Source organism: Centroberyx gerrardi, chromosome 20 (assembly GCF_048128805.1).
Source record: "Centroberyx gerrardi isolate f3 chromosome 20, fCenGer3.hap1.cur.20231027, whole genome shotgun sequence".
Classification (NCBI taxonomy): domain Eukaryota; kingdom Metazoa; phylum Chordata; class Actinopteri; order Beryciformes; family Berycidae; genus Centroberyx; species Centroberyx gerrardi.
Window position 1 is genome coordinate 1,719,552 of NC_136016.1, and position 60,948 is coordinate 1,780,499.

Consider the following 60,948-nt stretch of genomic DNA (forward strand, 5'->3'; position numbering starts at 1 on the left):
AGTTGTGACAGTAGTCATAACAGTAGTAGTGATAGTAGTAATGACAGTAGTACTGTATGTTATGTCAGGGTTACATTACTGGACATTGTTATAAGGTCTGGATAGCTTTAACATCATACGCTTTGATAGAGACGCTAGGACAACACAGAAGTCGATTGGGGGCGGGCTCTGCATGGCTGTCAACAGCAAGTGGGCTACTAACTTCACAGTGAGAGAGACTGAGTGCTGCAAACACTATGAGATCATGGCTGTATCATTTAGACCCCACTATTTACCACGTGAGTTCGCTCAGATCACTGTTATTCTAGTTTATGTCCCTGGGCCTGATAACACGCTTGCAGCAGAGCGTATTGCTGAATGCTACAGCAGAGCTGTCACCCGGTCAGGTGAACAGCCTGTGTTTTTGCTCGGGGACTTCAACAGGTGACGTCACCACACTACTTCCAAACCTAGAGCAGGAGGCTTCATCCCCTACCAGAGTGGACAGAACACTGGACCTATGTTTTGGGAATATACCGGGTGCTTATGTCTCTAAACCCCACCCACCTCTTGGTCGTTCTGACCATAATGTCATTCTCCTGCTCCCCAAGTACAGACAAAACCTGAGAACAGGCAATATCCAAACAAAAAACATTCAAGTCTGGAATAATGACACTGTTGAGACACTAAGGGGCTGTTTGGAGCTCACAGAGTGGGAAATGTTTTTCCAAAGCTGTGGGGGGTACCTTAACCAGCTAACAGACTCCATCTCCTCCTATCTGACCTACTGTGTGGACACACAGGTCAGGTTGTACCCAAATAACAAGCCATGGGTCACCAAGGACCTGAAGCACTGTTTGAACCCCAAAAAATGGCATTCTTACAAGGTGACAGACAAAGGGTCAGTGAATTGGAGAAGGAGCTCAGAAGGAAGACCAAGCTGGCCAAGCTCCACTACAAGAACAGAGTGGAGGAAAAATTCACCTCTGGCAACGCGAGGGAGGCATGGCAGGGGCTCAACACCATGATGGGCAGAGCCCAAAAGCCAGCTCAAATCCAATGCCCCGACCCTGCCACCTTTGCAGAGCAGCTGAACGTGTTCTACAGCAGGTTCAACAGGTCTGACCCCCAGGAAGACTGGACCCTCACCAGCCCCAGCCCCCCACATCCACCAATCATAGTGGAGGAAAAGAAGGTGGTGTCCATCCTGTCTCGGGTTAACCCACGCAAACCCTCTGGCCCAGACAGGCTCAAAGGCAGGGTGCTCAGGGAATGTGCTGCTCAGCTGGGGGGTGTCATCACTCAGCTATTCCAGTGGCTCCTAGACTCCAGCTGTGTCCCGCAGGTGTGGAAGGAGTCCACCATTATACCTGTGCCCAAGAACTCTCATGCCACGACCATGAATGACTTTAGACCAGAAGCAACAAGATGCAAAAAAACAATGGAAGGAATGTTTACAACTTACATATAAAATTACCACTAATGAAAATTTACGTCTAATACAGTATAAATTAATGACAAGAATATACTATAGTAGAGACAAAATTCATAAGTTTGACCCCAGCTCCTCTGATAGATGTTTAAAATGTGGCACGCAGAGTGACTCCCTCATACATGCCTTTTGGTATTGTGAGAAAATTAGAAAGACTTGGGAGAACATTGAAAAATGGATTTCAAGAACTTGTAATTGTAAAGTAGCATTTTCACCAATGATTTGTCTCTTTCAAAATGTTGGGAAAATAAGATACCCAACTGGATGGCAAATTCTCCTTTCGTCATTAGTTTATAAGAAGCTAACATTGCAAAACTGGAAAAATAAAGAAGCACCTACACTTCAAAAATGGAAAACATTAATGAAATATTACTTGAGTATTGAAAGGACAATGTTGGTGGACAGCAACAAAGAGAAACAATTTCACAAGATATGGAGCTCAATTTATGAAGCTTTGTAGATAGCGGAGCCGCAAAATCACAATCACCCAGCATCCATAAAATTTAAGGAACCCTGTTTTCGTTTTTATTTTGTTTTGTTTTGTTGTGTGTTGTGTGTGTGTGTGTGTGTGTGTGTGTGTTTGCATGGGTGTATGTGTGTGTGTGTGTACGTGTGTGTTTGCGTGTGTGTGTGTATGTGTGATAAGTGTGTATATGTATGTGTGGGTGGGGATGCTATATTACCTATGATGACAACCATAGGTGACTGTATGATATTTGTGGATGAGCAACTTAAACAGGGTCAAATCATGAAATTTGTCTTCCTTTTTTTATTTATTTATTTTTTTTTATTTTTTATTTTTTTTTATTTTGAAGAAATGATGATTATGTAACATGTTGAAGATTGAATGTATTGTATTCAGACCCTTACTCACCCAATAAAAAATAATAAAAAAAAAAAAAATAAAAAAAAAGACTTTAGACCAGAAGCACTCACATCTGTGCTGTGTAAGTGCATGGAGAGGGTGTTGTGTGGCCACCTCACCAACATGGTGGGAGACAGTCTGGACCCACTCCAGTTTGCCTATAAGGCAAAGCGTGGAGTGGAGGATGCCTGTCTGACCCTCCTGGACACCATGTGCAGAAATATTGACTCCCCACACTCCTACACAAGGATTTTATTTATGGACCTCTCTTCTGCTTTTAACACAGTACACACACACACACCCTGTGTAACCGCCTCCTGGGACTACAGGTCAACCCAACTAAGGACTTCCTGCAGGACAGGCCCCAGCACGTGGTGGTCAATGGTTTTAAATCCAGCAACTTGATTTTAAATACTGGAGCCGTCTACAAATCACTCATTGAATCTGTTCTCACCTTCAACATCACCTCCTGGTATAACTCCCTCTCTGTAAAAAACAAATCAAAACTTTCCAGGATCATCAAGCAAGCAAGTAAAATAACCACCCAGCCCCAACTATCAGAACTCTACACCCAGTCAGTCAGAAGAAAAGCCACTCTCATAACACAAGACCATTCTCATCCCCTCCACAAAGCATTTCAAATACTCCCATCAGGCCGCCATTACAAAGTCCCCCTGGCCAAAAAGAACATTTACAAGAACTCTTTCATCCCAACAGCCATCAGTATTTTAAACAAACAATGAAACACATAAACATAGTCATCATTTGCACATTTGTTAAAGCTCGACGTCAGAAAAACTTTCATACCAGCTCCTCTATTAAACGTTGTATCAACCTCCACCTCCATTTTGCTTCATTCACTACTACTCAGCAGCCCCTGCTGATGTATTACTTCATATTGTGCTTCAGTAAAGCAGACATATTACACATTTAACCTTTAAGTAGGCTATGTAACGTTCTTATATTTAAAAAAAAAAAGTAGTTTAATTAAAATGGCTATTATTATCATTAAGAACATGTCCCCCCCTCAAACTAGAAGGATAGGATGTGTGAATGACTAATAAACTTGACAATACAGTTTGACATGGAACTGTGTGGGCTAGCTGAAAGCTCTTGAATTGTTGCATCAGTAAATACAAATGAAAGTCATGAAACACACACACACACACACATATGCACACACACACACACACACACACACATACACGTAAACAAATAGACACCAATTAACTGAAAACACAAATTAACAAGAAACAAATGATTAAGTGAGTCATTCACAGTGAATGGTCAGTCTGCAGAAAAGAGAAGAGTAATCTGGTTTTACTTTCTGGTTTTTGCACTTTATATTGTATTTTCCAATTTTTCCAATTAAATGAATCTAGTTTGAACTTAGTCCTCTCGTCATTTTAGAATTGCATGGATCACATCTAACAATGTTCTCTTTTCTAAAAAGTAACTCAGTAACTTTTACTCCGAGTACATTCTGATTGAGATACTTTTTATTTTCACTTTAAGTAGATTTGTATACCAGTACTTTTCTTCTACTTAAGTACAAAGTAACAAAGTAAAGTGCAAAGTAACAGTACTTCTACTTGAGTAGGACATTCTGGTACTCTTTCCACCACTGTTGATAAGTCGTGTCCACACCAATTACAACCAAATATGTGATATAAACTAAAGCTTGGCCCTTGAACACATAGGGGAAAATGGGCTAGTTGCCACATGGGTAAGTTGTGTCAGTGGCTTTATTTCTGAAACAAAATATTTGAGAGCCAAAAGTCCAATTAGACAAATGTTTACTTTCTTAATAAGAGGTTATCTATGTTGATGAATGATCACAATGATCATTGTCTGGCAAAGTGCCCTTAGTGAAATAGACCTACAAGTATTGTCCATGTCTGTGAGCACCTATCCCCAACAGAAGAGTGGCTGAAGCACACTGATTGAATTGTCAATTGCTTGGTTTGAATGAAGACTTGCGCTAAATAAACTGGTGGAAATATAGGTATTTTGGGCTCACAGTGCAATCATTTGGATTCAGAACATTTGGATTATGCTGCACGAGCTGTTTGGAGTAATTTTATAGTCATTTTTTTTGCCCTTTTTGGAACTCCGAAGAACCAGCTCCTGGAGCTGCACTAGCTAACTCACTGTATGTTATGTGGACATACAAACTTCACTGGTGTTTCGACTGACATGAGGATGAGTAAATAATGACAAAATTTGCATTATTGGGTGAACTAATCCTTAAATGAAGATTTGACAAGCTACCATGAAGTTATGACCCATTTTGTGATGGGCCACAAATGCTAACAACTTCATTGGTTGAGATTTTTCATCATCATCATGTTTCATTTCTCTAAGACCAATTGTTGCCAAGTTCTGACCTTTTGAACTTTTTACTTTTGACCAGTGGTTACAGCACCACCATCTGGAATATTGCTGTCATAACTGATTCTGCACATCTCTGCAAGTAGCTGCACAATTTAAAGTTTGAATAGAGTTGATATCTTAAAGTGTGTTGGAGTCATGCAAGTCCAAAGTTTTTGGAAGAAGAATATGTAAATAAATACGACAGCAAAACATCAAACAGGCTACTGAATATTCCAAGCAATCAGAACTGCATGAAAAACAGACAACACAAAAAATAATTGCGTTATTGTCACTGACTTTATTTCTGCTTGTTTACTACAGTTTATAATCAGATTTTCTTTTTGACCAGCATTTATCTTTTACATTTCAGGCTTAAAAACAACATTGAAAGTGATATGACGGCCATATTTTCACTCATTCTGAATACAAAGATGAAATATTTGGTCAGTTTCAAAAACTGTTAATTATCAAACTTAGGTCAAATAGTATTTGTGGATAATTCGTTTTAGCATTTGTTTTAATATTCCTGGATTATCAATTTGGTACCTTACTGCATCAGGACAATTATGATACTGTCAGTTAAATTGTCAATGACAAAAAATAAACTAAACTGAGTATCACATACTTTCTTGTGGCACATGTTCCATGTTAGCTAAACATTGTGGATTTTCTTAGAGAGAGAAAGCAACACTCATAATTCTTTCAGGACTGGTGATGTGAGCTGGTGAGGAGGCGGTGCTGTAATACAGACCTGCAACAAATACACCTCAACAATTATTTGTATCTCATGTTTCTTATTTATCAGGATTTCATCAGTAACTCAAGTACTAGCACTTTGTAATCTAGATACATGTTATTTGGACGGTGATTGCATTCACTGAGTTTTTATACTGTAGGATTCTTTAATTCAATAATACCATTAATAACATCAGCATGGTCAGTTGACAAACATTGCAAAGACCAGAGGCCTGTCTCACGAAGCGAGATTTGCGAGCTAACTTTGGGTTTAACCCTGGCTTTTCTGTCTCACAAAGGTGGTTCACTTTTAACTGGGGTAGATCACCATGGTAACTTATGCTGCACGGCTAACCTGCTCCGGAGCAGGTTCAGTTCAGGCTATCGGATTAAAACGGATGAAAGGCCCGCCTCCTGACCAATCAGCTCTCTGGAAACAGGGAGTCACCATTCCTACAGGATCCCGATATGGACAAAAATACTGCATTTAAATGAAAATGACAAGTAATAAAGAAAACTGTTGGCTAAATATTGAATGAACAGACAGTTGAAGTGCTGTTCGCAGGGCAACGTGTTTACAGACCAGTAGAATCACTCTGCTTTCCATGATAAGTAATTATATCGGAGATATAGCAGGTAGGCTACTTAATTGAGCATATTATTAATGAATGAAAGTTGCATATTAATTGCGCTGAATTTTGGATTCCCGACAGTGTTTGGTTCAATGTAGACGTTGCATTCATGTTCCATTACCGCAGCCCCAAAGATCATGAGGCCGACTTTATGAATAGAAAATCTTCTCAGTGATGGTCACATTTGATTACGGTAATCATGCTTATGTCCCAAAATGAATGTAGTAATGATTTATTGATGTTCGGCAACTTTGGAGAAATTAGCATGAATTGGAAAGTATAGAACCCCCTCTCTCGTAACTCCTCCCTCCAAACGAGGCTCAGGCGTGTACATGAGAGACGGGGCCAATTTAATGAACTCCAAATCTTTTACACAAAACACAGCTCTGCTAGCTCAACATAGTTGTGATTAAAACATTCACCAGCAAAAATTATTTTTGTCAGCATAGACTAGTCATTGTGGTTATAAACACACAATGCCACAAACCTTGGTCAAGCAAGGTTCACTCTACACTAGGGAGAGAGCGCCTTCTGGGCAAAACTTGATCATTTTCACACCTTTTATGCAAAACACAGCTCTGCTAGCTCAGTCTAGTTGTCACATACAGATTAGTTACCACAGTTGCAAAGCCATAGCTACCTAACACCAGTTGACTGACTGACCTGAATGTGGCTCCTTCCTGATGAACAGGTCCTGTGCAGTGGGGAAAAAAACTGGTTTCCTTAGTATATTCCAGTCCCAGTATTCAGTTTGGATTATGGCTTTTTCGCCTCATCTCTTCTGTGGATATATTTGTTTTCTCTCTGCATTTTGCAGGGTGGTCAGAACTAGACAGAGCTATGTGCACATGTGATTGACAAGCAGGTAGGGACGCCTCCTTGCAGAGAGCTGTCCTGATTGGTTGTTAAGATTCAGGTGCCCTGAGATTTTGCAGTGGCTGATTACAGGGCCTGGGACAGTCACAGAAACCAGATTTTTTCTTAGAGCATTTGATTTATCGATAGCTGTTGGGATGTAAAGAAAATTTCCCCAAATATTACCTACCCCAGCTTTAAAATGCTAGATGTAGCACCTTTAAGAAGGCTAAACAAACAAACAATGGAAAGTATTTTAATCATATTTGACCTGCGTCTGATGAAGATTAGGGTTACAGAGTTGGAAGCCACTGACTTTGATGAGCATATCCCTTTTTGAGCATATCCTGGTATGTGTGTGTATGTATGTGTGCGTGCCTGTGTGTGTGTGTGTGTGTGTGTAATGGCTGTTAGAGGTCGCTTTCTCCATACAGGGTGGTGGAGAAGGCAGTGTAGTCTAGCGCTCCAGGTACTCCACCAGGTCCAGAGTACAGAGGCATCCGGGAGATGCAGTAGTCAGCCTGGTCTGGAGGAAGCTCCCTACGCAGCTCCTCCAACAGAATGTAAGGCTGGGCAAAGACACACAAATATTAACATTAAAGGAATGGACATTTTGGGTGGATTGGTCAATTTTGAGATATTGGAATATTTTGCTTCTATAACTACTGTAGTTTGACAAATCTTCTCCACACAGGAAGTGACTAATTGAAGCGAAATACAGAAGTGTCCCTTAAACAGTGAGCGAGCGCTCCGTCCAGAGAAAGCTGGACTCAACAAAGTCCACCAAATTCAAATAGTTAACTCTCACTGCCTCAAAATGTCTAGTGTACCTAATTCAAACATTTTAATGCCAGTTGTGTCAAATACACCAAGCACAAACTTTGCTAAAAAAAAAGTATCTTTTTCATATCAGACATATTCCTTGTGTGCTTAGTTTTTTCAACTTAGCTTGTAGATATTGCCACCAAATTTGACCTGTTGCTTCTTAACAAAAAAAAAAAAAATAGCTGGTAATTTATAGAGGCTCACAGAACCTGACTGATTTAACTGTTCAAAACTTTGTAGCTGCATGAAACCGCTACATAGATGCAGTCAGAACCTCTTGCACTTATGTATTTGTGTTATCGCACTCTCATCAGGATCCTGGCAGCACTTATGTGAATGTACTGGAGCTTCTGGATGCTCCTGCCAGGCGTCCCAGTGAAGAGTGCATTGCAGTAGTCCAGACTTGAGGAGATAAAGGCATGGACAAGCTTCTCTGCATCTATCCATCCATCTTTCCATCCTTTCATCCATCAATCCATCCATCCCTCACCTTATCGGCTGCTAGTATCCTGAAGGAGGCAACGACGTGCACCGCGGTGTCGGACTCGGTTGTTTCTCTGGTCATGAAGTCGACGAAGGCCTGGAAGGTGACTTTGCCTGTGCTGTTGGGATCCACCAGACTCATGATCCGGGCAAACTCCACCTCCCCCTGCACAAAGAGAGGAGTTATCAAACATCCATGGACTTCAAAATATCATGCAAAATATGTGAATATGTGCTTTTGTGTTTTACTATTATGAAGATTGAAATTTTTTCTTAAGTAGGGCTGCTGAATGAGTTCAAGTTCAAGCTGTTTGGATTACAGACTCATCAGTAACAGCTTGATGGTTTATATGCATTGTATCTTAAAGTGACTGACTGACTGGTTCACTGACTGGTTTACTCGCTGACTGACTTACTGGTTTATTGACTCACTGACTGGTTGACTGACTGACGGGCTCACTAACTGGGTGGCAGGTATCTCTCCTTGCTGGAGGTCAGTGGTTCTCAATGTGGGTCCTTGAGGGGGTTCCAGGGGGTCTCCAGCAAATTGATGAATTGTTAAACTTCACCAATATTTAATTTACAAGAAGTTAACACAACTAGAGAATGTAGAATAATGACTATTTTGATCTTAGTTTCACTGTTATCTCTCTACCTACAATGCAGATAGATAGACAAAATCATATCTAACAAAAATATTCTTATATTTGGGTTCAAGAGACAAAATCTCATCAAATGGGGTCTGTGGCTCTAATGTGGACTAAATTAGGGTCCTTTATATGAAAAAGGTTGAGAATCACTGTCATCCTAAACCTCCTAAGACCTTTCATTCTAACAAGGTGAGGGTATATGATTCTTTGTGTGTATGTGCATATATATGTATGTGTGTGTGCAAAATTAACTTTTTGGACCATCTGCCAATGACAGGTAAACTGAGAAAATGTACCAGCCAAAACTATTTTTATCGGCCATAAAACTAAAAATAATTACCTTAAGTTCTTAGTATGCAAATTAATGTTTAGACTCACTTAACATCAGATTTACAAATTTTCTTCACAGACACACTGCTGCCTATAGTGTTCCTATACTCATTCAGTCATTTCTATAGTAAGCGCTGCCTATAGTTTTTCTATAATATTTCAGTCATTTCCCATAGTAAGTGCTGCCTATAGTGTTTCTATAATCATTTAGTCATTTCCTATAGTAACTGCTGCCTATAGTGTTTCTATAATCATTTAGCCATTTCCTATAGTAACTGCTGCCTATAGTGTTTCTATAATCATTGAGTCATTTCCTATAGTAACTGCCCCCTATAGTATTTCTCCCCCGGACCATGCTGCCGCTGTAAGAAACAGCCCCACAACATTGAATCTACATAGCACTCATCCCCTGCATGTCTTCCTGGTAGACCACATGGTCTGACCACATTAGGTGACAGACCCCAAATAGACCCACACTAGACCACAGACACCACAAACACCAAACAGACCCATATTAGGCCACCAGGGGTGGGTAGTAACGCATTACAAGTAACGCACATGAGTAAAAAAGTAGGTTTTTTTTGTACTTTTAGTTCCTTTTTTTAAACTGTACTTCTACTCTTTACTCGAGTATATTTTTGAGCCAGTAATCTACTTTGTACTTCACTACATTTGCCATTTATACATTCGTTACAACTAGTCTGCTCTAAATGCGGGGATTGAGTGTAGGGGGGAGAGCACGTGAGGAGCACCTGTACTGCAGATGCCAAGTTGCCAGCTGCCTGGAAGAAAAATAAGCACCACCTGTCTTTTGACCACGATGCGATGATGACGGAGCAAAACCCAGAACAAGAGGCAGCTTCCAACAAATGGGTATCCCCAAATGAAAAATGTGACTGGAGAGAAGTTTTAATTCTCTAGTTGATTGACTGAGGTCTTGGTACAGGGAGTAATACTACAGAACAGAAAATCTGAGTTTTAATTAATTGTATTGTATTCGGTATCTACTGCATTTTGGGGCTGTAATAGGTTTGGTTACTTTGATAATGTCTGTAAATACTAGAGTTAAACAGACTTATACTCTGTTTTATAAAGGGCTAAGAAAGTTTTATCAACAAGTGCTGTTTTTTCATTATTTTGCACTGGCCCGCACACCCTAAAAAATATTAAAATGGAAAGTAACTTGTACTTTGAGTCATTTATTAACCAGGTACTTTTTTACTTTTACTTGAGTAGGTTTCTCAAATGGTAATTTTCACTTTTACTTGAGTCATTTTTTATGGGAGTAATTGTACTTTTACTTGAGTATAGATTTTCAGTACTCTACCCACCACTATAGACCACAGACACCAAAAAGACACACATTCGACCCCAAAGACCAAATAGACCCACATTAGACCCCAAAGACTAAATAGACACACTACACTACACACTACACTGTACGTGTAATAGTGGTGAGAGTGTTCTCTAATTGGGATAATTAGTGAATCAAATCATGCCATCATATTGAATAATTAGCATAGGATAATTAGTGAATTATACTATCGTGGAATAAACTACTCCCCTGTTTTACTGGGGAACCCCTGGAAACCCCTCAAGGACCCCTGGAACTCCCAGAGCCCAGTTTGAGAACCACTGTTGTGTACAATCACTGAAAACATCTGCCACTGTGTGTGTGTGTGTGTGTGTGTGTGTGTGTGTGTACATGTTTACCACATCATAACCCATAGATATCAGGCAGGCCCTGAAGTCATCTGTCTCCATCCCACCCTTCTTCTTCTGGAAGGAGAAGGCCACAGTGAGTGTTATTCATGAAACTCACCGGCAGGGTTAACGATTCATAAAAGCACACTGCTAAAATGGACCATATTCATAAAACTCAGCGGTAACAGCGCAGCGTGGATGTGATTCATAAAGTCACCGTGGTGGTGACTAGGCTTGGGCCGATATGGAATATCGTGAGATTTTGTGCATATTGCCATATTTTCTGTGGTATCGAATATCGCCTAGAAATTTGAAGTAGCCTAATTTAGGAGAAATAAAATTTAAAAAAACAACAACAAAAAAAAACTTTAACCCCCACACCCCCAAAATGAACATGTAAATTAAGTATTCCATATAATACATACATAGTTTTATGAATATGGGCCTGCAGCTAGTGTCTCTCTCACACACGCACATACACACACACACAAGCTATCTTACCCTGTCAAAGTGTGTGAAGGAGGACCTAAATTCGTTTATCTGTTGCTGGCTGATGCCCTTGGCGTCGCGGGTTAGAATCTGGGTCTCGATTTCATTCATGGTCCTGGCAATGGTTGTCAGCAGCAGCTCCCAGCCCACTCGGATATGCTGCGGGTGGAGAGACATATAGACAGAGGGAGAGAAGGATCATCGGATCGGATCATGATCTTGATCATGATCCATAAGTAAAAAAACAAACCACAAATATGTTTTACTATCCACAAACTAAACACAAACTCAATTTGTGTTTTGTAAATCGTGATTTGAATTAATGCAAAATGATATTCACAAATGTGTACATATTTGTCAATAAATGTTTTCACTTTTGCAAAAATACCTCATAGTTTGTGAAGTGTCGAATCTGCATTTGTGAATCAAAGGACACGTGTGGATCGGCTTGCATTTATCTACAGATTTTTGAGAGAACTATTCTGCTGTTTCTGTGCCATTTCACACAAATGCAGTTTGGTTATCAATAATAAAAGTATAATACACAAATGTGTGTACCACAATCTGTAACTAACAAACACAAATCACAAATATGTTTTACTATCCACAAAAAACACACCTTAACTTGTATTATGTAATGTAATGTCATTTGAATAATGCAAAATGATATTCACAAATAAATATGTATTTGTAAATAAATGTTTTCACTTTGGCAGAAATATCTCATTGTTTGTCGATAAATACAACAACTTTTACAAATGTCTTTTATTTTTATTTTTTGCTATGCACATTCTCAAATCTAAAATTGGCTTGCGAATCTGCATTTGTGAATCATAGGACATATTTGGATCGGCATTTATCTACAGATTTTCAAGAGAAATAACAAGTCTGATGTTTCTGGCCCATGATGATGATTGGTGTTTATGTCCAAACCAGGTTAAATGGGTGTGTTGACACCCAGTTATGGCTAATTATGGGAGTGGGCATTAGGCTTGCGCATGTGTGCACAGTTTCAAGATGATTGAGATTTATAAAACAGAACAATGTGTGAACACCACGTGAGCAGCGTTTTATAAATCTGAAGAAAAGACTGCTTTGTGGATTTGGGTACGGACCTTTGTCGCATGTCATCCCCCTCTCTCTCCCGGTCTTTCCTGTCTCTCTCGACTTTCAACTGTCTAATAAAGGCGAAAATGCCCAAAATAAAAAAAATTATGATAATTTATGATCCAATATGTGCATTATTCTTAATTCCACTGTACAGTTTGGTGACATTATGTAAATGTATTTACTTAATAAAAATGCTGCTTGTGGAGGAAATGATAAGGAAGAAGATTAACTTGTTAGAGCTTTCGCAGCAGAACAGGATGTCGGATTAGTAAAATGCTCTTTGAACACATTTTCTATCAGAACTAAAGTTTCCTAATATTATTATTATTGAATTGTTAGTAAGTCGTGGCCGCAACATACATCACGTTCCCACGAGTTAAACAAAAAAAACAACACCAATTCACCTCCGGGGCTTCGTATGATGTCGCTCATCTCATGAAATCTGGCAAGTGAAAAAGTGAGTCCTCAACTGCCACGGAAGAACAGAGCCATCTAGTGGCTCCTGGGTGAAGTTACCCTGAAGCTGCTGCATTTGTGTGTGTATCGTGTAATTGTGTGTGAATATTTCTCTCAAAAATCTGTAGATAAATGCAAGCCGATACAGAAATAGAACATATTTATGGTTTGTGTTTGTTATTTACAGATCATGGTACACACATTTGTGGATTCTACTTTTATATACAGTATATTATTGAAAAACGCTCTACTGAATTAAGTGTATAGATCCAATAGGCCTCTCTACGTAGTAGCCTGTTGACAATATCTCCTCTTGTTGGGGAAGGAAGGATTTTTGAGTCCCCAGAATTTCAGTGATGCAGAGGAGCAATGGTTGCATTCATTCAAATCTGTTGAATTATAATAGGGTTGAAATACTTATCAGTCACAGCCAAAATTAAAAACTAACATTTGTCCGCTGGTGTGTGTCCAAGCCTGTAATGTGTCAGTACCTTCATGCTGTAACTGGTGTGTGTGTGTGTGTGTGTGTGTGTGTGTGTGTGTGTGTGTGTGTGTGTTACCTCCATAGTGTAATTGGTGTGTTTGTTGTCAAAGACAAGGTTCTCCTGAATTTGCTGGTGGTCTGCCTCGAGCTTTTCAATGTTGGCCTTGTAGTTGATGATTGCCTGATCAGGCATATAACAGTATTATTGAATAATAATAATCTTAATGATTAACTTTATTTCTAAAGCACTTTTCAAAACACAATTCAAACTGCTTTACAAAAGGGTAATAAACAAAAACAGATAAAATCGACAGCAAAAGCAATGAAAGCAAGGCAAGCAATTTAAAAGCAAGGCAAGAACAAATGGGAGGTCAGAGACGATGAATAAAAGGTCATTACATAAAGGCAATTCCATAAAAATAGTTTTAAGAAGTGATTAAAAAGATAATACAGGATAATGTACTGTATCATCTGAATAATGAAATAATATAATTTTGAATAATTAAATGTTATGATCACAGTCACCATAATTATAGCTTCTTCATCAATCGAAATGAGGGTGAAGCCAATGAGATGTGCATGCATGTACAACATGTGCTCCAGAAGTTTTCAAGGGCATCTAGAATCCGTCCTATAGCTTCGTATCTATTCTGGTGTTAAGCTAATAGGGACGATTTACCTGTTCAAACTGCTTCAGTTGGTTCATCTGCTCCTCCAGTGATCCACCCAGATCCACTGAGCTACAGCTAATCTCCTGGACAAAAGAGGGGCATCGGCAACTTACATCCAATTTACATCCAACTTACATCGACATTTTGAGTTAAGTTACCACTCTTCCTGCAATTCCATGAACAGTGGGAAGCCTAACAGTAGAATAAACTTAATTTCCTCGATCACCAACATTACAAGCAACCAATAGTAAGGAGGTCAAGGGTCAGAGATTACGGCACATGGACAATGAATATAACTACTATTATTATTATTACTATTATGGTTCAGGCTTAGGGTGACCACCTCTTAATTGTTCCGTTGCAGGACAGCAGACGTGATTTTGCGGGACAATGCGGGACACGTGGGAGAGAGAGAAATGACTATTATTAGGCTATGTAAATATCGATTTAATATTAGACGGAATGCCTATTTTCAGTGGCGTTGGATATTAACCTGCTTTAAATCATCGGTAGGCTTTATTAAATGTTTATTTTAACGACACTAGGACCAATTCAATCTAATAAATATAATGAATTAAATATAATAGGCTAATAGTTTGGTTGAAAATCACATTTTATGCAAGAATAGGAGGGATAAACAGACAGCTTCCTTAAGTAGCAACTAGAAAATGCATGGTTAAATATATAAGTATGTTGTTTACTAAAAAAAAAAAAAAATAGGCCTAATCATTGAAATGCGGGACACTGCTTATGATGTGCGGGACGCGGGACAAACGTTCCAATTTCGGGACTGTCCCACGAAATGCGGGACGGGTGGTCACCCTATTCAGGCTTGGTGTGGAGGGGACCCACCTCCATCCTGGTCTGTATCCAGGGTCCGATGATGTTGGCCTGGGCAGCAAACTGCCTCCTTAGCCTTTCATTGGCAAGCTGCCTGGCTAATTCCTCCTGCAGACAGCTGTCTCTCTGGGGAACCAGCCTCTTTACCTGGGAATACACACACACATACATACAAAAAGCTATCAGCTGTCTCAGTGTTTGACAGTTTATTTATTTATTTAATCTCAGTTAGGTAACCTGGGATTACACCAATATATTGGTTAATTAACCTTTACTTATTTATTGTAGAATTTATCAATACTCGCCCCCCAACCACCATCACCTCTGCCCCCATCCGCACCTCTGCTGCTCTCTTACCAGGCCCACATTGGAGTGGAGGACGCCATCATCTACCTACTCCACAGGGTTTACTCGCACCTGGAGAGGCCAGGGGGCGCTGTGAGAATCATGTTCTTTGACTTCTCCAGTGCCTTCAACACCGCTGGCCCCTCCTGCTGGCAGAGAAGCTCTCTGAGATGCAGGTAGACCACAACCTTGTGGACTGGATTACGGACTACCTCACCGGCAGGCCGCAGTATGTCCGGCTGCAGGGCAGCCTGTCAGACGTGGTGGTGGGCAACACCGACGCACCCCAAGGAACTGTGCTGTCACCATTTCTTTTCACCCTCTACACCTCAGACTTCCGCTTCAACTCTGGATCGTGCCATCTACAGAAGTTCTCTGACGACTCATCCATTGTCGGCTGTATCACGGAGGACAATGAGGAGGAGTACAGAGACCTGGTAGAGACCTTTGTAGGTTGGTGCGACAACAACCACCTCCAGCTCAACATCACAAAGACCAAGGAGCTGGTGGTGGACTTCAGAAGGGGCAGGAAGCCCCCAAACCCTGTCACCATCCAGGGGGAGGAGGTGGAGATGGTGAACTCCTATCGGTTCCTAGGAGTGCAGCTCAACAATAAACTGGACTGGTCGGACAACACTGAGGCCCTCTACAGGAAAGGACAGAGCAGGCTGTACTTCCTGAGGAGACTCAGGTCCTTCAACGTGTGCAACAGGCTGCTGCAGATGTTCTACCAGTCTGTAGCAGCCAGTCTCTTCTTTGCTGTGGTGTGCTGGGGAGGCGGCATCAAGACAGGAGAAGCCAACAGACTGAACAAGCTGGTGAAGAAGGCTGGCTCTGTTGTTGGACTCAAACTGGACAGTCTGGAGGCAGAGGCAGAGAGGAGGATGAGGGGAAAAGATGAACTCCATCCTGGAGAACCCCTCTCACCCTCTCTACGACGAGCTGAGGCTGATGAGGAGCAGCTTCAGCCACAGGCTCCTCCTCCTATGATGCAGGACAGAGCAGCTCAGGTATTCCTTTGTGCTGGCGGCCATTGGACTGTTCAACAACATCAGCGACCCGGTGCCAGCCAGTCATAACTCCTTGTTTTCCTAGTACTGTCTGCCAGTTGCTGCTGTGGCACCTGAATTTCCCCAAGGGGATTAATAAAGTGCTATCTAATCTTATTTTACTCTGTATTAGGGCTGAAACGATTGGTCGACCTAATCGACTACGTCAATTACGAAAATACGTCAGCGTGGATTTTTATCATCGACGCATTGCATATTTGTACATCTTCAGGCTGTATCAGGGCTTCATACAGTCAATGATGCAATGCGCAAAGGCAGCACTAGGTGGCAGCAGTGCCTAAAATGTCGAGCTGATCAACATGCAGTAGACAGGTAAAGAAGACGTTTCCCTAATAGAAGATGGGTGAAATTACCATGGAAAATGCCACCGGACCTGCGAGACGTTCAAAGAAGTGTACCGCGAGACCGGGAGTTTTTCAGCTCTAAAGCCAACGATACAGCAGAGTAAAACCTCTGTAGAGTAGAATGGGGAACAGCACCACACCGACATTTAAAACCAAAGTATCCCGGAGCCACTTCTGAAACTGGTAGTAGTTGGTGAGTAATGTTGTTTATGCCACCTGGCTGTCAGTGATGAGTAACGTGACTACAGACCTGATATGTGCTGAAGCTCTGGAATAGTTGTGGTTAGGTACTGACCTGAGAGGATAAATATAACTGACAGCTCTCATCTCCAAACAAAACTTTTTCATAAAACTTAAAAGCCATAATCCACAGTCTGCTATTTTCTTTGCCACTAAATTAATGTTTATGTGAAGAGTATTTTATAATTTTGAATTAAACAAAGGCGCTCAAATAACAGTTAGGCCTACACAATGTTAAAGAACAAGCCCAAAGTTAAAGTAGTAAATTCATCTGGTCTCTCACCTCTACTTGTACACAGAGAATCCATGGCATTTTTACAGGCATGAAATTACTGAATAAAATTCACCAATACATTTCTGTATTATCAACACCTAAAACAACATTATTCTATCATAACATACAGAGGTGTATAGATGATTTTCTCCTTGAAGTCTTGACAGAAAGCATCCTCCACCTGCTCCTCAACGACTTGAGAGCTCAATAAAGCTTTCAATGTTGAGCCGCTTGATCCAGTTTTATTTTGTTATGACTAATGTAACTAAGAAAATAATTGTTAGATTAATCGAAAAAATAGTTGACAGATTCATCGATTCATCAAAAAAATAGTCGACAGATTCATCGATTACCAAATAATAGTTAGTTGCAGCCGTACTCTGTATTAGAGTTCGGGATCGCTACTGTAGCCAGTGTGGCTTTTAGATATAAAATGATTCAGCAGTGGTATTGGTACGTGGGCGTACACACCCACTGCCAAAAGGTTGATGCCCAAAATGCTGATGTTGATGCCAAATCCTTTAATGTTGGCACAAAATATGGCTATTGGCAGCTCAAACCCTTGTCTTAGCTTTTATGTCTTTCTCATAGGCCTACAGACATTGCCCACCACACACACACTGAAAGGTCGTCACCTTGTCCCATTTCGCGGCCAGCTCAGCGGGGGTGATGCTGCTGAAGGGGTTGGTCAGGTCGGTAGAGAGTCCATAGCTCTGGCTGATCTTTTGTACCTCGTTGTACAGACTGAAAATGGCCTGCCTCTCACTGTCGGCCTCAGGCAGAGTGGATTTAAACTGTTCATGGGCTGAAACCAGGCTCTGGAGGTGAGGAGTTTGAGGAGATACAAACATACAGAGGGTGGACAAAACAATAGATTAATTCTGAACTAACTGAACCACAATTACAAAGGCAGCAACACAGGCCAGTCATATTAAAGCTGCAATATCCAGCTTTTTCAAGTTAAAATAACAAATATAGCGCCCCATGGGCTTGGACCCCACTAATGACCTGCATTAGCACGGTCCAAGCCCATGGGGCAAATTATTTGACAGTGAAAATATAATCTTGATTCATCATTGTGGAGAAGTGGAAAAGATTAAACATTTTGGTAAAAGTCAACTGCAGGTGAAAATTATGATTGACATATTTCTATTTGAAATAATATGGCATGTTGTAGGACAGGACATTTCTGTTTTTGAGTTTTCCTCACAATAAATATGTTTTCATAGCATGATGTGCATAATCTTATATAGCCTCTCCTCTGCATAGATTGTCAGAAATGATAAGCCTTTCTCCTGCTCAAAGCAATTCACACATCTTTATGTAAACAAATAGCCAGCACCCTGGTGAAAGCCTTCATTAGCGTACAACCAAGAGAATGTTGACTTTTGGCAATGCATGAGACTGAGACAGCCTATATGTAAAATTGTGCAAGGTTTTCTAATTTCATCTATTTTCATTTGGCCTAACGTTCTGTTTAATGCAATCTGATTTTGAGGTAGCTATGTAGAATAGCCGGCTTACATTCATAAATGGTCTTTCATTCAAGCTGTAAATATTTGTGATGATTTCCTATGATTTCCCGAATAGCCTTTGATTTCACACAGCTTAATTGCATTTATGAGCTGTTTTTGTTATGTAATTTCAACCAGTTTGTTGTGGATTTTATGAAGGTTTTTTTAGTTGATATGAGAATGCGTGAAATTTGCGCTCTTTGATCTGAACCATTTTTAAAATTATTATTATTATTATGATAATAATAATAAAGATGCTTTGTGAAAATCTATGTCTTACTTTCTAGCCTTCTCAATATACATCTCACATTTGAAATGGAAGCTTTGGGTAGGACTCATTCATATTATCATTAGGGTAGGGCTCATTCATTCATATTATAGGTTATCAGTCTGCTACATTCAGCACCGCTGCATTGGACAGCGCTGTCCAGAATGGTGGGGCACCACAAAAGAAATAGTGATAACGGTGCAAAAGGTGAAGTAGTATATGCGTATATGGGTTTGCTTTATGTAGTTTCCTGTCTTTTGTTTTTCCTATGTGAGCAGTTGGGTTCTTTGCTGCCTGTAAATTCATTGTTGAACTACAGTACAGTAATCTTTATGTTAGGCCCAGTACATGTGAAATGGGCATGTGGCTATTAATTGAAACTCCCCTGCAGCTAATGTTAATGGAACAGTCCGGAGAGTATTTAAACCTAGAGTTTGGATAATGGTTGGCTTTTTGGCTGGGGATAATATCTTGGTCTGTCCATCTTGTTCCTGTTTATTTTTCTTTTTGCTGTATAGAGCTGTTGCCTGTTCACCTGAAAACTGCAATAAATCAGAGCACTTTGAAATCTGAACATTGTTTAATGCTGTTTATTTATACACTCCACCACTTCTTAGAAAGCGGGTGTCATACTAGACAGTGGGTTTTACCCTCTATCCCTATGTTGGCTTTCAATGGAGAGTTTTAGTGTCCCATTATGGTCTAAATGCTGTTTCAGAGGCTTTTAAACCCTGACAAGATGTAAATTCTGTGAGAAACACTGAATACTTGGTGTTTTTTTGGGCATGAAAAAGGTTCAATTTAAAAAATATTGAATGTCTGCACAAAATATCAGCTATTGGCAGCTGCAATCCAAAAATATCTATCGGCCTTCAAAGTACATACACACAGGACATGCATACATAAATACAGAATGGCCATAATACATACAGGCAGGCAGACAGACGGGTCTACCTGTATCTCATCAACAGTGTGCACTATGAAGATGTCCTGCAAGTCCTCCATGGCTCCTTCCATCCAGTTGTTGAAGGGAGCTGATCTCTTGGCAAACTCCAGGAAGACCTGCTCAATTGTCTCCAGGAGCTTCTCTGCCCTCTGGCCAAATACAGGAAAATAATGGAAAATAACTCAATATGCTTATGGAGAGACAATGGAAAAAGAGAAAATCTCTGGGAAGTCATCAAGAGGTAAATCCAGTTTATGGTCATTCATGGTGAGACACCTCAACTGCTCTATACCTGTACACTATCAAACTATAACACTATTCTACACCTGTACACTATCAAACTACATCACTCCTCTATAGATGTACACTATAAAACTGCATCACTCCTCTATACCTGTACAGTATAAAACTGCATCACTCCTCTACAGCTGTACACTTTCAAACTACATCATTCATCTATACCTGTACACAACGTGGTATATTGTAGAAATGAATGTTAACTAATGAAAATAAATGTAAATGATTAAAAAATGAATAGATAAAGTTACATTGTGTCTGTAAAAAAGGCTTGCAGTCTAAATTGACTTTAACAATTACTTTGGTTGGCACAGCCCCTCTTTAAGTATTCTGTTAGTTCATTGGACAGTCATATATATGCCCCATATAGACTCGCTAATTGTGATAGTTCAGTTTTTTCTGGAGAGTTCCACGAATGTGTTTGGGACCAACAGTGTGGCTGTATTGGGTTTTATAAAGCACATTTCACACTCTTTATACCAAACAAGGGGTATATGTACAGCCATTTAATAAAGTCCAGTCTGGGAATTCAGCACCTCTTCTCATGTATTTTAATGGATACACCACAGCGACTACAACTGCTTTAACCAGTCAAGATAGCTATGAAACTCATCTTCATTACAGCGTCTAAGGGCATTAATTATCATTGACGTGAAAATGTTTAAGAAATATGACTCACGCACTGGCTTTTCAATTATTAATTACCAACAATGCAACAATGACGATTCCACTCGTAGCAATCATGATGAGAGATGAGATATCCAGGTACAGATTGCATTTTAACACGTGAAAAGTGAAAAGGGGATAAATGTCATCTACCTCCAGATTTTCTCTTCTCTTCTGGGTCAGGGTTCCCAACTGGTCCCATTGGTCACAGATAACCTGGCACCTCTCATTAATAGAGACTGCAGCGTAGTAGTCCAACTCACTGAGGAGAGGGGAGGAGAGGAGTAATTTTCTGTATTTTTGGTGTACTTCGTTTCAGATTAGATCAATCATCCCGAGGGGAAATTGGGCCATTGCAGCAGCAAATTGTAATAGAATACAACAAAGAAAAATAGAATATATATAAGAATAGAGCAGTATGGGGGAGGATTAAACATAATGCAACCAAGACATGACATAACATGTTTATCCTCTTCTGTAAAGCCAAAGAGAAAACCTTTGACTGAAGAAGCAGCATCTTCTTTATAAGACCGAGAGAGATAGTGAGACAGAGACTACCAATCATCTCAATCACGGTCTCATTTTTTTATGGTAATTATACCAAGGTATCCCTATTCATATGACAATGATATTCTGATTTTCAAGTGTAATCAGGTTCAAAGTCATGTGTAAAACTGTATGTCTCCCTGTCAGTGTGTTACAGCGACCTGGCTGGGTGGTGAGTTCCACACAGTCTCACCAGAATAGAGCAGAGGAGAGGTGAAGCCTTAAATAAAAACGACACACTTCCATTCTTCCATCTGATGACCTCTGACACGCACACACACACACACACACACACACACACACACACACAGACAGACAGACAGACTTGTGTACTCTAACACATACTTGAAAAGACATAACTGCATGCAAGCCTATACCCTCCTCATTCCCTGCTGTCATCTAGCTGATTTTTAGCACCTACCTGACCAGTGCCCTCATTAGTTGAAGGATAACAGAGATGAGAAAAAGATGAAACAGGAGAGGGTATCCAAACTATGGTCAGAGACAAACATATTGAATTGCAAAAAAAAAAAAAAAAGATTACATACTGAAACTGAAAAAGGCCATGATTACATTTTTACATTGAATTTAATTCAATTGAAGTAATAATATTGTGGGGGGTAAGGAAACAGCAAAGGGGATCCAATCACAATTGGATGGCCTGGAATTAATCTAGTTAAATTCAATTTATGTAATTCACAAACTGCATTTCTGTTGTGCCCCTCCACTTAGGTTACATGGGAGGAATGTAGTATTGTAGCTGGCAGCAGGGGGACCCGAGAACATCACATGACCCAGAGGTCAGAGGTCAAACCCCTGCAACAGCCAACATGTCCATAAACAGCCATGGTCCTGTGCTTGACTAAGCTTGAACCCTCCCTCAGTCAGCTAAATGCCTTCAATGTAAATGCGGATTTGTTTCAGCCAACAAGCTCAAAGCGTACTTTATCTCAGATTCTGAGCTCTTTAATATTTGAACAGATGAGACAAAATGTCTCTCGATAAGACAAAGCGTTAGATAAAGCATAGCCAAGGAAAATGTGAGTGAAAGTAACATTTCACCTGACCCTCCCAATCAGAATAAGTCACCCACTGGCCTGCTTCAGCAATGGGAAACATACATAAAAAATGCTGAAATATGGCATAAGGGTGTACTCATAAAAAAAAATAAACAAACAAGCCTACACACCATATTTCTGATCAAGTGTTATTTGCAAAGCCTACTGACTGTCTTTGTCTTTTGCACCCATATTCTATTTGATGCAATTTTTTATACCATCAGTTGCCTTTATTGATGTTTTTTTCAATATCATGACTACATTTGAAAAGTCAGCTGATCTGCTTTTTTGGTATGAAACTTTTTATGGTGGTGTTAGTTGTTGCTTGTCTTTTACATCAAGATCCTATTTAATGCAATTTTTGATAGCATCATTTACCTCTTTTCTTATTTTTTTTTTTTAACATCATGACTTCATTTGAAAATTAGCCAGCTGGTTAATACCAGTGTATTTACAGAAATAAATGGTCATCAATGTGCACAGGCCCAGTGAAAAGAAACTCAAAAGAGTCAAATGAAGAAGTTCTTGCCTTGTCAATTATGAAGTTTGATTTGGTCTCAGATGGGGTAATGCACTGTATTTGAGTCATAGTTCAGCACCATTTATCTTATCATTTGTCTGAGAGCCAATCAGGTTAAACTCAAGTCATCAGGTGAAAGGTCAGTCATCAGTTTACAGTTATGCTATTGGTTCATCTGAATAGACAGGGACAGATGGGAATACACTCAGTCAAATAAGATAACCCTAGTGGAGTGGAAAATCCCTCAATTTGCACATCATATGTATTTGCTGTAAATTAACATATTAGTTTTACTCATTTTCCCAGATCCTTCTCATTGTTATATACTGCATATATATTGATATTTTAGAATGTTTCCACCTATTTATAGTGCTTATATTTCACAATTTGGTGTTTTTCACATCAAACTTAGTTTGCATTCATTCTGTTTTTGTCCCATTTAGTTCTATACTGTCGTTATTTTGCATTTTGCAATTTCATTAAGATGTGTCTGAGCTATCTTGGTAGTCTACTTACCTTTTTTACACTGGTTGCTAGAAATCTGGGCATAATATTTGATCCTGACCTCAGTTTTGATGATCAAATAAAAAGAGTGGTTTAGTCTTGTTTCTTCTGATTTTAATATTTCTAAAATTAGATCTTATCCCTTGCTGACCCTGAAAAGGTAATTCATGCATTTATATCTTCTCGTTTTGGCTATTGCAACTTTCTATTCTGGTCTCACTCGCAAAAATCACTCTACTGTTTGCAGTTAGTGCAAAATGCAGCTATGAGGCTTTTGACCAAGTCAAAGAGATGGGACCATATTATACCCATCTTAGCATCTACGACGTGATGCTAAGTTTAACCGCTCTTTGCGTTTCAGGCTAAACCTGCCGCACCACCAACGGAAATACCAGCGCAGCTAAGGAGACATCGTCGTCCATCGGTCGTCATGGGAAACATGAGATCGCTGGCCAACAAGACGGACGAACTCTCAGCCCTAGTGAGCAGTCAGCCCGTGTATCGGGAGAGCAGTGTGTTGTGCTTCACGGAGACATGGCTGAATGGGAATATACCGGACTGTTCGGTCGATCTAACCGGCTTCACGTTAGTGCGTGCGGCAGGGAGAAACAAGAGGGGAGAGGAAGCTCCAGCAGAGGAAGCTTCCCCCCCCACACCACACCACACCACACCACACCACACCACACCACACCACACCACACCACACCACACACACACACACACACACACACACACACACACACACACACACACACACACACACACACATACACACCCCTGCACAATAACTAACTACCTCGCTCAACGCTAAATGCCTTGGTGTTGGTTTATGTTCACTTGAAGCATCCATGCAATAAAGGCTTTTTAATTTTTGGTTTGAGGGGTGCCTCAAAACTCCTTCTATTTCGTACTGTAACAAAGGTAAGAATTAATAATGTTTTCAAGCTAACAGAGACACATTACCCTAGCTGTACCTCCACATGCGGCAAGATGGTGTCAGTATCGCTTAACTTACAGCTCAAACTAATGGTCTCAGATCAGCGGTCATTTTCTTAAGGTGATATTGCGGCACACAGTGGAGACAGGGGCGGAAATTACGGGGGGGACAGGGGGGTCCGGACCCCCCCTTCCTGGGACTAACAAGAGAGTTGTCCCCCTCAATATATCATTGTAAACATAACTATATAATTTTAAATAATATAATAATATGCATTGAAAGCACTTGTGCTAATTATAGACGCAAAACAATGCGTTTTTAAGTTTCGAAAGATTGCGTCCCCCCCTCATACGCCTCACAGTGGTTTGGTCCACTGCCTACCTGCCTCCCCGAACCCCCACACACATTAGCCCTCGGTACGAGTGTCTGTGGAGGATCTCTGGAAGTGTGTCAGTGGTGGCTGACCTCCAGTAAGAAGCTACTTTGCAAAGGTTAACTTGAAACAAAGGATGTGTCAGACATTTTTCTTTACTTCTACCACTCAATAGAATAAAACACATTCACAATTGTAACCAGACTACATTTTGTTCGCTCCATTACCTCGCGGTTGAATCTTGTGCGTCAACGTATTGGTACGGAGCAGCCGCGTCTCCTAATGCATGTATGTGTATGGAGGCAGGAGGTCTATCCACAATTAAAATCATCATAACTCACTGAATTTTCGACCGATTTTCAAGCGGTTTGGTTTGTTACAAATGCCAGACATGTATTTATGATACAGGATACTTGGTTAAATTAAAATGCGGGTTTTCATACCAAAATACTTTATCTTTTGTAGATGGTAACAGTAATATTTCTATAATATAATATTTAAGATTAACTTACCCTATGTAATTAGGTTCTAAGTATATTATTTTTTTCTTACTGCATGTAAAATGGCTGCCACTATGTTATTTTGTTCATAATTTTGGAAATAAATGAAGACTTAATTAATAAAAAAGACATAATTACAACAAACATTATGTTAAAATATAAGTAAGTTTCTGGCAGGCTTCATAGCGTTCTGGACTTTTACACATTGACAGCAAAACATTAGAGATCTGCTTTTTCGGGAAAACTAAATCTAATTAGGCATATATTAGCTTTAGTTCAGTTAATGGGTGTTGCATCTCACCTACTACTGTAAATAACCTGCATGCTGTGTGTGTGTGTGGGGTGTGTGTGTGTGTGTGTGTGTGTGTGTGTGTGTGTGTGCGTGTGTGTGTGTCTATTTGTCAGCCAGTCAGTTAAAATGGCAGAGAAAAGAAAAACAGACATCCGATCATTTTTCAGTGCACCGAAACGCCAAGTAGAAAGACCCCAGTAATATCAAAGGCAATTTGATAAAATCTTCATAAGAAAGGAATGAAGTGCTTATGGAAATGTTTCATAATGGACCTCTATATACATTTAATACAACAGTACTTTTGGCGGGACCTTTGGTGTCCCCTTCAGGAATTGCTCTTGAGAAATTTTTCTGTTTATTGTCCCCCCCAACAGTGAAATGAAATATCCGCCCTTGAGTGGAGAGCGAAAAAACCCAAGCAAACATTCACAGTGAATAGATGTTAGGACAGCCTGCGCAAATGTTGAAAACCTGTGTAAATGCACCAAAATGAAAGTTGACACAATGTCCATAGTTGTCCATAGCTGCTACCTGCATCATTTACTGCCAGTTCAAAACTGTTTCTAAAGCTGTTTTAATATGAATTTAACATCATTACACTCTTTTGCCATTAGCTATCCAACTAGCAAGGATAACAAACCAGCTAGAAAACAACCAGGCAAACACAAACGAATGACACTGCAGCTGGATGGATGGCTTTTTGACTAATGTTACCCAGCAAACATTTTGACATTGAATAGACGTTGATATGACGACCTACACCAATGTTAAAAACCTGTGTAAATTTAGTACCAAAATGAAAGTTAGACGATGTCTGTAGGCGTCCATAGCTGCTGCCTGCATGGTTTTGTGAAATCGGGACTAAACAATTGTTCCAATATCAGTTCAAATCATTTTCCAGCTTTTTAAACAAGCACAAATTTTGTGCTTGTTTGGGTTGAACTCAGCCTCCTCCTGCACGTCATCCTCTGTCAAATGCTTGCTGTGAGGGAGAGGAGGATATCAGCTAGATTCAAACCCATCTACCGAACCCAGCTCTTCTTTTTAATGCTGAGGGCCAAGCAGTGATGCATCAGGTCCCAGTTTTAATTTTTTGGTAAAACTCGGCTCAGGAAACGAACACCAGTACACCCACAGGCCACTGCTGAGCAGAGCAATGAAGACGCCTACACACACACCTGTTAGTATATCATTCATGGCTATCAGGCCAGGTGTTGATGTGAATGTGTGTGTGTGAGAGAGAGTGACATCAGAGTCCTTAAACTCTGCCGTGACTGGAACGCAGGTTGGCCCACGCACCAGAACAAGGGCAGCCACAAATGGAAGGTCAAACACTCACACTCACACACACACATGTACGCGCACACACACACACACACACACACACACGCACACACACACACACACACACACACAAACAGCAAGGCAAGCATGCACTTTCATAGATTCACACAGATTCTCTCTCTCTCTCTCTCTCTCTCTCTCTCTCTCTCTCTCTCTCTCTCTCTCACACACACACAGTTGAAGTACCAAGTTGAAATATGACAATTTGTCTCTGTGCTGGCAATGTTTGACCACTAGATGGCACACATGGTCCTGACACTCAAATGAGGCTGGATGCACTGATTGTACATAACTAACACAGTAATATGTAATAATAACTAATCTTGAACTAATTAAATTAATATGTTGGTGGTGATCTCTCCCTCACTCATACTCCTCTCTCTCTCTTTCAATCCTTAACTTTCTGTTGGATGCAGTGATGGACTGGCCATCTGGCAAGGTGGGCAAATGCCAGAAGGGCCGCCAGACTATGGGCCGCTTGGGCCACTCAGAATGGATTATTACATTGATCTAAAAAAGAAAAACGAAATAATTTTGTCTTTGATGATTTTCATTGAAAATAACTTATTTCAGCGGCCCAAAACATTTTATATTGGCCCTCATATATTTGTACTTTTTAATAAGTACGCACGCATTTTCTCGCGATAAACTCGTTGCTACGCAACGTAAAGTTAGCTAGTGGAAATGACAAGGAATGATGGGATATTGGGGTATTAGGGTTGTAGAGAAAAGCGAACTCCTTCGTAGCTAGCTAACTACATGAAGGTAAGACATTTATTATTATATACTGAGGCTGTGCAGTGCTCTTTTCATGTTTTGGTGGAGCTATTGTATTATTATTTACTGAGGCTTAATAAGTCTGGCCTATGTATTTGTGCCAAATGTGCCTTAATTTACTAGCTGCAAGTATCATGTCGTAGCGCTCTGCCGCTCACAGTATTGTGTGCATTGTTGTCGGCATTCATCAGCGATTGTAGTGTGTCGGTTGCATGTGTGTTCTGTGTTCCGAATTTCTGCATTCTAGTCAGTCTGTATGGTTTTATCTCAAGCTTTTTATGTTAACAATTGGGGTTGGTGTTGAGTTTGGAAATAGGGCCGTTGTGTCGCAAATGCCAGGGCCGTTTTTTGATCCCAGTCCGTCACTGGTTGGATGTAATGTCCATCACTCCTGCATTCTCTCTACATAGAGAGAATGAGAGAGAGACAGGAATTAAAGTAGTTAACTGTGCCTCAAAATGACAAAATAATAAACTAAACACAGCAAATGGAGTTAAACTACTAGTTTACGTAATCACATGTAGTGAAACTCCTAACCAACACTGGCCCCAAGTAACCCCAAATAATTCCTCTCCCATTCCTCTCTCTCTCTCTCCCTCTCCCTCCATCCCTTTATGCTTTATCTTCCTCTCTCTCTCATCAGTCCTCACTTGAGTTCCTGCGCGATAGAGGCGATTTGTTCCACTCGGTCCTGATGGGAAGCCAGATCACTCTCGAAGGCCGCGTGTTTCCTCAGCAGAGCTCTCACGTCCATCAGCGAGGCCGACTCAAAGTCCTTACGCCGCAGACCGCGCTCCTTACCTATGGCGGGGTTTGAAATGTCATTAATAAGCAGTTTATAAGGGATGGCAAGGAGGAAAACAGATGAATGCATTGGAGGTTGAATTAACTGTTTCACTTTGTTAACTCTATATAATAATATACATTTATTTTTATAACAAATGCCCCAAAAGATACAAAATCTCTATTATCTCATCAGAATTACATCACTTTTACTTCCTGGAAAACTATGTATTTTTAGGGGTTACTTCATGATGTACCAGCACGTGTACATAAAAATTACAGACAATAATACCATCACTGATTTTTTGATCCCTCCTCCCCCTCCCATCAAATAAAACCTGCAACTTCACAACTTTCGAAAGTGACAGAATTTGGAATTTGTGAAGCTAAAGATTTTGTACGAAACATTTTTTAATTTTGGAAGCGTTCCTCCCCGTGTTATGTCCTGCCCCAACATCCTGTTTCAACTAGAATTTAATTATGGGAGCAAGACACCATCAAAATACCATTTCCTTGACACAACGGACATGTTTTGTTAGCATTTTAATATGATTTACATAGCCTACTATTCACTGTGATGTGTGAGCAAACAAAATCAAAATCAAAAATCAAAATGGAAATTCGTGCAAACATAATGCATACAGGAAAATGGAAGCTAGTGAAATTGATTTAACAAGAGATGCAATGTGCATAATTGTTAAATTCTGGTAAAGTTCTACAGTCTTAAGCAGGTGTGTGCGTGCGTGTGTGTGTGTGTGTGTGTGTGTGTGTGTGTGTGTGTGTGTGTGAGTGCATATCCCTCACCTACAGCCCAGTCCTCATGCATAACAGTTTTCTGTTTGAATTTCTCAGCCAGATGCTCGATTCTCTCTAGGCGTCTGATCTCAGCTAGTAGCCACTCCTCATAGCCCTTCTCGGCCTGCTCCAGGCCCTGCCAGGCACTGGCAATGTCCTGGACACACACATCCAACCTCAAATCACACATTCACACACTTCACATGGATTAAAGCTGCACTAGGCAACTTCGCTCATTGGCCAAATGGCAGCGAGAGGTAACTGTTTGAAACTTCAATACCCAGAATCCTATAAGATGATGTCAGTAAACTGCACACGGCACAATCAAGTTTACCAACTAGCTGGTCTGTGATGCTTTATACCCAGAGGCGAATTTTATGGACAGGCAAGGCAGGCAACTGCTTGGGGCCCCCAGCATGAGGGGCCCCAAGCAGACTCAAGGGCTGACTCACTTCAGTCCACAGCAATGTCTCAAAATGTGGGAACCCCCCTAAACTACGGTACCATTGCAGCGACAGTCAGTACTAGGAAACCTCCCTAAAGGGGCCCCATATCATTCTCTCTGTGACCAGTGCAGTACTTTATACTTTTATTATAAGTTGTTTACATTTATCTTTTTTAAAATATTTAACTAAGTTTCTATTATAACTAAGAAGTTTATTTATTACATTTGTGTTTTGCTGTTAATATAAATGTGTGAAAATAAAAATGTTTAGATTCTATAAACACTTTTTGATTTATTATTGATTATTTAATAGGCGTAATGTAATGGCAATGAAAGTCGGTCAGAAGGGCCCCATGGGATTTTCTGCCTGGGGGCCCGTCAGACTCTAGAATCGCCTCTGTTTATACCAAAGGATACCAAAGGGACGAGGAGAAAGGAGGAGGAGAACAATTTAATGTTAATAGTCCAGCTTTCTCTGGATGGAACGCTGGTCTCTGCTGTTTAGGAGACACTCTTGGATTTTACTCTTAAATTTGGATTTGTCGCTTCCTGTGTGGAGAAGACTTCCCACTAGTGATCATATAGACACTACACTTTAATTTGGTCAAAAAATGGTGAGTCTACAGTGTGAGGATGGGACACTCTTCTCTGAGATGGGTGCATTTTTACATAAGCCTTGCCTAATGCAACCTTAGGTGGAGCGTTCAAAAATGGTCACTCGTTGCCTTTGTGTTTTGGCTAAACTGGGAATTGAGGTAGTGTGCATCCAGATTTCCAACTGTCATTGCCAACTTGTGTGCGTTGTTGTGTGCCTGTACCTGCGTCTCTATGCGATTACTTACGGATACCATGCGTCCGTCAGAGGGCATGAAGGCAGGCCTGTTGCTGATGCAGAGTTTGGTCTGCAGGGTGTTGAAGTTAATCTCCAGCTCGCACTTCTCCTGCACCTGCAGGCCAGAAACTATGTTACTCTTGGATCTATTCAAACACTTTTATTTATTTTAAGTGGATAAATGGATAAATGGATAAATCATGTCTAATGGATGATAGAGGATGCTGACTTTGGGTGGTTTGTGGATGCGTCCATAGTCCCTGAAGTCCTCCAGCTTCTTGCACATGGCAGTCATGGTCTTCTCGGGAGACTTATTCTCCAGCCAGGGAGTCATACGACGGATCCACTCCAACAGCTATTGGTGGAAAGAGGGATGGAGGTATGGAGGAAAGTAAATTGTATTACAATGGAGGGGCTGAGAAGATGACAGTCATGATGATGGAGAGGAAGAATGGAGGGGGGAAAATGCCAAAACTGTCCTCACGTCACTGGCTAGCTTCTCATACTCTTCCATCAGCTTCTCATTCTCCTGGTTGACACACAGCACCTTGCAGATCCGGTTTGCTGCAGTCTCTGCCTGTTATCACAAGCAGAGCAACATTATATGATGGCATTGTATCCATTGTTGTAGTGGTAAATAAAAAGGAGGGTAAACTATGATGTCCCGTCAGTGACCATCATAAGGCAAACAATTACCTATATCAACAAAATTTGGTAACACTTCTTGAATTGTTGGTTATAACACGTTATAAGTCATTATACGTGCATCATAAGAACATTATACATCATAACTACATTTTTTCCCATCTGTCAGTTGAGATAATATAATTTCAAGTGTGAATACAGCGAATAACAGAGCTCTTAAAAGCTCATCGTATGTCATGCAACAATTATTTTACAACTCATAATAAAAGTCACTTTACAAGCAATATGATGAGTGTATGAAGAGGTCATTATTATGCCATATGCCTTTTAGTTGTCTTGACTCTTATAACAGATCATTTTATCACTTTACTAGGAATTACTTAGGCATTGTGACACACTGATAAGAATTCCACAACCTATAATACATATAATGTCTTCAAAAATAAAATATTTATCATTTCCAGTGGTAAATATATTACTCCATAACCTGGTTATACCACATTCACGATGTATTATAGTGTATGAGAAGATTTTCTGATACTTGATATAATATGATATAATTCTAATGTGTTTATGGTGTGTTATACACAAATAAATATTTAGGCCCCAGTGATAAATACTACTTATACAGCCTCATACCAGATTTGTGATGCATTATTGTATATTATGACATTTTCTGAAGCAGCTATGTAATTATAATGTGCTTATGATGTGCATGTGGTGACTTATAGTGTGTTATAACCAACAACGTAAGTAAAACGTTACCCAAAAATCAATTATATTTCCAGAAAAGCATTCATTTATGCTTTTTTCCAGCTTAAAAGACCTTTTCCATACATAATTTACATCAGTTTGATACCACTTGCTATGATGTATTGGTATGGATTTAGGTCCGAAACAACTATTACCTAAAAATTAAAAATTAAAAAGACAGACTACCATTGCATTCTGTCTAAAATTAAAAGCATCATTATCACAGTGAGCTAAAGTCTTTTGTCGTTGTTGATTCATCCACAGTAATATGGATTTCAACAACAAAAAAATATGAGGCAAAAGGCCAGACTGTCAGCTATTGATTACGGAATTTCATTTTAATTTGATCTACATGTTAAACCGTATCAAAGCAAAAAGACCAATTTTACTGACTATCCCAATACGTATAAATATCACTGCTTGTGATAAAGTATTGTAAATTGCATTGAAATCAGACAGAAAGGGAGAAAAAGTGCACCTGCTCAGCTCCAGCAAAGGCGTGGTAAAAGCAGGACACATAGGTCATGATGGCTCTCTCGTCCGGCTTGGGGGTGTTGATGATGTCTGGGGAAGAGGGAGCGTGAAGTAACCGTCGGTGGCGTTGAAGTTAAAGTTTTTCAAGCTACCAGTTACTTCACAGTGGAAAATAGTTCAAACTACTTTGTAAAAGAAAATTATGCCAACAACAGTAACTGAATTGAGGACAGACAGACAAACAGACAGACAGACAGACAGGTAGGTAGGTAGGTAGGTAGGTAGGTAGATAGATAGATAGATAGATAGATAGATAGATAGATAGATAGTTGACCTTCTGCATCCAACATCTTGGGTATGTCCAGGTGCTTCTCTGCAACTTCCATGGCCATATTCAGATTAGCCAGAGGATCATCCTATAGAGAGAAGAAGAGAAGAGAAAAAACAGTCTGTCTGTTGGAGTGAAGATGAAAAAAGATGAGAAGAGAAGAGAAAAACAGAAGATAAGCGATGAGACGAAGAGATGAAAAGAGACAAAAAGAGAAGAAAAAAGAAGAGGAGACAAAGAGAAGAAAAGAGACAAGAAGAAGAGGCTAGATGAAAAAAAGATGAGAAGAGACGAAGAGGTGAAAAAGGACAAAGACAGGAGGAGATGAAGAGACAAAAAAGAAAAAAGAAGAGACAAAAAGAGAAGAAAAGAGAGAAAGAAGAGTAGAAGAAAGATGGAAAGAGTAAAAGAAATGAAGAAATGAGAAAAAATAGAAAGAGATAAAATGGGGGTGACAAAAGACGAGAAGTGAAGAGATGAAAAGAGAACAAAGACAAAGATAATAGGTAATACAAAGATAATACAAGAGCAATTGATATGAGGTAAAATACCAGACTGTCAGTTATTGATTACAGAATTCCAATTTAATTTGGTTTTTATGTTAAAGTGGTAATCCGCAAGATTGATTTATTTTTTGTGTTTGTCTTGTTTCTTTTAGCGTGGTCATTGCTGTGATGTTTTTTTTTTGTTTCGTCTCCATCTTTGGTGCTAAGCATTCATTGCTGTGGTGATTTTTTTAAATAGTGTCTTTGTCTGTTGTGCAAAGCGTTCGTCGCTATGGTGTTTTTTTAAAATTGTGTCTCTATCTTTGGTGCTAAGCTCTCATTGCTGTGGTGTTTTTGTACTGAATTTCTGAGAGATCATTTGTCCATCAAACGGTGTGGCCAGTACTGTGACATGTTTTTCCTTGGTTTTTCTGTTGATGAAGTTTGAGTTTCTGTAGGTGGCGCTATTTTCTTTATCTGTTCAGCCATGGTGGCTATCGCTGCTCATGCCAACTACCCAGTTCTTCTTCTCTTTATTCCAAACGAACAAGAAACATGAACGGAGATGAAGAAAAGAGGCTCACTGTGTTGCCTGTTGGTGGAGCATTGTTCATCAAGAACTCATAATTTCATGTCAGCTGTGACCAGACTGACACCAGAAATTTAATTTGTGCAAATAGGGTGAATCTATCGTGTCTCTAATAGTGGGGATGGGACACTCTTCTCTGTTGCAGCCCTACTTTGTGTTTTAGGCTGATAAGAAGAGTGGATTTTTACATTAAAGTCTTGCTTAGTGGAACGTTCATGTAAAGATGCTATTAGCTATAATAATGTGGGGTGGTTTGTATGGAGGACTTTATATCTCAGAATTCTGACTTTTTATCTCACAATTCTGACTTTTTTTCTCCCACTTCTGACTTCATATCTCAGAATTCTGACTTTTTATCTCACAATTCTGACTTTTTTTCTCCCACTTCTGACTTCATATCTCAGAATTCTGAGAAATAAAGTCAGAATTGTGAGATAAAAAGTCAGAATTGTGAGAAAAAAAGTCAAAATTGTGAGATATAAAGTCAGAATTGTGAGAAAAAAAGTCAGAATTCTGAGAAATAAAGTCAGAATTATGAGATATAAAGTCAGAATTGAGTCGTTTTTTGTTTTATTGAGTGGTGGGAATGGGCTTCCATAAATGTGACATGGCAATTAAGAGGTGAGTTCTATCATGGCAACGCTCAGTCACTGAAAACAACTTGACCTTGGCTAGCAAAAATATTACTTTTTCGACTAATACTCAACAACTGAATCATTAACCACCCACGCATCCATCTTTAGACTATACCCTGAACAGAATATGTACACACTGGAGGACTTAACTGAACTAGAAGCATTCATCGACCATTACTACAACCCACAGCGCAACATGGAAGCCAATACACAAAAATAAGATGGCCCATCCAACCTGAACAAACAAAAGATGACTTCATCCACGGACACCTCAGACCTATTGACCACCGAAACTGAGGTCAGTGTACTTGCATCCATTAATAAAAAATTGGACCTTCTTGTCATACACACCATAAAGTGGTGAACAGAGCGACCGACCAACCAACAATACCATCCATAGAGCCCCTGCTGTCGTGGGGCTAAAAATGCACTAAATGGGCCTTGCAGAATCAAACACCTGTTCACTCTGTTCCCCTAACACTCTGGATGACAATCTTCACACAACCTGGAACTGTCCACCCATACAGCACTTCTGGAAGGAATCACGACCAAACTATCTGTTATTTTGGACTGCCAAATTCCACTCTCCTCATCCCTCTGTTTACTAGGCGACATATCAGTAATCACTCTTTCCAGTCACCTTCCCAGAATCATACTCGCTTTAACTTTTGCCAAGACCCTCCTCCTAAACTGGAAAAGCCACCCCTTTCCCGTCTTTCTCCTCTCTCCCCTCCTCTCTGTACGGGCCGTTGCGAGCTCTACTGGGGCGCCTCTGGCCTGGGCCCTGGTGGCGTGGGGGGGGTGTTCTGCTGGGCTGGACTAGTGCGGGGTAGCACAGGGTGGGTGGCCGGGTCTCCTTACAATCCCCCCCAAGACTAACTAAATTGGAGCATAAGCTTCAGAGGTGAGCTTGGTTGTGGCCATCAATGTGAGGCTAGTGGCCACAGAGCAGGAAAGTCACAGCAACAACAATGGAGGAAAGCAGTAAGTAACCTCAACATGCAAGATTTACACAATATTCATATATCAATAATGAATGGGGACAATGGCAGTGATAAAACATAATGAAATAATAGGTGATGATGATCTTTGATGGAAATTATGTTTTATCATTGGCTTCAGGCATTGCCACTGCTCCAGCATGGAACAGAAAGATTTGCCAGCATGCCATGACAAATGATACTTTCTGCAGTCCCACGCAACAGATTTTTTTATGAAAATCAAAGGGCAAGAGCAGGTAATGTCATCGCCACCCCTTATTAAATGTGTGCAAATCAGCCACTCATTATGATAGCATGCTGACTATTTATATATTTAGGAATTTATTATTAGTTTGATTGGGTTCAATCGTGGTTTAGTTCAGTAGTTCACTTCTCTCTAGTTGGCGATGTGGAGGACCTTGTTGAGCTTGGTGTAGTCTATGAGGTCAGGACGGTGTCGGTGTATCAGGGCACACAGCGCCAGGCCATCCTTCCAGCTTCACATTTACACACAAACACACAGAGTCAAAAACACAGCAATAGAAATACTATAGGGATACACTAAAAACATTACTTCAATACAGTATCAAATCAACAAAAACTGCAAAAAGTCCACTTTTCAGGGATGTTTTATTCTCAGGTTGAAAATGTTGTATTTATGAAATTTTATTATAGGTTTGAAAGTTCTCGGGCGCTAGGCTTGTGGAATTTGCTCTACTTAAGTTCAAATAAAAACATGAAAGTTACTAAATTGGAGTGATAAAGATTTTCTGTCACAGCAAAAGATTTCTTGTCAGGCATTCTTTGTATGTGTTGGAGACGATGCCAGCTATCAATTACAGTAAAACAGTGGAAGAGTGGAAGAGTCATATTCCAAAATGCATTACATCCATTTTGGAAGAGATGATCCAGTCTGCAAACCAAGGACTTATGTGACTGACAAACCTTTAAAAAATACCATCATTCACTTTTACACCCTGTTAATAAAAATACTACTTACATAATGGTTGAATTTCACTTATTTCCATAAATGTGGCTAGCTGACCTGACATGGAAGTTCTGGACGTTGACATTCCTGTAGGGGGCGGTTTTCCTCTGGCACCACAGAAGAAGACCTTCCTTGGCAGAGGTCTCTGCCAAAGGAAAAATAATTACACCAAAAAAAAAAATTAGGAGTTAAAGAAACAAAAAATGAAATCTCATGACTGAAACTTTTTGTCAGGCCAAATAAACCTTTGTTTTTATGAAACAGTCACAGCCATTAGGGTTTCACAGGAAGAAGATAATTTTGTACATGTATTCCATTGCAGGTTTGACCAATTCAAGTCACTCTTTTACAACAGGGCTTAGCTAGGGTTCAAAGCTTTATTTGACACCTTGATTCCATTGAAAATACTCTCACTCTTATTTCACTCATGAAATCATGCAACAAAGGTGGCAAACCTTTATTAAAAAACACAAGCTCTTCTTCCGGATCCGGTAATGGCGGCAGCGTGAAAGCTGTGTGTCTCTCCAACCCCACAAGAGAACAAAAAAAAAGAAAAGAAATGGTGCTTTGACTTATCTCCATTTGCCTTCACGTCTTAACCTGTGTCGGGGGATGAACTTACGATCAGGTGCAACAACGGAAAAGACAACTATATCAACAAGTAAGAAACGCACAAACAAACAATTGGCGGCACCCATCCCCCAAATGGCTGAAGTGGGAGAAATAAAACGCCTGATGATTGAAATGAAGGACTCGCTCTCGAAAGAGATCAAGGATTTCAGGATGGATTTCAAAGAATTTCGAGCCGAGACCGAAAAAGACATTAAGACAATTATGCAACAGACGACAGAATTACGCCTTGATCTAGAAAAAACGAGTGACAGACTGGAACAGGTTGAGCGCCGTGTCGGTGAGATACATGATACTGAAATACTGCACCATAAATCGATTAAATATCTGGTGAACAAAGTTTCGGAGATGGAAGAACGCACTGAATACCTGGAGAACAAGTCCAGGCAAAACAATGTGCGTATATTCAACATACCAGAGAAAAGTGAAGGCAACAATATGACAGCCTTCCTCAAAAACTGTTTAACGAGGTGCTTAAAATACCTGGAGATTTTAACATCATCAGAGCGCACCGGGTGTACAGAGAAGGCAAAGATCATACCAGACCGATAATTGTTGCCTTTTTGAACTTTGAAACAAAGAAGCAAATACTACATGCGGCATGGGGGAAGAAGGAATTAACCTATAATGGTACGCGTATCTTCTTTGACCACGACTTCACCTTCAAAGTGAAACAACAGAGAGCCTTGTACAGACCTATGAGAGAACAACTTAAGGCCAAGAATATAAAATCGCATATCTTGGCCCCGGCCAAATTGAAGGTTTTCAGCGAAGATGGGACCTCGCAGACATATGGAAATCCACAAGCTGCGGCAAAGGCTCTCGAGGAGCGGGGACTGCTCGCCAGTGTCCTGGTACCACGAGAGTCTACACGTCAAGACACACAGATCATGGAACGGGACACCAACCAGCGACAACGATGGGAAGTGGACAAGAAACAACGGAACAGTTGGAATATTATTGAACTGGTGCAAGAGGCAGAGAAGAACCTCGGACTATGTGAGTGAAAAACAATTGTATACATGTCCATATGTTTGCTTATTGCAACTAAAATTGTATTGGATCAGGATAATAGGAAAGAAACACTCTCCCGATTTGCTCCCTGTTTCTGCTGCTGTTTGTATAGGCTGAATGGGAATTACATTTCAGAATAGTTTGTTATTCTATTCTTCCTCTTAAGTTTTAGTTTTAACTCATGTTCGCCTGTTTATGTTAACTTCTTTCTTTTATTAGAGAGGCCCACATGATTGGCATGGGTTTTTTGTTTTTGTTTTGTTTTTTCTTTTTGCTATTACGCTAATTCTTACCACTAGATATTTGGTTAAAGTAAATGGGAAGGGGATGAGACAGCATTAATGCTACCGCCTTAATTAATTCGATGGCTAAGCAAATACAGGCATGTGTTATTGTTTTTGTGTTTCATGTGCATTTCAGTAAGTGTTTTATGTTTTTGAAGTTGTTAGTTAGGATCCTTACTAAGTATGAAAAGAAGGTTAATCCTTTCTTAATTTTTCTCCTTAGATGATGTATGACATGTAATAGTATAACAATTGCAACTTACAACTGTAATGGCTTGGCTAATGTTTCTAAAAGAAATGAAGTTTTTACATGGCTGCAAGATAAAGAAAATATTAAAATTATTTGTGTGCAAGAAACGCACTCTAACTCCGAAAATGAGTTAAAATGGAAATCAGAATGGGGTGGGGATATATACTTTAGTCATGGCCTTAGTAATAGTAGGGGGGTTATGATTTTGTTTAAGAAGGAACTGCAACACACAGTTCACTGTGTCCAAACTGATGAGGATGGAAGGTGGATTATGTTAGATGTAACAGTAGATAATTTACGCATAAATATAATCAATATATATGCTCCAAATGAAGACAATCCCTTTTTTTTTGAGGAAATCCATAATGTTATCTCCTCTCAAAAGAATAACCAAAATATTATAGTTGGAGATTTCAATACAGTTTTAAATATAAGCAAAGACCGTGCAGGTACTCATTCTTTCAACAACCATCCCCAGGCACTTAGTGAAATTCAAGAACTTATGGCATCCTTAGATTTTGTGGATATTTGGAGGCTACAAAATCCAGACTCAAATAGATATACATGGCGTAGAGGGCAACAAGCTAGTCGTATTGATTATTTTCTTATCTCCTTTTCTCTTGTTCCCAAGGTATCAAAATGTATTATTGGTGACCGCCTGAGATCTGATCATGCTATTGTAACAATTCAAGTCATTACAGCTGAACATCCTCGAGGGCGTGGCTACTGGAAATTCAACCTATCACTTTTAAATGATACTATGTTTATTGAAAAAACTAAAGAATTTATTAAAGAGTTTTTTGAAAATAATGAGAATACATCTGACCCACACAACGTCTGGGAGTCCTTTAAGTGTTCATTTAGAGGACACGCCATTAAGATGGGATCATGGAAACAAAAAAAATATTTGATGAAGGAGAGGAGTTTAATGGACGAGATAAATGAACTGAATAAAAGGCTGGATGAAAGGCAACTGCCCTCCGTAGAAATGGCTTATCTAATAAAAAATAAACAACTGGAACTGGAGAATTTATACTCTGAGCGGGTAAATGGTATTATCAATAGATCTCGTGCCACTTGGATGGAAAAAGGGGAGAAGTGCACCGCTCATTTTTTAAGATTAAATCGAAGTAATTTTGTTAAGAAAAACATTATGAACTTGTGTACCACAAATGGTGTTATACTCACATCTCCACAGGAAATATTGTGTGAGGAGGTGGATTATTTCAAAGCTTTATTTTCTTTTGAGAAGGAGCCAGAGTCTCTCGCTGGCTCAGATATTGAATTATTTTTTCCGGAAAGTTATGATCAGACACTTTCAGTACATCAGCAATTAAGTTGTGAAGGTGAAATTTTAGAAGGAGAGTTACTGGATGCCATTAATTCTTTCTCCTCAGGTAAATCACCTGGGATTGATGGTATTCCTATTGAGGTTTATAAGACCTTTTTCACAGAAATTAAAAAACCTCTGATGGCATCTTTTAACTACTCTTTCACTCAGGGAATATTATCAGACACACAGAAAGAGGGCATCATCACATTACTTCTAAAGCAAGATCCACAGGGGCATTACAAAGATCCCACATATATGAAACATTGGAGACCACTGACACTGCTCTGCTGTGATACCCGTATCCTCTCTAAATGTATTGCATTGAGAATAAAACAAATTATTGGTGATATAATAAAATATGATCAAACAGGTTTCATAAAAGGGCGCTTTATTGGTGATAACATACGGCATCTTCTTGATACTATAGACTATTATGAAAATGAACAAAAATCTGGGCTTTTATTTATTGCTGATTTTGAAAAGGCATTTGATAAAGTAAGATGGGATTTCATCCAAAAAGCTCTTCAGTTTTTTAATTTTGGGGAAACCTTCATAAAATGGGTGAAGGTCATGTATAATCAACCAACCAGCAAAATAGTAAATAATGGATATTTATCTAATAGTTTCACCCTGTCTAGAGGCGTATGTCAGGGGTGTCCGCTGTCTCCATATTTGTTTTTACTATGTATTGAAATTCTTGCTATTAGAATTAGAAATAATTCATGCATAACAGGTTTAAAACCATATGGGATAGAAACAAAAATAACATTATATGCAGATGATGCAACTTTTTTTCTGCATCAAATCTTCACTAGATGCCCTCATACTTGATTTAAATCTTTTTTCTAAACTATCTGGATTAAAGCCAAACTTTGATAAATGCACTATTATGAGAATAGGACCAGTGAGAGGTACAGATTTTGACCTACGGTGCCCAGCTCCAGTCAAGTGGAGTAACGGCTCAGTAGATGTTTTGGGAATTCATATTCCAGATAATCTAAAAGATCTAGTTAAGATAAATTACGAACGAAAAATTGAGAAAATTAAAAATGTTTTACAACCTTGGAGAGGGAAAATTCTGTCGTTACAAGGAAAGATTACATTGATTAATACTCTCGTAATTCCTCAGTTCATTTATCTCTTAATGGCACTTCCCTCCCCAGAGGCATCCTTCTTTAAATGTTTTGAACAAAACATTTTTCTCTCACCCTTTTTTAAGGATGCATTGAAGGCTTGGTTGAGTTTCCAGTATTACCCCCCAGATACCCCAGAAGATATCCAAAATCAGGTAATATGGATGAACTCAGAACTGTTAATAGATGGGAAACCCTTTTTATGGGAAACACTTCAGAGAAATTGAATCATTTTTATAAATGATATACTAGATAACACGGGTGATTTCCTTTCATACCATCAATTTTGCTGTATGTATGGTCAGATATGTGATATTTTTAATTTCAATCAGTTAATTTCAGTTATCCCAATTAACTGGAAACGGAAACTAAAAAAGAGTGGATACAGACAGCAGGTTTGTGCACCTATTACAAGGTGTCAGAAATGGCTATCCAAAACAAAGATAAATAAAATAATTTATAATTTCATTTTACAGAGCAGAGGCCTCACTGCCTTCCCACATACAGTCTGTTCCTTTTGGGAAGATGAATTTAATATTTTGATACCTTGGAAACAATTTTTCAGAACTATTTACAAAACAACAATTGATTCCTACTCCAGAATCTTTCAATTGAAGATATTCTACAAAATTACTGCTACTAAAAAACAACTTCACATGTTTAATATTGAACAATCGTCATTATGTAGATTCTGTAATGAGGAAGAGGAAGACCAGTTGCATTTGTTTTTCTATTGTCCATATGTTGCAAGTTTGTGGACCGATATCCAAAATTGGCTAAGGCCACTCAATATTTATTTTAAATTTACACCTTTAAACATTATGTTGGGGGTTCTGGATGAAAACTGTCCCCAGACAATAAATACAATTGTTCTGTTAGGTAAAATATTTATATTTAAAGCTCAATCAAGAACTAATTTGAATCTAAGTTTCTTAAAAAATACAGTGCGAAGCCAATTCCTTTTGGAAAAAATAATTGCTACAAACCATTACAAAGTAGCACAACACAATATGAAATGGGAAAAAATTTGCTCTAGTGAAGAGTAGGACTATATAAAACTACAAAAAATACACTCTACCTGTCATGTATATTTTAGTTTCAAAATGCACTGGTACTGTCAATCTAATTATTTGAATTACTGAAGGGATCCTATTATTTTTATTTTTTATTTATTGTTTATTTTTATTTATTGTTATCTTTTTATTTTATTTATTTATGTATTTATCTATTTTTTTTTCTTTTCTTTTTTGTGAGGATATATTGTCATGTCATATTATCGTGAGTGTTATGTGTATTTTTGCCTGTAATAAAAAAAACAAAAAAAAAAAAAAAACAACACATTGTTAATTTGCTACCTGTCAACACACCATGAAACGGATTCCTCTACAATAACAGATATATATACAGTAACTTTATGGAACACCTTTCAAAACTAAAAGTGCCGCTACATAAAAAAAAAAAAAAAGAAAAATAAAGTGTAAACATCACTCCTGTCAGCAGTTATGTTAAGTCAATAAGCAAGTGTAAGGATAATAATCTAATAACATAGTAACAACAACAACAGCTAAGTGCCTAACTCAGCTAAGTGCTGACTTTTCTTATGGGGCCCATTTTGTTATTATTAACTAACATAACACATTTATGACTTATGATCTCGGAAGCAGGATTTGTAAGTCCACTGAAGTGGCCAATTTGACTGAGGTTGTCATGTAATTGTCATGTAACCCAGATGAAGACTTTCTGCCAAAACTTTTTTAATGCACCAATAAAGACAATTTTCAGAACATCGGCATCCATGAGTGGCTGAATTTCTTCTTCCTTTTACATTTTCCTGTTCCATTTTTTTCTCATAAGTCACAAAAGGTGACTTAATGGCATGGCTTTCCCTAAGCGCCCTAGCATCATCCACACAACACTTTTCATGCCCTGGATTTAGACACTGAATGAGGCAGACACAGACATCTTCACACAGACAAGACACTAACAAATGCAGCATCAGTGACATGAACACAACTGCCTCTACATTAGAACCAGTCTTCTGCCAGTTTATGGCATGCTGCCTCCTTAAGTACTAGAGGAAATGTCACTTTAGCACAGAGTCATAGAGGAGTTATCCTGTTGGAGGGACAGCTTGTCCTGTGGTCCAACCTCCCACTGTGCATGGGTCTAGGCTGCAGTACACACAGGCCTAGTAGGCATCAAGCAGAAGTGCTGCTACCAGTGTGCTTGCCAGGCATCTACAGGGATATCAAGACCATGGCTGCCGCATTAGTGGGAAAAATGGGGCTCCATAAATGTCAATACTACAACCTCTCACCTGATCATAATTCCCTCAAAACATCTGGAGCATAATATATGTGGGAGTGCATGGATTTACCTATGACCTGCTAAGGTTATACCAGCTGACACACCCACCACCAGGGTGCCCTCCTGGATCTGTAGCTCTCAAAGAAAATCACAACAAACAATGGGCCCCAGTTTACACTGGCAGATTTCTTGCAGCTCACTTGACCCAGAGGCCCATTGTTCAGTACCAACTCCAAATGCTCTTCCCATTAAAGTAGGAAGACCCTACAATCTGAATAGCGTCCTGCCCTTGAGGAGACTTGCTGAAGTTTCCATGCTGGTTGAAGAAGAGCTCCTGACTGAAGAACCTGAGCAGGAGCCCTGCCTAGTTCATACCTACTGGAGGCCAGGGCACCTTCATGACTTTGTGACTGACACATCACACTTCAGTGATTGTAAAGGCGGATTGTTGTTTCCATGGACTGCAGTCAACACAGGCACATATTATAGTATTGCACTGTTGAGACATGTCTGTTTTAAAATGTGCCATTTTATTGTTTTGTGTCAGTTGAGGCCTCAGATGAAAAAAGCACATGGTGCTGCTCTACCAGATCCTTATGTCTATCTTTCTTTCTGCAACACACAATTTTAAATGAAGATCAAAATTTGTGCAGTGACATATTGACTGATTGTCATTAAAAATAACGTCTAAGACCAAGTAAAAAGGAAATAGATGTTCAGTATTTACACTGAGGGCAACAAGTAATATTCCTAATTGTGCAACATTTCTAAAGATAATAATGTGTACAGACAGGCAGGCCAACAGACAGAAAGGTAGATAGGTAGATACATAGATAGATATATCCTTACCCTCCACAGAAATGTCCTGAATGGCAAAGCGGAGGATGATGGTCCAGATCATTCCCAGAGTCATCTTCACATTACCATCCACTATCTCTGCAAGGGCACAAAACACATGTTTCAATGGGATGCAGTCTCAAGACTTAACACATTGTGTGTGTACTATGTCCTGTTTTACCCTCTGCTCCAATAGAGACCAGTTTGACTCCTTTACTGGTGATGTAATCAAGAGCTTTGTTCACATTGGCGATCTTATGGAAGCGCATCTTCCCTCTATCGGGCTTGGGAAGTCTCTCGCCTGCAGTAGAAACACTCAATTATACTATTTATATATAGTATATATACTTTATATATGAATGCTCATGGAAATGGAAAACAAAACACCATGCCCAATCACTGATCAAACTTTACCTTGGTGCATAAAACCAAAAACTCATCATATCAAAGTACAGAAAGTAATCCACGCTCAACAAAGGGGGAAATAGCAAAAAAAAAAAGTGTTTTTTTTGTTTTTGTTTTTTCAATGCAGATTAAAAAGCAAGTGCATGCTTTTGATTTCACATTGAAAAAAGGAAAGATGAAGGGATAGGATTCAAACATGATTGAAATAGGATTGTGTTTGTGTGTGTTGTATTATTTTGGTATTATAGTCACCACCCTCACCAGAAATAACCTCCAGAAGTAGCATGAGCTTCAGGCCGTTCCTGAACTCCTCCTCAATGTTGTCAATCTGAGTTCCTGCCTTCCTCAGATGGGAGTTACACCATGCTGTAAAGGTCTAGAGGAGGAGAGGAGAGGAGAGGAGAGGAGAGGAGAGGAGAGGAGAGGAGGAAGTGAGGGAGGAAGGGAGGAGAGGAGGAGAGAGGAGAGTTAGGCATTTTATATTTACTTAACAACACAACCACGTTACAGGTCAAAATAAATACATCAAAGGGAATAAAATATCAAAGTAAAAATAAAAGAAAAATCTGTATGAAAAAGTAAGAGTATGGAAAATAAAATAATTGATAAGAATATTTTCAACTGACAGCTGACTCGGTCCTAGTACTACAGGTATGTAAGAGACTATATAATTATATATAGGTCCAAAATCGCCAAACATATCCTTTAAGAAGCTAATTATTCGCTAATAGATAGTTATAATTGAAGAAGCACTGATGATAGCCTGATGAGCTGAAAAGTTTGTTTAAAGAGTAACTAAACACCAAACCCAAATCTGTGGTGAAGCCTGACACCTAATGGTGAAAAGTAGGGTCATCTGCTATTGGCTGGTCTTTGTGCCAGGTGATGTCACCACCTGTTGTACTCTATAGAAGGTGACATCACCTGGCACAAAGACCAGCCAATAGCAGATGGCCAGTTCAGTACCCTACTTTTCACCATTATGTGTCAGGCTTCACCACAGATTTGGGTGGGGTTTAGTTACTCTTTAAACCTTTTGTCTTCACTTTTTGTGTTGAATTAATAGAACCTTTTTTTATATATATATCTCAGCTTCTTAATGTCCTTTTTTGAGGTTTGCTGTCCTAACTGGCTGCTGTGTGAGCTCCCTTTCACCTCCTCTTGGCATCCAGTCAGTTTCCCCTCACAAAAAAATTATTCAGTAAAGGCAGTCGGTTCTGTGGAAACTGACTGCACTCCTCAAATACCTGTTTCTGCCTTCCCTCCATGACAAACAACCAGAACGGATCACACTAATCGTGCTGTGACTTGATTGCCTTTTTTTCTGCCTTTTTTCGTGTTAGTAGTTAGTAGTCCAACACCCCTAAAGGCTAATCAGGTAAATCTGATCTTCTCCAATGTGATTAGCTTTACTTATGTAGAAGCAAAATTACTGTTGCAAAAATCTACCCAAGTAAAAGTGACTGAGTTACTGAATTACCTTTAAAAACATTGTTCCATATTATCTTTCCCATGCAATTGCAAAAGAATTAGAGAACACAGTTCAAACTAGACTTTTCATTGATAAAAATCAAAAAATAAAGTGTATGAAACTGCAAAGGCAGATTACTCTTCTTTACTGTTAAGTGGCTTCACAACTGGCCAGTTTACGATCGGCCAGTTGTTGTTGCAATGCTTATGGAGAGCCTGCAAAATCTGTACTCTGTAATGGATGGGATTTAAAATGTAGCCAAATACAACATTTCAGTCAAAACATACTCAAGTAAAACTGACATAAATAAATAAAGCGTAATAAATAAAATTTGTTGCTTCCACTCTTGGCTATGCATAGCTTTGCTGGCTGGCAGGCTGCACGCTCTGATTGTTTGCTTTTTCCATTCAGGATTGGTCAACAGGACTTTTGACCTTGTCAGCGTGTATGTACATGTTTGCTTGTGTGAGTTTGTGTGTGTGTGTGTTCATGTCATCAGAGGCTACTTTTAGAAACTGAAATGCAAACTAGCCACCTGTCATTTCCATTTAACAGTGTCCGCTGTTCTCATACATACACACACACACACACACACACACCATGTATTGTACTGACAGCTATGTCTGCATTCTGGAGATTTTGCATTTTACCTGAAAATAAAGCACAAATCACCATTCACATGTGTGGAAATGTGAAATTCAATACGAAACCATTTATCCTCTCACACTATTAATATTTACTGACAGGAAGCTGCAATTTGATGCAGAGACCCTGATCACCCCATGTCCCTGACCTCCTAAAGGAATCAGGGCACACCTGAAAATGGCCATGTTGGCGCATCCCTGCCTGTATGACACCACTAGCGATAGCTATACGGAAATCAAGGTTTACGTGATGCAGCATGGCGGCAAATAGCAAAATAAGTGAAAATGGCAGGTTTGTTACAACAACAGCCTGGAGGTTGGGCCAGCAAGCTACCGCTCTTGAATAAAAAGTCAAATAATAAAATATATTTCAAACAAGTTCCATTTATTGAAAACATACATTGTTTACTCGTTGCTATGCCAACCATTCATCTTCTTCGGTGGTTTGATCACTTACGATTGAAAACGTCAGATTCTGATGGTCCGCTGCCAACGGCAAGTTTGACATTTTTCAACGTATGCGCCACTCTATTGTGCACGAAGTCGCTGTCCACAAGGCGGCGCTGCGTTGATACTCCTCCATTGACTTGAATGATTTCAGGCGGAGCCAATGGAACTGAATTGTTTAGGACAGTGGTTCTCAATGTGGGGTCCGGGGACCACCAGGGTCCTTGAGGGGGTTCCAGGGGGTCCCCAGCAAACTGATGAATTGTTCTTCACCATCGTCACCAACTTCACCATTATTTACCATTTATAAGAGGTTAACACAATTAGAGAATGTAGAGGAATGATAATTGTGATCATAGTTTAGCTGTTATCTCTCTACCTACAATGGAATAGGTCATGGAATTCTGGACAAAATCATATCTAACAATAAAAATATTTTCAGATTTGGATCAGAGAGACAAAATCCCATCAAATGGGGATCCATGGCTCTAATGTGGACTAAATTAGGGGTCCTTGATATGAAAAAGGTTGAGAATCACTGGTTTAGGAGACATCACACAGACATTCAACTTAAAAAATGCACCTTTGACCCTAGTGATCAAATATGGTAGTATTCTCTCTAGCAGAGAGACCAAATAGAATGGGGCCCAATGGAGAATTTGCATAAAAGCGTGTTTTGTGAATGACTTAAACCTCCAACTGTGAATTGAATTTACTGACATGTATAATACAACCCAGGTAGTATCCTCTAGATGTAAAGGTTGATCATATTTTTTGTTTTTGATAAAAAGCTATTTTTTGTCCATTACCTTACAAATAATTCATGTAGATGTCAATCATCAACTTGATTTCCAGTAGCGACATACTTTTACAGCAGCAAGTGTGGAAGTAGGCTATTGAAGACTCCAGGAGCCAGGATATTATTTAAACCTGTTTTGTCTTATTTTATCAATTAACTGTAGCTAGTTACAGCAGGCGATGTGGCAGTTGACATGGCTGCTGGCAGCAAATGTTATTCATGTCCAAGCATTCATTCATCTTTATTTACCATGCTCTAGTGTTGATTCCCAATGGGGAATCAATACATTTTCACCTTATCTTTTATTAATAAAGCTGAGTTCAAATAAAGGCATGAATTCCCTGAGACAGACTCATCTCTAGAATGATTCCTAATAATTCCTAGTGCAATTCTCTCTCTCTCTCTCTCTGCCCCTCAGTTAAAATTAGGCCTTGCCAGGCTAGCATCCCTCTTTCATGAACATCAGATGTGGTTGAGATGTGGTGACAGCTCTTATGCTATTCACATCAGAGGAATGGCACTGAGCACCGGTCATGTCTGTGGTGGTCTATTGTTGGACATTCCCATCCGGGTCCTGGCAACATGTTCGTGCTGATGTTGGAGGTCATTATCAGCACTTAGCTTCAATACAGTAGCATGTCAAGGCACTCCTTGCAAAACTGGTTGTGTGTCAGTGACTCCACAATTCACGTCAAAATACTTTTGACAAGATAATGATAAGGAATTTTTAAACAGTCGCAATGTCAAGGAGAACTATTAATAACTAGACTATACTCGGGGCTCTTTTGCTTGTTATCATGAGGACAATTTCTGAATCCATCTTGATAAAGGGAGTTTAGCTGGAATGAAGGGGAGGGTATTCCTCATTCCTCCCCTAATTTCAAATAATGATCCTAGAATAGGATGACCAACCTTCCTTTGTTGTTTTTCCCAGGCGGGGTCTAGGAGCAGGTCCCTATCCCACTCTTCCTCCTGCATGGTGTAGTCCAGCAGCTCCTCCTCCGCAGTTTGCATCTGAGGCAGCATCCTGACAGACTAGAAACCAGGCTAAAAATCAGGCGATGAACCAGGCTTGAAACCAGGCTTTGTTGATTGTTTGATCCCCCCTCCTTAGTGTCCTTCTCACCTCTGGTAAGTCACTTTTGACACAGCAGAGCTTGAGTAAAGGCTATGGCTGAGCCAATTCTCAGTAGGATTGGGGGTGGGGGGTGGGACGGGGCAGGTGGCCTTGTTCACATGTTTAGCAACACCCAAAGAAGTTTGATGGATGATGTCTGGCTTGTCAAACTTAAGCATTTTTCAACAACACAAATTGGCCAAGCAAGGTACCTAGTGTTAGAATTATTTATGTCCCAGTTGCAGACAAAGCTTGTAGGACAGAGGGAAAGTGAAATCCCTTCCTCCAATTGCGCTATCCACTGCATACCCATATTTTTATCTTTGGGGAACAAGTATCCAGTGCTGGCACCCATCAACAATCCATAATCAAAGCATGGTGATGTTGGCTAGTTTGGCAAGCAGCCAGTTGGCTACTGTCTGACAAACTATGGTGCACCTCATCAACAATCAGAGCATTCACTAAAATCTGGGTATATTTGATGTCATTAACACCAGGAAATAGACTAGATATCTAAAACATTTTGATTCGGTTTACCAGCGGAGGGAGTTTCTCAAAGGTCATAGGCCTTCAAATATTTAGCAAAATGTTAGAAAGTCACATAGGAAGCTACTGTTATCTTTTTTCACAGTAGGACTGTATTCTTGGAAAAAAGGCACGTGGAAGAAGTCCTTAAAGAGTAACTAAACCCCAAACCCGAATTTGTGGTGATGCCTGACACCTAATGGTGAAAAGTAGGGTACTGAACTGGCCATCTGCTATTGGCTGGTCTTTGTGCCAGGCGATGTCACCTTCTATAGAGTACAACAGGTGGTGACATCACCTGGCACAAAGACCAGCCAATAGCAGATGGCCAGTTCAGTACCCTACTTTTTACCATTAGATGTCAGGCCTCACCAAAGATTTGGGTTTGGGGTTTAGTTACTCTTTAAAAATAACATCTACTTCAGTCTGGTAAGAAATGATGTGGCTGTCTCAGGAGGCCCCTACTACCCTCACCTCCTCAGACCCTGCAGCACTGAGAGGCTTGATGGTCATACAGTGCGGCCACACCCTTCTCCTGGCCTTTGCAACAAGAATCTATTAGCCCAGAGTAACACAAAAATCATTCTTTTATTCTCTATGCAGTATTTAGTGTTGATAGCATTCCTAAATTCATAAGACAATCCCAAGTATTAATACACTTGTACCATCGCTTTTTATGGACCAAGAATTCACAAACCCAGAGGTACGTGACACCAATGCTGGGTACCTTTGTTAGCCAACTTGTCCAGTTAGACAAATGAGCATGTCAACATTCAGAGACTGGAGTGGTATGTGTGTTGACATTGAGAGATAGAGGAGAAAGGCTATACCTAGCATGAGAGTTTGCCAGAGCAGTGTAGGCTGCTGTACAATGACAACCATGTGGTTATTTGCAGTTTCTCACTTCTCTCCTCATCTTGAACATGCATATTACTATCAGACAAATAAAGTTAAGTGGACAAGGGAGCTGGTCTGTGTGTGCAGGTGAGAGAGTAAAGCAGAGACTGACAGAATGAGATCTGTGCATGTTGATAAGCCTAGGCTTGTACTTTCTATTTGGCATAGAATTTGACATGTGGCATATAAAAGATGTTAAGTATTTCTAAACATCAAAAAATCATTGTCAAATTAATTGCGCTACCTTGAATAAAATTAATGTAAACAAATGAGACCATGGTTGAGATAATTGGTAGCCTTTCTCACGCCAGTGGTATTGTGAGTGCAAGTGTTTCTGAAAAAGACCACATTTCCCATAAACCCGTTTGCTTCCTGTCCCAAAGAGGATGTTGCTTCTTCGGTCAAAGGTTTTCTCTTTGTCATTGCTGAAGAGGATAAACATGTTGGAAGTGATTTATCCATGGACCTTTCACTCCTTCCACTATCTGCCATAGGGAGGGAAAGTCATCTCCCCCTATGAGGGGTGGAAGTAACAAAAATAATAAATTAAACACTGAATTGATTAAATAGCTTTGACATGAGACAGCTTTGACATTTATTTATTCACAAGTAATTTAAACAATTCAATTTACTGCATTTCCAATCACCACTGCAGAAGAAGAAGAAGAAGAAGAAGTAGCATAATAATCCTAACAAAAAAAAATATAGTATAAGGTAGAAAGACACACACAAAACCTGACACGTTGTGAAAATCAAACATGCAGTCTATTAGTTATGGCTTCCACCTCAGACTCTGACTCGTACTTTAACGCTTTTGAGCGTATTGCAGCCACCTTGCACTGGCCAAGAGATGTCTGGTCCCTCTTGCTACAGTGTAAACTAGTAGGCAAGGCCCAAGAAGTGTGTGCTAGCCTCTCCATTGGACAGAGCCTAGATTATGATACTGTAAAAGCCACTGTTTTGCGTGCCTATGAGCTAGTCCCTGAAGCTTATAGGCAAAAATTTAGGAATTGTGAAATAGCTAGAGTTCTGTTTGATAAATGGTGTCAGGCCTGTAAGGCCAGTGATTTTGCGCAGTTGCGAGAGCTGCTCTTGTTAGAGGAGTTCAAGAAGTGTCTGCCTGAGAGAACTGTGGTTTATCTAAATGAGCAAAAGGTCACCGCTCTCTCTGAGGCAGCCATATTGGCCTATGAGTTCGCTTTGACTCACAAAAGTGTCTTTTCGCCTCCAATGCGCCGCGATCATTCGGCCCCCATGGAGAAAGTAAAATCTCCCAAAGGCTCTCGGCGCAGCGCACCCGTGTTAGCTGAAAATCGCGAGTGCTTCTACTGTCATGAACCTTCCCACCTCATTGCTGTCTGCCCAGCGCTTAAAAGGAGGGAGAGATACAAAACCTCTATTTCCCCTGTTCTCATTCAAACCATTCAAATGTCTAATGCCATGCAGCAAGAGATTATGGCGGGGATTGATGAAGGCAAAATCGATGATGATTTTAAACCATTCACCTCTGAAGGATTTGTCTCTCTAACCAGCAATGAAGTGAGCTGTGTCCCGATTACCATTCTGCGTGATACCAGTGCAAAACACTCGTTCATCCGCGGCGGTGTTTTGCCATTTTCTGACTCTGACATACTGGTGTGGGGAACAGTGTGTTACGTGTGCCCTTACACACTGTTCAACTTTCCTCCTCCCTTGTGTCAGGCCCAGTTAAAGTTGGCATGCGTCCCCAGCTATCCATACCCGGCGTTGATTTAATGAATGAATGAAGGAATGATTTGGCAGGAGGAAAGGTGTTTCCTCCCCCCGAGGTGGTTTAGAGTCCTGTTCCGTGTGTGTGTGACTCTGCCTCCGCTGTGCTTAACTTGCCCCCAGTCTTTCCGGCGTGCGCTGTTACGCGTGCCCAAGCTCGAAAGCTTGGTGACTTGGTGGATCTCAGTGATTCGTTTATGGGTACCTCTGATCCACTAAGCCCCTTTCCAGACACAAAGTGTGCTTCTGTCTCGGTTGATTTGTTACCCCATGATGATGATTTGACTCTGTCCGTAGACAAAGCTCAACTCATTAAGGCACAGCAGTCTGACAGCACGTTAACTTCTTGTTTGTCTACCACCCAAAAACAAGGAGATGGTGAACAACCTGTTACTTACCTGCTGGAAGACGGTGTCTTGGTGCGCAAATGGTCTCCTGTGTCCGGTCTGGAATGTGATTCAGTCCATCAAATTGTAGTACCACAACAGTTACGTCCTCAAGTTTTGAGTCTAGCTCATGATCACAGTTTGTCTGGCCATTTGGGCATTAAGAAAACATACAACCGCATCCTTCGGTACTTTTTTTGGCCCGGTGTAAAGTCCGACGTTACCAAATTCTGCCGTTGCTGCCACACGTCAGGTAGCAGGTAAACCTAACCAGGTTATTCCAACTGCTCCGTTACATCCGATCCCTGCAGTTGGGGAACCATTCGAACTGTGTCGGGCCTCTCCCAAAAACAAAGTCTGGTTACCAGTACATCCTCACCATAATGTGTGCCGCCACTTGTTTTCCCAAGGCCATTCCGTTGCGCACCTTAAAGGTCCGGGCGATCGTCAAGGCATTAGTGAAATTCTTTTGCTTTGCCGAAACGCATCCAGACTGACCAAGGGTCAAACTTCATGTCCAAAGTTTTTGCCCAGGTAATGTCTGAATTGTCTGTGAAGCACTGTATCTCCAGTGCATACCACCCTCAGAGTCAGGGAGAGATTCCACCAAACGTTGAAAGCCATGCTTCGTAAATATTGTAATGAGTCAGATCGGGAGTGGGATGAGGGGTTGCCACTCCTGCTGTTTGCTGCATGGGAAACCACATAGGAATCTCTTGGTTTCAGTCCAGCAGATCTAGTCTTTGGACACACTGTGCATGGTCCGCTGCGTTTGTTGCGGGAGAAATTGCTCGCTGACAAACCCAGTCCTAGCCACAACATCCTAGATTTTGTGAGTACTTTTCGGGAGAAACTGCACCAAGCCTGTGAATTGGCTCGAAACTCGCTCTCCATGGCACAAATTGAAATGAAGCAGAGGTATGATAAGAAAACGGTTGCCAGAACGTTTGAGCCTGGCGAACAAGTGTTGGTCCTGCTGCCCCTTGCTGGTTCATGCCTGCAGGCCAAATTTTGCAGTCCCTATGCTGTTGAGCGTAAATTGAGTGATACAGATTATGTAATCAGTATGCCTGATCGAAAGAAGAAATCTCGTGTGTGTCACATAAATATGATTAAGTGCTACTTTGTCCGTGGCAGTCCTGTTGTGTTGTCCCCTGCTGCCACTGTGGTGTCTTTGTCATACAGTCTGGAGGAGGATGGACTGAATGACAAGAATGGTTCCGTTCCCTGTGCACGTCTGAAGAATTCGGAAATCCTAGGTAATTTAGATGCAAATTCGTCACACTTGTCTGAGTCTGCCAAAAATGATATCTGTGGGCTTATTAAGAGTCACCTAGCTCTATTTGGTGACAGTCCAACTCAGACAAATGTGTTGAGTCATGACATTGATGTGGGTGACCAAAGGCCCATCAAACAACAAGCGTACCGCGTCAATCCCACAAAACGGGCTGTCATGCAGAAGGAGGTTGACTCTCTCCTAGAGAACAGCTTTGCAGTTCCGAGCTCCAGTGCGTGGAGTTCACCTTCACTCCTTGTCCCCAAATCCGACCAAACGCCTCGTTTCTGTAATGATTTCCGCAAAGTGAACGCCATTACAAAACCTGACTTTTTCCCTCTTCCTCGTATGGAAGATTGCGTGGATCGTGTTGGTTCGGCCAAATATGTCACCGAGTTAGACTTACTCAGGGGATACTGGCAAGTGCGTCTAACACCTCGAGCGTCTGAAATTTCAGCTGACCACTTCCTCCAATATATGGTCATGCCATTTGGCTTAAGGAATGCCCCAGCCACTTTCCAGCGTTTAATGAGCAAGGTATTAAGTGGTGTGACAAACTGTGAAGTCTACTTGGATGACATGGTGGCATATTCATCCTCATGGTCCTCTCATATGCAGACGTTGCATGAAATTTTCGGCCGCTTACGTGATGCTTCCCTCACTCTAAATCTGGCCAAATGTGAGTTTGGGAAGGCTGTTATCACATATTTGGAAAAGGAGGTTGGGCAAGGGCAGGTGCGCCCTGTAGCCGCAAAAATACAGGCCATCGTAGACTATCCTGAGCCGTGGACTCGCTGTGGACTCTGTCGTTTCTTAGGAATGTGTGGTTACTATCGTGGGTTCTGTAAAAACTTCGCTGACGTCGTCGCTCCCCTGACCGGTCTAGTCAGTCCAAAGAAACCATTCATATGGTCACCTGGCTGCCAGGCAGCATTTGACTCCACCAAGGCTCTCCTCTGTAGTGCACCAGTGCTCGCTGCCCCAGACTTCACACACCCATTCAAGCTTGAGATTGACGCGAATGGTATTGGTGCAGGCGCAGTTTTGTTACAGGAGGATGAATGTGGTATTGATCACCCAGTCAGCTATTTCTCAAAGAAATTTAACAAACACCAGGTAAACTATAGTACCATCGAAACGGAAGCCCTGGCCTTATTACTTGCATTACAACATTTTGAAGTTTACCTTGGTTCAAGCCCGCCGCCTATTTTGGCCTATTCTGACCACAATCCTTTGATCTTCCTGTCGCAGATGCGAAACAACAACCAACGGCTTATGCGTTGGTCGTTGCTGTTGCATGACTTCGACATTGACATTCGCTATAAGAGGGGGGTCGACAATGTAATGGCCGATGCTCTATCCTGTTGCCATGCCCCCTAAGTATCAAACATTTTCTTTTGGGGGGAAAATGTTTGATTTTTTTTTGATGGGGGGGTGTTATGGCCCAGTGGGGGTCATGTATGCTGGCATGTTCTGTAGTGTGTATGTATGCCGGCATATTCTGTTTTCTCTCTCTCTCCCTTTCTGTGCTCTCTCTGGAGTGTGGGTAATTGCTTGCAGGTGGGGGTTTTACTATTGGATGAACCAGGTGATTGGAGGGGTGTGTCCTGTGTGCTGATTGGCCTGTGGATGACAGCTCCAGGGATATAAGGCCAGAGGACAGCTGGTACCATGCAGAGCCATATAGAGAGAGAGTTGCGTCAACGGAAGTCCAAAATGCTTGATCGTCACGTGATTCACGTAGCTTCAGATAGTTCCAGGAAGTACTTGGCGGGCAATTTGAAAACGTAAATACAGAGAGACAGAACTGCGATTTTTGGTAATTAGTAGTCAATAAATGCATTGATTTACAATATTTATATACAATATTTATATAGCACACCGACATGTGTATGTAGTTACATCAATGTTTTTTTAAAAAGTAAAACTTGTATGGTAGTCAAGAGTAATCGCATCCTAATGTTTATTGATATATTTAAAGGGAGGGGAAGGGAAGGAATGTTTCAAAATTCAGATTAGATTAATTTTCTACCATTTCTTTAATTCATGGTGGTTTCAGTAATCCCATGGTAACTGAGGGCCTAAGTAATCTTAATGACTTAAGCAGAAATCTGCTTATTAAAAAGGGTACATTAAAACACATCCCATCCAGACAGGACAGGACACATTAAAACACATATATATTTATACACATATAAATATATATATTTTATGTATCTTTTGTCTTTTTACTATGCATTTATTTACCGCAATGAATTCATTAAATAAATCTCTAATAAACTCAGAAACATGAATAGCATGTCAAGCAGGTTGTCTGTGCCCTTTCCTCCGTGTTGTCCTTGCATATAGTCTCCACCATGGTTTGCTGTGCTGCATGGGGATGCTCCAATCGCTCGGAGAAAGGAGTACAAATGTACGAATGTATTTTCACAAGCTAGTGTGGTTTATGTCAATCCCTACTTCATCAGTGAGTTTTTATCTAGCTGCCCATGTATTAAAAAGACGAAAGGACATTATGAGCGCTGGCATTTCTTTCTATCAAATTGACCTTGAACATAATTCAGTCTGCCAACTCACGTTAACAGATTATTGAGAATGAATGCAAATATACAGAGTTTAGTATGGCGTCTAGGCTCTAATCCTGTCACTCCCTGCAAGCGTGCACCTAGCTAGCCAAAGAGAGCAGCCAGGGAGGGACAATCCGGGGGAGACCTAGAATCAGAGCCTACAGGTGGATGCTGGGGTGGAGCTGGGGATGATAAAATGATATATGGTTAGCAGCAGCTAAGATAAGATAAGATAAGATTGCACTTTATTGATCCCCTAGGGGAAATTCGGGTGTCACAGCAGTGGTGTACAGTACAATGACAGGAAATAAGGTATATAATACAGTAAAATAATAAGGTAAATAAGAATAAAAATGGTGCAGAAAAGATGAAGGCAATATAGATCAATATAACACACTATAAAAACTATGAAGATAAACAATATAAAACTATTAAAAAAGTGTCTCGTGTCCAAGTGGACACAGTTACTGACTGGTTACCATCCTTGATAATAAACACTTATTTCCAAATGTTATGGAAACCACAAATAAGTGTACAGTTTCCCCACTGACACGGAGAGGAGAAAAAAATGGTTGGCTCAAGTCAGCAGGAGCAATCTTACTATCACTAAAGATCACAACAACAAAAAAATATGCGAGGTAATAATATTCAAACACTTCATTTGCACTTTTTCACAAACAAAGACCATACCATTGGGAAGCTTAATGTTTGGTTTATTAAAAATAAGGAACAGGGAAAGGCTTGTAAAACCCAGGGAGTTGAGACTCAGGGTGCAGGGTGAGGGTGCTGTCTCATTGCAGGGAGTCTTCAGGCTCCATTGAATCCCCCTGTGGTTCTTGGGCTGAAAGAGAGAGGGAGAGAGGGAGAAAAAGACAGAGGAGAAAGGGTTAGACACACCTATATAGGCTTGGATGGGAAATTGCCTTGGGAGATGAGGTGTGGTCTTTGTTCCTCAACTTAAGTTATGGAACTTCATTAGTTGTGATCATCAACAGCTTTTGCTGCTGATGTTTAACAAAGTATGACAAGTGGCATCAGTTACTGATGTGATATTAATTTATATAAAGTTGTCTCATGTTCTTGGTTGTCTTTTATATATGTAATGAGTGTATACATGTCCAGTGCTCCTACAGCAGGTTACTAATATACACTAACAAGATAAGATTACTTATATAATACAGTAATAGAATACATGTTTAGTATGATTACTTATATAATACTGTAGTATAATACTTTTAGTATTTAGTATGATTCCCCATTTAGCCTAGTATGATTCATTTTTCAAAATTGCTGGCCTATTTTAAACTTACCTTGTGTTTTCAATCTCACTTAGGTCCTCCAACTTCCCTCTCCCTTTGCCATCAATCCAAAATCAGCTGAGCTGCAACATAATATAGACAGGTAATAGTCAACAGAATCACAAAGCCTAAAAACACTCAACCCATAAGTTACATTTTTGTTTACTGTTTTGAAGTCTCAAATATGCACTCTAAATCCATATCAATAGCGATGTATCACAAACATAGCTCTCTTCCTTATTATTGTGTAACGTTAACTTTATTATTAGCTCTTACTCCAAAATGGATATCCTCATTTCACCACCTCCACCCACCACTCTACAAACACATGCCCCAATGTTATATTTAACTAATATTTAACTCCCCCCACCCCGCAAAAAATCACATTTAGAAGTATTTTTCTCTAATTCCACAACGTTGGATGAAATGGCATTAAGAGAACGGAATTTATAATTAATAGGCTGTTCGTGGTTAACGTTATGTGTTGCTAACTTTATTCAGTATCCTAGCCTAATCTGTTATCTGTTAACGTTCCCTAAATCTACTAATTTAGAGGGGGATAATCCACTAACATGCTTTAATGCACATGTTAATTTGATACAGATGTGCTGATAATATACAATCTGATTCTTTAAACATCTTACCCTTTCAAAGTACATCACAAACGGTCCATTCCGCTGCAACTCTACTGCGCTGCTAGTGTTAGCCGCTAACTTCCGGGAACTATTGAGAGGCTCCGCGATCCGCCATTGCTGTAAAAAAATGGTCCATTGGAGAGAACGGAGATGACGCAACTCTCTCTCTATATGGCTCTGGTACCATGGGCTCTCTTCTTCCCTGCTCCCAACCAGCCAGACCATGTTGTGATGCAGCTGCTGACTTTGTAACTAAGCTCCAGTAACTTGTATGCAGTTGCAGTATTTAAGGACCTTGAGTTATCTGTAAACACCTATTCCAGTAGCAGCTCCAGGCCTGTAGGGGTGGGTAGCCTTTTTGTTTAAGTACTCTGTTTTCTCATGTTTTGTTTAGGGAGTTAGGTTAGCTACCTATGTTCGTTTGTTTCCCTTTATTTTTGATAGGTAAGTTAGACCTGGGGCCTATACTACGAAGCAAGTTCAACAAAGTCAGGGTATGTTTGAGTTAGCCGGCTTCACTAAACCTAACATTGGCGATCCTGATAACCGGTCTCACGTAGCTGGTTATCAACTGGCTCTGTCAACCCAGGATTTACCTCTCCAGCTATGAGCGCGTTCACATGAAAGAGGCGGGGTTTGTAACAAATAGCCAATCACTTGCAACATGGACAGATCCAGATCAGACAATTCGGATAAGATAAGATGAAACTACTGATCCCCGTGGGGAAATTAGATAGTTGTGCAGCAAAAGTAATATGATTCAGTGGGGAAAAGGACATAGAATATAAGCGCAAAACTATAAAAATAAGTAATAGCCTAAAAATAGGCGAAAATAATAAAATAGGCTAATCAAACAATAAAAGCCATAAACAATAGACCTAATTATAGGATGATATAAGCCCTAATATTTCCTGCTGACATTTTCAACACATGGGTATCGGAAAGAAATGGATAGCTACTAACATTGGGTTCTTCTCTCAAGAAGAACAAAGTCTTATAATGAATAACTGTCAGCATTACAAAACATAACCGTGAAAAGTAAGTTGTTTCTGCTTCCAAGGCTAGAGAGGATTACTGGAGGAACTGCCCCGTCATTAGGACACAGTGGGCATATTTTTCATTGATAAAATAGTTTGTGGACACATTGAGGCTGTAAAAAGATTTTCTATTCATAAAGTCGGCCTCATGTTCTTCGGGGCTGCGGTAATGGAATATGAATAGCCGACATTGAACCAAACACTGTTGGAAACAAATTAAATAAAGTCAGCGCAATTAATATATGCAACAGTAACTTTAATCCATCAATAATTTGGTCAATTAAGTAGCCTACCTGCTATATCTCCGATATAATAAGTTATCATGGAAAACAACGTGATTCTACTGGTCTGTAAACACGTCGCCCTGCGAACAGCACTTCTTACTGTCTGTTCATTCAAAAATAACAGGTTTCAGTTTTTTATTGGGATTTTCATTTGTATATTTGTCCATATCGGGATCCTGTAGGAATGGTGACTCCCTGTTTCCAGAAAGCTGACTGGTCAGAAGGCGGGCCTTTCATACGTTTTGATCCGATACCCTGAACTTAACCTGCTCCGGAGCAGGTTAGCCGTCCAGCATAAGTTACCATGGTGATCTACCCCGGTTAAAAGTGAACCACCTTTGTGAGACCGAAAAACCAGGGTTAAACGCAAAGCTAGCTCGCTAACCCCAAATCCTGCTTCGTAGTATAGGCCCCTGGTTTTGTATTCCTTTTGTTTATTGTTTTGGCTATGCCCACCCTGAAGCAAAAGGTGAACCGGAGAATAAACCTGCTACTTCTGACTATTAACCCGTTTTTCTGGTCTTCCTTGGGAGCGGGGAAAAGTGGGGAGTCACACTCATTTCAGTTGTGTCCAGTTCCCCTAGGCTGGGCATAATAAGTGGACGTCAAAAGACGAGTCGCTGTGCACCGGCAGACTGTCAGTGCCACTGGTGGAGGTGCAGGAAAGCCAGAGCTGATGCCATTTGACGAAAGGGTTGCTGCAGTTGTTGGAGAAACCCTCATATCTGGCATTTGGCCAGTGTGTGAGGGCGACTCGGACATGAATTTTGGTGCTCGTGGTAAGTACATGAAACATACCTTAAACTTTGTAGCCTAATTTAAAGACATGTGTAACGGACGGAACACGCCCGCGTGGTAGGAGCGCAAATCTATCCTACTCTGGACGGCCGAGAATACAAAGGGGTTCTAGCCCCTGCCCCCGACTCAATTCGCCTCTTAAATACCCTGTAATAAGCTAACAAGTAACATAAGTTGGGCCCCAGGATTTACTATGAATCACGGTGACAACCTGGAGTGTTACACGCACAGGTAAGATTGTGTGACCTACCTTGTATATCTCCCTCCTATGCAACTCTACAGCGGTAAGTGAGACACCCCTACTC

General features: G+C 40.2%; 1 protein-coding gene and 1 long non-coding RNA gene across 6 annotated transcripts; both read right to left on the reverse strand.

The window, feature by feature from the left end:
- Positions 1-7,341: 7,341 nt before the first annotated feature.
- On the reverse strand, positions 7,342-51,296 carry LOC139917762 (alpha-actinin-2-like). Of its 5 annotated transcripts, XM_078290643.1 has the most exons (25): positions 51,264-51,296; positions 48,987-49,067; positions 44,975-45,089; positions 44,490-44,609; positions 44,321-44,407; positions 36,578-36,665; positions 35,951-36,029; positions 32,850-32,931; positions 32,520-32,605; positions 31,128-31,220; positions 30,873-30,998; positions 30,654-30,758; positions 29,376-29,523; positions 28,439-28,589; positions 21,091-21,199; positions 19,983-20,123; positions 17,882-18,064; positions 14,986-15,120; positions 14,142-14,216; positions 13,539-13,643; positions 11,425-11,571; positions 10,925-10,998; positions 10,434-10,440; positions 8,247-8,405; positions 7,342-7,500 (listed from the first exon to the last, which is right to left on the reverse strand). In XM_078290643.1, exons 2-25 carry the CDS (start codon positions 49,050-49,052, stop codon positions 7,342-7,344), a joined length of 2,640 nt encoding a protein of 879 aa, XP_078146769.1. In that variant the 5' UTR covers positions 49,053-49,067; positions 51,264-51,296. The 5 variants fall into 5 exon arrangements, with proteins under 5 accessions (XP_078146769.1, XP_078146767.1, XP_078146766.1 ...); XM_078290641.1 differs by lacking the exons at positions 10,434-10,440; positions 51,264-51,296 and adding an exon at positions 8,648-8,654 and having other exon boundaries at positions 48,987-49,088; XM_078290640.1 differs by lacking the exon at positions 51,264-51,296 and having other exon boundaries at positions 48,987-49,088.
- A 5,987-nt stretch (positions 51,297-57,283) lies between these two features.
- On the reverse strand, positions 57,284-58,652 carry LOC144543002 (uncharacterized). Its single transcript, XR_013507575.1, has 3 exons — positions 58,534-58,652; positions 57,902-57,972; positions 57,284-57,432 (listed from the first exon to the last, which is right to left on the reverse strand). It is a non-coding gene; the product is annotated as an uncharacterized LOC144543002 (long non-coding RNA).
- Positions 58,653-60,948: the final 2,296 nt, after the last annotated feature.

Coding starts and splice junctions, on each gene's coding strand:
- LOC139917762 (XM_078290641.1), bottom strand. CDS start 49,088: ATGCAAACTGCGGAGGAGGAGCTGCTGGACTACACCATGCAGGAGGAA. Junction 28,590..29,375: donor GCATGAGGACTGGGCTGTAG/GTGAGGGATATG, acceptor ACCCCGCCATAG/GTAAGGAGCGCGGTCTGCGG. Junction 15,121..17,881: donor TGGCCGCGAAATGGGACAAG/GTGACGACCTTT, acceptor GTGTATTCCCAG/GTAAAGAGGCTGGTTCCCCA.